At 37.9% G+C, this 72,089-nt stretch overlaps 2 protein-coding genes and 1 long non-coding RNA gene across 4 annotated transcripts in view; 2 read left to right on the top strand and 1 right to left on the bottom strand.

The window, feature by feature from the left end:
- The first annotated feature begins 27,467 nt into the window (after nt 1-27,467).
- On the top strand, nt 27,468-64,179 carry Kctd3 (potassium channel tetramerization domain containing 3). 2 transcript variants are annotated; one of them, XM_042681980.1, is made up of 18 exons: nt 27,468-27,585; nt 30,977-31,030; nt 31,782-31,827; nt 33,201-33,274; nt 36,619-36,677; nt 37,713-37,793; nt 39,176-39,316; nt 39,873-39,963; nt 42,859-43,049; nt 46,080-46,195; nt 52,386-52,473; nt 52,571-52,687; nt 53,676-53,846; nt 56,443-56,598; nt 57,596-57,692; nt 60,826-61,010; nt 61,090-61,228; nt 62,500-64,179. In XM_042681980.1, the coding sequence occupies exons 1-18, from the start codon at nt 27,503-27,505 to the stop codon at nt 63,059-63,061; spliced, it is 2,451 nt and encodes an 816-aa protein (XP_042537914.1). In that variant the 5' UTR covers nt 27,468-27,502; the 3' UTR covers nt 63,062-64,179. The 2 variants fall into 2 exon arrangements, with proteins under 2 accessions (XP_042537914.1, XP_042537916.1); XM_042681982.1 differs by lacking the exons at nt 42,859-43,049; nt 52,386-52,473.
- Nucleotides 64,180-65,443: 1,264 nt separating this feature from the next.
- On the top strand, nt 65,444-67,451 carry LOC122109529. The gene is made up of 3 exons (XR_006147709.1): nt 65,444-65,456; nt 66,608-66,609; nt 67,067-67,451. It is a non-coding gene; the product is annotated as an uncharacterized LOC122109529 (long non-coding RNA).
- Nucleotides 67,452-68,213: 762 nt separating this feature from the next.
- Nucleotides 68,214-72,089, bottom strand: part of Ush2a (usherin) — a 635,341-nt gene continuing 631,465 nt past the window's right edge. The window contains exons 70-71 of the mRNA XM_042681986.1: nt 70,587-70,808; nt 68,214-68,364 (exon numbers count right to left, since the gene is read on the bottom strand). Of these exons, the coding sequence (XP_042537920.1) occupies nt 68,275-68,364; nt 70,587-70,808 (312 nt within the window). The 3' untranslated portion in view covers nt 68,214-68,274. The remainder of the gene's footprint in view (nt 68,365-70,586; nt 70,809-72,089) is intronic.

Genomic DNA, 72,089 nt, shown 5'->3' with positions numbered 1-72,089 from the left:
AAGACATCACGATAGATGCATAACCCTTGTGAGTTCAGTGACCACCAGTGAAAACCAAACGTCCCTGGGTTCCCAGACAAGAGTATGCCATCTCCTAGCCATTGTGACTTCTATGAAGACATGATTCGCCAATGTGGTTCACTAGTTCTCCAATGCCAGGCTACTGTTGTACAATCACTGTTGATTTATTTTTTAATTTGTTTGAGAAAAGTCAAAGCATACAGAGTATGTGCATGGATCTTTTTGTCAGTTCCCTTAGACAATAGTGGCTATTTAATTTATTGCCCAAACTGGAACCCTTCTAAGAATAAAATGAAAGAAAGGAAACAATTAATAGTAACCCTAGGATGACCCAGACACCAGCAGGTGCTATTCCAAGAAGATCAGGAGGTATGGGGTCCTACTGCAAACCTAAACCTTGGTATCATAGCAGATAAGAATGGCTGCTGCTGGAGCCAGGATGAAACAGGAATCTATCACTGTTACCTAATAACAGTAAAGAAAAAAAGCTAAGTTACAAGTACACCCTTCGGTTTCCATATTCCCCTCTCTATTTTGACATGATTCACGATATTCTGGAATTTTAAGCTCAATAATGCATGCATTTGCTGCAATTAAGGCATTTGCATTTATTTGAAGAGCCTTCATTTGGCTAGGTGCAGTTACAATGTTTTCTATAATGAACGACCCCAAGTATAGGAGCATAAAGCAACAGTGATTGTTTCTTCTTTGTCTCAGCTCTGGGGATTAACTGAGCATAACTAAACAATTCTTAGTCTATGGACGTCCCTAAAGTTCAGTCAGATAGTACCTGTGATTTATGACAACTCAACATTATAATTCCTTTACAAGAGTGATAGTCAAATTTGACTACCAGTTAGGAGTTCCAATGGGCCTGTCATCCAGGGCCATGTATATAAGGCCTACAAATATGGCCTCCACTTCTTCAGTGCCTGAAATCTGGTGGCCAAAACATGTAAAAAAAAGGGGGGAGGGGCTGGGAAGGTGGCTCAGTGGTAAAGTGCTTGCCTTGCATGCATGGGGCCCTGGGTTCGATTCCTCAGCACCATATAAGCAGAAAAAGCCAGAAGTGGCACTGTGGCTCAAGTGGTAGAGTGCTAGCCTTGAGCTGAAGAGCTGAGGGATAGCTCCCAGGCCCCATGACAGACAAAAACAAACCAAACCAAAAAAACACATTAAAAAAATTCCCAAGAAAAAAAAAATCAGGTAGAAAAATGTTTTTCCGTTTCTGATCTTGTCTTTTAACTTTATCAGTCTTCGAAATAAGTAATATAATGTTATTGATTTTTATTAAATAATAAAGGTCTCCAAACACAATGTCACATTAGCTCTCTTTTTTAAAAAAAATGCAGTATTGGTTAACTCCATTCTCAATGTTCATCACTGAATTCCAGCTCTCCATTTGTCTCCTCTAAATGTCACCTGCCATTTTCTCTTGTTATCCTTACTTTCTGTCTTCTCTCTGCTGTTCATTCCTGACACCAGCTGAATTTGCTTATAGATCTCAAAACAGAAAGGTCAAGTCCTGAAGTGTTTTACTTCAAGTAGACAGTAAAGCAAAAAGTATTTTGTTTTCAGCATAGACAACATCATGACTAGAGAATGTTTGACTTTTCTTTCAGAGATGTTAAACCAAAACAGAAGTTTTGGTTTTTTTCAATGACCTGTAACAGCTTTATCTTTACATCTAAAGAATTACTAAATCATCGTGTTTAACAATGCATCCAAAAGCATATGTATCTAGGTATCGTGAGGATTATATCTACAAAAATTATATGAACTTTATTATTATAAGATTATATGAATGTCAATGTGATTTAAAGACAGAGGGAAATTTCCCCCCAAAATGGCCTAATTTACCTCACTGTGAAATGACTGCAGAAACAGCACTAATAATATATTGTAATTAGAACTTACTTTAATTTCCCTGAGGGAGAACTTTAATCCTCACAAATTCTTGTTGGTTGAATTTGTTACTTGACGTAATTCTTGAAGAGTCATCACCTAAAATTAGAATTCCTCAAATCATGTGGAAATCCCAAATTCAGAGCTCAGGGTGACAGGTAGCTGGGAGGATGATAAAAGCTCTGGAGAAATGACTTGGGATATCACATCGGAAGCTGGTGACTGATGCCTGGAATCATACTCAGCTCTAGAAGATGAGGAGTGCTGAGAGAAATCACATGTTTTCACGTGCCATGAGGCAGTGGGAAGAAAGGACACTGGCTTCCAGGGCCTTGTTTATAGATCCATGGGAATTCTTCCCCAGTTCTTGAGGCGATTTGAATGTAGTTTGAAAATTATTATCTTGATGCCAACCTTTCTACTTCCTAAGTGCTATAAAATTAGATCCAAATGTTTAATGAACATTATAAATGTTCCAATTATCTTGACTTCCCAGTATCAAATTGGAAAGACAATATTTGGAAATAAGGTTAGGGTGCATTTCTCCTCATTATGGCATAATAAGGGGAAGATGGTCATCCAATGTAAGCACCTGCTCCACTCAGCCAACTTTTGTTTTAGTGTCCATAAAACTTGTTTGTTCTTCACAATTCCGCATTTAGCATAACAGCAGTCATTACTTTCTTATTAAGCCATTAATATTTTAGTCACAGGCAGCATACAGCTGACAAAAATAAGCATGGTTTGGAATCTGGAATCTTCTACTCCTTAGATGTGTTACCTTGGAGAAGTTTTTTAACCTTCCTGATTTTCATGTTCTCTTTTGTAAAATTAGCAATCTGCAACATATAAAAGTGGTATCTAGGGGCTGGGAAGGTGGCTCAGTGGTAGAGCGCTTGCCTTGCATGCATGAGGCCCTGGGTTTGATTCCTCAGCACCACATAAGCAAAAAGAAAAAAGCCAGAAGTGGCGCTGTGGCTCAAGTGGTAGAGTGCTAACCTTGAGCTGAAGAGCTGAGGGACAGCGCCCAGGCCCAGAGTTCAGGCCCCACGACCGGACCCAAAAAAGTGGTATCTATTCATAATAGCTGTTAATGTGGCATTCCACCTTGAAGTACATAAAATCAAAAGCCATCATGTAAAATGCAGTTATATCCAATGTACATTATATACAACTTGAACTACATAACTTGAAGGTGTAGCTGGGAGGGGAGAAATGGGGAAGAATGATGAAATGGGTGACATTGATCCAGATGTATGATGGGGAATTATAGCTTCTTTGTAAAACTGCTTAATACTAACATAAATTTTTTAAATATTTGAAAAATAAAGGTACTAAGTCAGGCACTGGTGGCTCACGCCTGAAATCCTAGCTGCTCAGGAGGCTGAGATCTGTGGATCTGAGGATCAAAGCCAGCCTGGGCAAGAAAGTCTGTGAGACTCTTATCTCCAGTAAACCTCCAGAAAACCGGAAGTGGTGCTGTGGCTCAAGTAGTAGAGTGTTCAGTTTGAGCTGAAGAGTTCAGGGACAGTGCCCAGGCCCAGCGTTCAAGCCCCATAACCAGCAGATATAAATAAATAAATAAATGAATGAATAAATAAATGTACTAAAAACATTCCTAAAGGAAAAACTTCCAAAGAGGTTTGTTTTTGGAGTGACGTCATTCTAAGAGGAATATGAGTCTTTGGAGTCTTGAAGGCTTTCTTTGGTTTTGTTACTCTATACATCCCGAAGACTACAGCACTTGCTAACCTTGTAGCACCCAGGAACTCATCCACATCCAGAAGATGTCGATGACTGGTTCTAGATCTCTACTTGTTCAAAGAAAGAAGAAACAAGATTTAAATGGCAAGAGAAGAGGCTGAATAAAATACATAACAGTAGTGATTATGGGGCCTTCTATACAGGGAGAAAAAAAACTATCTATACTTTCTGTAACTTCTTATTATAGAGAGGCTTGCACATGAACTAGTTGACTGATTTTTATTTTCAAGTAAGGAACTTCTGGTATTCTCAGACTATTGAAGTTAACTACTTCTTGCTCTGCATATATAATGGCTCATGAGTCCTTTACATTCACCTAATAGCTGGGATTTATGAATCAATTCAGAGAAATTTGAGGGAAAATGCCCTCAATAAATACTGTATCGACCTCTCCAAGTATTTTAGGATTTGATTTCTGGGATGGATTTAGCCTGTGTCAAAAAATAGTCAAATCACAATTTTTTTGACTGAGAGCTATTCAAAGACTAAGGTAGAATCCCTAATGTTTTTTGCGCTCTCTCTCTCTCTCTCTCTCTCTCACTCTCTCTCTCCTTCCTTCTTTCCTTTCTTCCTTCCTTCCTTCCACCTTCCTTCTTTCTCTATTTGTTGCAGTTTAAGAAAGGAAATCAACACAATATTTTAAAAGATTTGAAAATGCAAATTTGTATTGGTCTAAACCTTCACTTGATTTTTTGTTACTTCTTCAAAATGTGGAATATTGCTTTTTCTACAATTTTCTCAGCGGGAAGCTTTTCATACTTTTTTTTTTTTTTAATTTTGAGAACATACTGTACAGAGGGGTTACAATTACATGGGCAGGAAAATGCATACATTTCTTACCAAGCATTGCAGCCTCCTCCTTTGTTTACCCTTCACCTCCCTTCCCAGCCTCCCCCCTCCCCCCCACCCAATCATACCCCCCCCCCAGCTTTTCATACTTTTAAATCCCCTAATCTACAGGATCCAAATACATGGTAAGCTCACTACTAGCTAACACGCCAGTACCATTCTCATTCCATTTTTCACCTTCCTCCAACACCCTCTTCCCTAGCTTTGTGCTGGTTTTGCTCTATCTGATCACAGGGCTATGAGGAACTGGCCTTTATTTCCTGGCTCCTACTGAAGTGGGGCTTCCAGGCTGTAGTATCTGTCCTCATGTAACAAATAGCTCCTTCTCTGAACCTCATACCTCCAACTGCTAGCTTCATTTCCAACTTCTCTAGTCCATTTGGCCACCTTGAGGATTTGTAGTTCCTGGTTTAGAGTTATCCTGGTTTGGCTTCTTCTATCACCTGACGAAACTTGACTGTGCCTCAAGGTCTCTAATAGAGATCTTCAACTCACTCAACTGTAATCATGATAATAATAAATAGCAAGCCAATTTCTACCGCTATTGCAGCTCTCTATCAATCTTTAAAAGAGCTGTGCAAATAGAGTCTATCTCCCATTTTCTGATTAAAAGATGAAGATTTTATGTCCATTCAATTGTTGTATGCAAAGGCACTCATTAAATGTGTCTGATTTGAAAAAGCTGAGTTTTTGACAGCTAAGCAAGGTCACCTTCTCAAGATCTTCAATTTGAATTTGTTTCCTCCTTTTCGGGTCATGGTTGCATGAACTTCATCACTATCTAATCTGATTCACTTCTTAAATAGTGAACTGTGAAATGTCCAGTTCCAACTAACCACTTTTTCCCCTCTGTCTGTCACTCTGAATAAATCTCCCTCGCAAGTTCACCGCATCTTTAATTCCTTAATAACTTCCCGTTTTACCAATTTGCTTTCCATTCTCTTCTTTCTCTGTTTGAATCTCACTAATAAAATAACATGATGATGACAACGCTTCGGGGGTTTGATTCTCTGGACTCACTACAACTCGCTCTCAGGTGTGTCCAACTCCACGCAACAGTCTTCTCCATTGTAATGTCAGGGCAGTAATGAAGGAGGGGGTAGGCAGTAGTGTGCCATTGTTATTTACATGCAGTGGAAGTGCTCACTGATTAATCTAATCCCAATAACTGACAAGAGTGGAGAGAGACACCAACCTGCTGTCTCAGGAAGGGACATCCTCGGCAGAGATAAGAGCATGTGCAAAGGAGGATACTAGAGAGGATTTTCTAGATTTTCCAGTTGTGAGGCTGGAGCAGAACTTACAAGGCAAACAGTACTACAAAGTGACATTTCAGAAGTAGCCCGGTCACAGGGAAGCCACTGGAGGAATATGCCATAGAAAGAATAGTTTCTGTGGAGGTGTCTCTCCCATCCAGTCTTACCTTATGACCTGAACATTGCTTACTTTGCTGCCTGGCTGCTCTGTAGTCAGAACAAGAGACTGAAGGACCGTGTGCTCATTGTTAAGTTGCTCGCCTCCTTCGTTCCACATCTGTGTCCCCCTCTCCTACTACCTAGACTCAGAACCAATTTCATTTACTCAGTGATCTTTCCGACCTTTACCAACTGCCAGGGTCACTGCAGTTAAAGGAGTCTGAATGCCTGGGATTATGGTTTTCAAAACAGGAGTCCTAAAGTCAGATGATCTCAGTTTGTGAGAGATGAGTCAACCTTATTTTTTCTAATTCATAAAATAGGGTTGATGATAACTACCCCCTTCAGGGGTTTGTAAGAATTAGGATTCTGGAGGGAGGGAAGGTGAACAAATGCAGTCACGGTCACTATGTGGAAAATGAACTATGCAACTTGTGGGCCGGACAGGAAGGGGAAACTGAGGAAGGAGTGATATGCTCCAAAAAGAATTGTACTCATGGGCTGGGAAGGTGGCTCAGTGGTAGAGCGCTTGCCTTGCATGCATGAGCCCCTGGGTTCGATTCCTCAGCACCACATAAGCAAAAAAAAAAAAAGAATTGTACTTATTACCTGACTTAAGAATGCTAACTCCTCTGTAAAATGCCTTAATAATAAAAATAAAATGATATATTTTAGAAAAAGAATTAAGATTCATTAACTAAATAATTTTAAAAAATAGTACATATCAAATGCTCTGTAAATAATGTTTTAATGGGTATTATCTCTACAAAGTAAAGAGTCTCATTTTATTTCTATACATGCATATAATTATGCATGTATACATATACTTAGGACATATTCAATGCCTCTATTATGCTTTTTTTTTTCTTCCCCTCTCCTACTGGAAATTAGGAACACAAGCATGTGATTTCCATATTGAGCATTTGACAGTCTTTGTTAGAATGGATGCTCACAGGGGTACCCAGAGCCTGAATACCTGGGTCTTACAAGTTTCTCAGAGCCAAATAAGTACAAGTAGGCCTCCACATGCTTTCCTCCCCCTGACAAGGCAGAATGGGACATACAGGGCTGCTCCAGCCTCTCCACCCCACCCAAGAATCTCCCATTCGTTTCTCCTGCAGATGCTCCATCCTCTAGCAAGCCTGTGTATTCTCATGTCCAGAATGGTTTAAACCTTCCCAGTGTCCTCGTCTATTTTTCTTGCTTGGAATTCATGACTTGTCTGTGATGGGAGAATTTTTTTTGTTTAAAAAACAAAAATGCTTGGTGTTGGGGATTTAGCTCAGAGGAAGAACACTTGCCTGTCAAGTAAGTGCAAGGCCCTGAGTTCGGTTCTCAGCTCTGGGGGAAAAAAAAATCCTTGAGCTACTTCTAAACAACATCTTACTGACAGAGGCTTGGGGTCACATTTGAATTTCATGGATCCCAGCAGTTGGGATATAATGAGCCCTCACTATAAACAGTGTTTGTTGTTCAATCCTTAAAGCTGTCATTTTATTCCTATGCCTGATAGATCCTGCATTTCACTTGTCCAATTGTGACAGGTTATTAAGACAGCACCTCTGGAGACCAAGACCACAGGTGGATATGCCAGGGTTGGTGAAGAGTGTTAAATAGCATTCTGGAAGCTTCTTGAGTTTGCAAGTGCAATCATACACTTACACCATTAAAGCAAGTGGCTATGGTGTTTACTGAATGCCAAGGTGACATTTTAGACTTCTCAATCATTTGGGGACTACTATGATCATATTTGTTTCTGTAGCAAATGACTAAAATAATTAGGACCATGCTTTATTTTGTTACATAAAAAAGCACAACCACACAATGAATTTTCCAGGTATAATAAGTCATTGTCCCTGACCAGTCACAATTTACAGAGAAAATTTGGAATGACAAATCTTAAGTGGGTAAAGGGTGCCCCACTGTGGTAGTAGGTGGTAATTACATAAGACCTTTTAATTTGTCCTCCTCCACCCTTGAAGATTGAAAAAGGGTTTATATAGAACAAATTAAAATAAAACTCTAAATCTTTTGTGTCTTTAGCTTGAAAAGTTCTCTGAAAATAAGCATGGTTGCTAGTTACTACTATGTTTAAACCAGATGGCATATTGAAATTTCAGTGATTATTATTATTATTATTTTGATAGGTCATGGGGCTTGAACTCTGGGCCTGGGTGCTGTCCCTCCGCTTCAGCTCAAGGCAAGTGCTCTACCACTTGAGCCTCAGAGCCACTTCTGGTTTTCTGGTGGCTCATTGGAGATAAGAGTCTCCTGGACTTTCCTGCCCAGGCTGGTTTTGAACCGCACTCCTCAGATCTCAGCCTCCTGAGTAGCTAGGATTACAGATGTGAGCCACCGGCACCCAGCTTTGCTGTCTCAATTTTTAAAATGACAAAATGAATACTTACAGAATATAAGAAATTTGCTAAAGTTCACACTACTGGTGCATGATTGAGCAGTTTTAATTAGGGTTCGGGAGATCTGGGTTACAAACCAAACCCTGCCACGCGATTGGTTATATGCTGTTAAACAAGTACCTTAAAGTCACCAGTTAATACTTGCTTTTTTAGTAGGTTCTTTTTTTCTTTTCTTCTGTCGGTCGTGGGGCTTGAACTCTGAGCCTTGGCACTGTCCCTCAGCTCTTCAGCTCAAGGCTAACTAATGCTCTACCACTTGAGCTACAGCGCCACTTCTGGTTTTCTGGTGGTTAATTGGAGATAAGAGTTTCAAGGACTTTCCTGCCCGGGCTGGCTTTGAACTGCAATCCTCAGATCTCAGCCTTCTGAGTAGCTAGGGTTACAGGCCTGAGACCGGCGGCCCGTCTTTTCCTTTTGTAGTAATAGAGAAAGAAATATTTGCCTTGCCTGGCTTTGGAGAGCATTGATCAACAGAATGAAATGCAGCACACCGAATAAATGTTTACGGACTGCAGAGCACTAACAATGTTCATTGTTTTTAATTAGTTTCTTGCTACCACCACAATAGGAGGATTTTTGATAATATAGTGGGAGCATGGCTACATTAACATGTATAACCAAAATTGACCAGCCTGTGTATCTACTTGGATAAACCTTTAAGTTAAACAATCAGCAGATTTGATTTTGTATTTTAGTTTGCACTATTCTAATAATAAAATAAAAATAATTACTCTTCCCAGTAAAGACTTAACTGTAACCTAACACAAAATTTGTAACATAGCTACTTGAAAGTATTCTTTCAAAATTAGGATTTTTGTGTCAGCATATAAGTCGCTTAATTCCTATTGTAGGAGCTCACTGGGGCTGCAACTGTATTCTTGGTCTAATGGAAGCTCTCCATGGGTACAATGTATTTATTACAAGTGGTAAAATAGAATCTGAAGCCTGGGCAGGGGATAGGGAGGGAGAGGCTGAATAACATTTTACAGTAGATCTGATACTAGGTGAACTTTTATTAAATCTCAAGTGTTGTATGCAGTGAAATGATGATGGTTTGCTTTTCAAAGCATCTGGCTGTATGAGACCTGAGATCCATTTGATTTTCAAAAATGGTTAGATTAAGGCTCAAGAGAGAACTCAAATACTGGAGAATGAAAGGCCCTAAGTTCAAAGTCCACTACTTCCAAAACAGAAAACAAAATAACAACAACAAAAGAAATTCATCTTTGAGAAACAGTTGAACATAATTTCATTAAAGTTTCTAGAAAGCGTTACCACTGGATTCCTTCCTTCCTTCCTTCCTTCCTTCCTTCCTTCCTTCCTTGCTTGCTTGCTTCCTTCCTTCTTTTCCTAACTCTCTCTCTCTCTCTCTCTCTCTCTCTCTCTCTTTCTCTCTCTCTCTCTCTCTCTGTGTGTCAGTCCTGGAACTTGAACTCAGGGTCTAGGTTTGGTCTCTAAGCTTTTTTGCTGAAAGCTAGTGCTCTGTTACTTCAGCCACAGCTCCACTTTCAGCTTTTTCTTTGTTAATTGGAGGTAAGAGTCTCATGGACTTTCCTGCTTGAGCTGGCTTTGAATGTGATCCAAAGATCTCAGCTTCCTGAATAGCAAGGATTACATATGTGAACCATGGGTGCCTGGCTCACCATTGGGTATATTTCATGCATTGCTAAGACTGTTCAGTTTCTATAACTCATTATATTAGCTATTCATTGTTAAGTCACTTCAAGAGATTTCTGAAGTTTTTTTATTTTTTATTTTTATTGTGAACATACTGTACAGAGGGGTTACAATTACATGGGCAAGATTTTTTGGAGGGTCCAGTTGTGGGGCCTGAACTCTAGGCCTGGGCGCTGTCCCTCAGCTCTTCTGCTCAAGGCTAGCGCTCTACCACTTGAACCACAGCACCACTTCCGGCCTTTTCTGTTTATGTGGTACTGAGGAATTGAGCCCAGAGCTTCATGAATGCTAGGCAAGTGCTCTACCACTGAGCCACATTGCAGCCCCTGAAGATTTTTTTAACCTCATCTTTTTATACTACATTATTATCACAGAGGCAACTAATTTTAAATATGTTTTCCACATTCAAAAATCATCAAATGAACCCAAAGCATTGAAACTCTATCTGTAAGGTTTTTTTGCTCCTTTGAGTACAGGATATCAAAGCTAGAACTTTATTCAAGCTAGGAAGTGTTCTACCACTGAGTTCATCACTCATCCCTATCAGAAGGGTGGTTTCAGTACCTTTATCTGTGAAGCTATGGGGTAACCCTAGAGATGGATAAAGAAAATAAACATGACAATTTTGTTTGATGAGTTTTTGGTCAAACAATATATTGATCCAAGGTATAGCATTATTTGTTTGGCAAATAAATATTATTTTCCAATACGTATTAGATACGACTGCCAGACTATAGGCCCAGTGCCTATATTCCAAAGATCCCAGAGAGGTTGGAAGACACAGAATTTACAAAAGCCATTGGACAGTAGGATAGAGCTTTGGTAGTACAGGAACTGCAGCCATGCAGAAATAGCCACAAAGGGATGGTCGCCTTCTTCCTGATGATCAAGAGAGATAAAAAGTGACCAAGACCAAGTCCACAGCACTAGACACAATCGTAAGGAAATTCCAGGCTCAGGCCAAGAAAAGGGTTAGAACTTGAGAAGTGATTATGTGCTCTGGGTTGAGTATATCACTCACTTTAGGTTTTTCTCAATACTCCATTTTATGTCAATACATTTTAAATTTTTCTTTTTTACCAATGAAAAATGAAATAAATTGGCTTTTCTCAAATCATCTTATATCATTTGGTAACAGACTGGTGAATTGTTTTTTGTTTTGTTTTGTTTTGGGTCCGGTCGTGGGCCTGAACTCTGAGCCTGGGCCATGCCCCTCAGCTCTTCAGCTCAAGGCTAGCGCTCTACCACTTGAGCCACAGCACCACTTCTGGCTTTTTTTTTTTGCTTATGGGTGCTGAGGAATCGAACCCAAGGCCTCAAGCATGCAAGGCAAGCGCTTTACCACTGAGCCACCTTCCCAGCCCCTGGTGAGTTGTTTTTTAAAAGCGTGTATTTTACAGTTGTCAGGCAAATATACAATATAACATGTTTGTTCCTACATGTTAGCTGTGTTGTGAATTTTATCCTGTTATAGAACTGTAACCATATTCGCAATATGGAAAGACCTGGAAAATATTATGTTGGTTAAATGAAGTAAGTCAAGCCCAGAAAGACAAAACATGCCTATTTTCATTGTATGTGGAAGCTAGATTTAGCTTATAAACTTTTAAGTAAGTATGTTGGGGTAGGCAAATGTATACAAATGAATTAAATGATATATGGTAGATTCAAAGGAGAACTCAAATAGTGTAATTCCTTTGAAAAGCAAAATCGAAGGCTCCCGCAGTGTGGGTACTAAACAATTTCTGGGAGAATGCTACCATCTAGTGGTCAAGTTGAAAGATTCACTTACCTGTATTCATTATATTAATGTATTAATCTGAGTTTTACGCACTGAAAAAATATTTTCCTATTCACTAAAAGTACATTTTCTCCTCAGATATTGAAATTTAGGACTTTAGTTTTACATCTCATTTATTGAGTCTCAAGAAGGTAATTTCTTAAAAAAATAAGATTCCCTAAATGGAGCTGTGTATTTATTAAACTTTACATATGTTTATCTCTCATGATACTAATACCCAATGCATGGTTCCTTCTATGTGTGTATGCATTTCTCTGTGTGTATATTCTTGTTCTTATGTCTTTATTGTAAAGGTTATGAATTGGGGGTTTACATAAGTAAGGCATTGAGTACATATTTTTAACAGTTAATCCCTTCTTCATTTTCTCCTGCTTACCCCTCCCTATTTTCCTCCACACCCCATTTGTATAGTCATTTCCAACACAGTGTCTAGTGAGTATCATTGCTGCATTAGTTCATCCTTTGTGTCTATAGTCTAACAGTGTAGCAAACACCTATGGATTTAAATTAAGTTCAATATATGCAAGCTCAAAATAAGTTATATGTAGTAGCACGGTCCCCATCTCATCCACCTTCTGCTCCCTCCAAAGGTAATCACTTTTCTATGCAACAGAAAGATGTGCATTCAAAGAGATTCAAAAAATGTCCTTAGCATACGCTTCCTATCACTTCTTCACTGGAGAAGGTCACACAGAATGCATCTGGTCTCTAAGCTCCAAACCAATACCCGCATTCCTATGAAGAGCTATATCCCAGGAAGCCCAGGAAAATCTCCTCTTGGTGAGAAATCCTTTGCTAATGCTTACAAGATTCAACCCCATTGGGGGCTGGGAAGGTGGCTCAGTGGTAGAGCGCTTGCCTTGCATGCCTGAGGCCCTGGGTTCGATTCCTCAGCACCACATAAGCAAAAAGAAAAAAACAGAAATGGTGCTGTGGCTCAAGTGGTAGAGCGCTAGCCTTGAGCTGAAGAGCTGAGGGACAGCGTTCAGGCCCCACGACTGGACCCCCCCCCCCCCAAAAAAAATCTAGCTTTAGTTTTCTACAGGTGATTAACCAATTTTGCCAGCACCATTTACTGAAGAGGCTGTCTTTCTTCCATTTCCGCTCCCTTATCGAAGATTAGGTGGCTGTAGGGTTCATTTCTGAGTTTTCAATTCTATTCCATTGGTCCTCAGGTCTTGTTCTTGTGCCAATACCAAGCTGTTTTGAATACTATGGCTTTTTAGTAGACTTTGAAATTTGGTATTGATATTCCTCCAGCACTAGTCTTTCTGTTAAGGATAGATTTTGCTATTCAGATTCTTTTATTGTTCCATATGAATTTTTGGATTGCCTCTTCTATTTCATTGAAGACTGAGGTTGGAATATTGATAGATATTGCATTGAATTTGTAGATAGCCTTGGGAAGTATTGCCATTTTCACGATGCTGATCTTTCCGATCCAGGAGCATGGGAGGATTTTCCATTTCCTAAGTTCTGCTTTGATTTCCTTTTTCAGGTTTTTAAAGTTTTCATTGTAGATGTTCTTTACTTCTTGCTAAGTTAATTCCTAGGTATCTTACTTTTTGTGGGGCTATTACAAAAGGAGTTGCTTTCCTGATTTCAGCTGTACTCTTCTCATTGTTGGCATACAGAAAAGCCATTGATTTTTGAGGGATAATTTTATACCCTGCTATCTTGCTAAAGTTTCGAATCAGCTCAAGTAATTTGGGAGTGGAGTCTGTAGGATTCTTTAAATACAAGATAATGTCATCTGCAAAGAGGGAGAGTTTTACTTCATCTTTCCCTATTTGGATCCTCTTTATGTTTGCATCTTGTCTTATTGCTGTAACTAGGCATTTTAATACTAAATTGAAGATAAGTGGAGAGAGTGGACATCCTTGTCTCGTTCCTGAGTTTAGAGGAAATGGCTTTAGTTTTTTGCCATTAAGTATAATGCTGGCTATAGGTTTGTCATATACAGCCTTTATTGTATTGAGGAATGTTCCATGGATTTTTCCAGAGCCTTCATCTTAAAGGTGTGGTGGATCTTGTCAAATGCTTTATCTGCATTTATTGAGATAACCATCCTTGCTCTTGTTGATGTGATGAATTATATTAATTGATTTGCATATATTGAACTAGCTTTGCATCCCTGAAATGAATCCTGTTTGATCGTGGTGTATGATTTGTTGGATGAACTGTTAAAGTCGATTGGCCAAAATTTTGTTGAGAAATTTTGCATCAATGTTCATCAAAGAAATGGGTCTATAGTTCTCTTTCTTTGATGAGTCCCTGCCTCGTTTTGGGATGATGGATATGATGGCTTCATAGAAAGTTTGGTAGTGGACTTTCTCTTTCAATTTCATTGAAGAGTTGGAGGAGTATTGGTGTGAGTTCTGCTTTGAAGGCCTTGTAGAATTCCGCTGTAAAACCATCTGGTCCTGTACTTTTCTTAGATGGGAGGTCTCTTATTGCTGTTTCTATTTTGATGCTTGATATGGGCCAGTTAAGTTGGTTTAACTCATCGTGGTTTAGTTTCAGCATGTTGATATTTGCTAGGAAATCGTCCATTTTTCTCAGATTCTCAAATTTATTAGCATAAAGGTTTCAGAAGTTTTCTCTTATAATGTTCTGAATCTTGGTTGTTTCTGTGGTGATGTTTCCATTCTCATTTCTGAGTTTATTTATTTGGGTGTGTTCTCTCCTTTTTCTGATAACATTTGCTAAGGGTCTGTTAATTTTGTTAATTTTTTTGAAGAACCAACTCTGTTTTAGTGATTCTTTCTATGATATTTTTTGGATTCTAATTCATTTAATTCTGATTTAATTTTAATTATTTCTTTCCATCTATGGATTGGGGTTTATCTTGATGCTCTTTTTCATAAGTTCAGATGTCTCATTAAATTGTTGGTTTCAGATCTCTCCGACTTATTGATGTAGTAACGCAGAGCTATAAACTTGCCTCTGAGTACTGCCTTTGCTGTGTCCCAGAGGAGCTGGTAATTTGTGTGTTCATTTTTGTTGAATATCATGAACATTTGAATTTCCTTTCTAATATCTTCCATGACCCACTGTGTTGTTCAGCCTCCATGTGTTACAGGACTTTCTTTGGTGGCTTTTGGTGTTGAATTCTAATTTTATTCCCTTGTGGTCTGAGAGAATTCAGGGCATAACTTCAATGTTTCTGAATTTGGACAAGTTTGCTTTGTGACTAAAATGTGGTCTATTTTGGACAATGTTCCATGTGCTGCTGAGAAGAACATGTATTCTGATGCTGCTAGGTGAAATATTTGGTAGATGTCTGTTAAATCTAGTTGATCTATGCAGTTGTTTAGATCTGTGGTATCTCTGTGGAGTTTTTGCTGGGTTGATCTATCTAGTAGGGATAGTGGTAGGTTAAAGTCTCCAACAATTAATTTCTTTGGATCTATGTGAGATTTGAGGGAAAGTAGTGTTTCCTGGATAAATTTGGGTGCTCCATTGTTTGGTGAATAGATATTTAAATTGTAATATCCTCCTGAAGGAGAGATCCCTTACTTAGTATGTAGTGACCTTCTTTATCTCTTCTCACTAGTTTTAATTTGAAGTCTATTTCATCTGTTATTAAAATTGCAACTCCCACATGTTTATGGTGGCCATTTGCTTGGTAGATTTTATTCCAGCCTTTCACTTTCAGAATATGTTTGTTTTTATGGGCAAGGTGTGACTCTTGAAGGCAGCAGATAGAAGGATCTTGCTTTTTAATCCAACTAGACAGTCTATGTAGCTTAATTGGAGAGTTAAGTCCATTAATATTTAGAGTTAAGACTGAGAGGTGTTTGGTAGTTCCTGCCATGTTATATACACCTTCTTGGGGGCAGTGACAACTGGGTTCTTCCTATGATTCTTGGATTCACAGTTTGGGTATGGTTTCTTGGCCTATATTGTGCTCTTGTGAGTTTTCTATGTGTAGGACATCTTTAAGTATCTTTTGTAGGGCTGGGAAGGTGGCTCAGTGGTAGAGCACTTACCTTGCATGCATGAGGCCCTGGGTTCGATTCCTCAGCACCACATAAGCAAAAAGAAAAAACCCAGAAGTGGCACTGTGGTTCAAGTGGTAGAGCACTAGCCTTGAGCTGAAAAGCTAAGGGACAGCGCCCAGGCCCAGCGTTCAGGCCCCATGACCAGACCAAAAAAAAAAGTATCTTTTGTAGGGCTGGTTTGGTGGAGATATATCGTTTCAGTTTTTCTTTGCTATGGAAGGTTTTTATTTGACCTTCAGTTATGAAGGAGAGTTTAGCTGGGTATAGTATTCTTGGTTGATAGTTGTTTGTCTTTAGGGTGTGATCATTCCAGGATCTTCTTGCTTTAATTGTCTTTACTGAGAAATCTAAGGATATTCTACTTGGTTTCCCTTTATAGGTGATTGATCTTTTCTCCTTGACAGCTTTAAGGATCCTTTCCTTGGTCTGAATTGATCCTGTGTGGATTATATTGTGATGGTGGGATGTCCTGTTCTGGTCTGGTCTATTTGAGGTTCTAAAAGCTTCTTGTATCTGAATAGGCCTATCTTTTTGCATGTTTGGGAAGTTCTTTGCTAGGAATCTGTTAAATAAATTTCCTAGACAATTAACTTCTAGCTCTAAGTGCTCCTCTACACCCACTATCCTCAGATTAGGCCTTCTGATGGTGTCTTCCAAATGTTGAATAGACCTATCATATTTCTTGGATTTGTTTTGGATAGTTGTATGTTCTTTCTTTATAATATCTAGGCTATCTTCAATCACAGAGATTCGATCTTCTGCATGGTCTAACCTACTGTCAAGACTTTCTACTTTGTTTATTTCCTTTCCTTCTAATTGGTCGGCTTTGATGGCTTCAAATTCTTTGTTGGAGCTTTGTTTTAGGTATTATATGCACTTCTTTACTTCCTTAATTTGGTGTTCGGTATTTATTTTCAAATCCCTTAGTTGATTGGCTATGGTTTCATTGGACTCCCTTTCCTTCTGATGGGCTCCATTCAGCATTATCTTTGTGGTCTTCCTGGATTCCTTCAACTGTCTGGATTCCATGAATGCCTCTATTGATCTTTATCTATACCCATCCCACTCACGCAATTCCTGTATTACTCCTTGACTATTCCCAGCCTGTTCACACAATTCTTGTATTGCTCTTTGACTGTTCTCAGCCTGCTAACGCAATTCCTTTATTAATCTTTGTGTAGCTTCCTCAAGCTCACAAGATTCCTGTATTAATTTTTGGCTAGCCTCATCATGCTCCTGAAGTTTCTGTATTAATCTTTGGTTAGCCACGTCTTGCTCCCTATCATGCTTACACTGACTCCTTTGCAGGTTTTCAATCTTTTCATTCACCATGTTTACCAGTAGTGTTTGTAGAGCTTTTTGGGAACTCTCCTCTGGATTTTTCATTAACTGTACTGTCACCTGATTATCATGAGTGGGAGTTGAGATACCTTGACTTGCATTTTTCTTGTTTCTCAGGCTTGTTCTGCCCATTTGGTATGAAAGTAACAACAATTTCACACTAGAACAGCATTTTAAGGCAAGCATCAACCACAGTCCTGTAGTTGCACAGTCAAAATGACTGCAGATACAATCTAGTTCAACAGATACTATCTATTCAACATCAAACAACTGTAGATTAATGGGCTAAGAACATCAAAGAGGGATTCAGCAGACCAGAAATTAATAGGTTTAAGGAGAAATGTGGGGAAAAATAGGATTAGAGGGATGTGAAGAGGTAAAAGGAAAGAGTGAATTTAACCAAGTCCTAATCTCAGAGAGGAAATAGCAGAATGAAAGGAGAAAGATATAGGAACAAGAAAATGAAAAACAAAAATTTAAATTAAAAAAATGAAACACTTAAAATTATGTAAGTATAAAGAAATAATACTGATAGAAGAAAAGGATAGAATGAGAGGAAGAGAGAGATAAAAAGGAAAAATTAAAAAAATTAAAAATTAAAAAATGGAATACTTAAAAATTATATAGGTATAAATATATAATACTACTATTAAAGAAGTTAAGCTTAAGAGGTTGTGAATTGAGTAATCAATTTCTGAATTGAGTATGTACACAATGAAGGATAAGGTCTAATAATTGATGACGGGTATATATCCGGGGATGAGCAGAACATCAATTAAGTCACACACACACACACACACACACACACATACACAAAGGATCAAAAGGTTAAAAGAAATTTAAACACACCACACACCTAAAATTAAAATTATGGAAGAAAAAAAATAGAAACCTCTTTTTTTAATTAGGTAGAAAAAAGAGTTCTTTGATTTTTTTTTTTTACAGGGGGTGTGGGGGGGGGGGGGAAATCTTGTATTCCCCTGTGTCTGTAACCAGTCTCTTGGTGGAGTCTCTAGTTTGCTTGTGGTGTTTGGTTTTTCTGTGGCTTGATTGGTTTCTTAAGTCAGTTTGTTTGATCAGGCAGAAAAAAGCTCTGCCTTACCCAGGACTTTGTGATCCTCCTCCCAGACTAGTTCAGTGGGAGGGAGATCTGCTTTCAGTATCATAAAAGAGAGAGATGGCTGTTTCTTCTAGCTTGGAGTTGCTGTGACGAGGCTGGATGTGCTGCCTGGGCTGCAGTGGGGAGGGGTAGCCTCTGGCTCTGTTTAACCAGTGGAGGTAGTCATTCTTCCAGGGGCAGAGCTTTCTCTGCCTGGGAAGGGCAACTTTCCCCTGGGTGGAGTTGAGCCTGGAAGGTCAGATCTGGTTCCTGTGACCTGTTGAATAGCTCCTATTGTTTTCTTCCAAGACCTGAGTTGGAGCTAGCTGCTCCAGCTGGGCCTTTGTCAGTATCAAAGATGGAGTTCTTCTCTTGTGGAGGGGGAGGGGCTACCTTCCCACCGCTGCTCCTTGAGAAGGAGTGAGGATGTCTTGGGTGTACTCACACCAGCCTCTTGGTTTCTGGGCTGTCCATGGTCTGCGATCAGCAGGATGAGGATTTTTGTTCCTTGTCAGTTCTTGCTAGTGGTGAGTAGAATCTGTTCGCACAGCATCTGGCGCCTTTGTCCCAGGCTCTCTCTGTTGATATGGTGGCCACTGGTGGACACAGCAGCAGCAGCTGCTGTGGACACCAGCAAGTGCTCAGATCTGTCTCCTTGACCAACCTACCTGGATTTTCCTCTCTGGCCAAACTCTGTACTGTGATGGCACACTTGGTGTGATTCTCTAGGCTAGGACTATTCATTGGAACACTAAAACTACTTTCTCTGAGAGAGCTTGTTTAACCACCAGCTTCTCCTCTGCCTTCTTCCTCCAGACATATGCAGATCTTCTTACATGAGGAACTTAGTCAAATTCACAGACTCAGGTGGTAAAAGGATGGTTTCTAAGGGCTGGAAGAATGGGATATTGTTGAATGGACACACAGTTCTAGTATCCTAAGATAAAAGAGATACTTACACCGCAAACACTGAGACTGTTCACTTAAAATTGCTAAGATAGTAAGTTTCATATTATGTGTAGTTTACTACAATTAATTCTTTGGGTTGCTCATTGGTAACCAATTTCATGGAGAAAAAAAGCACAGGGATAAGTTACAGTTGTGCAGAGAAAGGATTCAAATTCCTTCCTGTTGATATTTCTGAGGATCTTATTTCTTAAGTTATGGGTGGTAACGAGTTTTAGTTGGTCCTTATTTGGAGATGGATAGCTAGCAAGTGGAGAAATACTTACATTCTCTCCTCTTTGTAAATGGTTCTCTAAGGATTTACATTGTATTGCTGTAGACAAGTTGCAAATTCTTTGCAAAAGTTTACAGTTTTTCATTACCTAAGAGCTAGGAAACTTTTTAAAAAAATCATAGAAATGCAGAAATTTTGGCCAAAGTTTGATGACTGAGCACTTAAAAGATGTTATTCCTCAATCTTCAACTGGTTACGTGCAGCTACCAAGGGGTTGATTTCACGTGGGGACACCAGTCCAAAGGAATATTGTACAAATATACCTTGGCTGAGATAGAAAATGATGTGGCATCCATGCATTACAGAATCAAGAAACCATTTATGTGTTGAGCTGTGAGTGAGTGAGTGTGTGTGTGTGTGTGTGTGTGTGTGTGCAGTTGTGCCATGAGAAACTTTCTGTGTATGGCTTATTTTGATGGTTTTTCAAATTCAATTTCTATTTCTTTTCATAAACATATATAGATATACATCTTTTACAAAACTCTCTTGGGTTAAAAAGTAAAAAAATACTATCTATTCAAACCATGTATAACTCATTTTCATATGAAAAATATCAAGATTACTTATAAGTACCAAAATGTAATTATGCACCAGCACCATACTAAAGTTTAAAGGCAGTGTAAGAAAAAGCGTAGCACATAACAGAGATTGATAATATATTTGCATGCACAACATGCTCCTCCATCTCTGATCACACGATTGCATGACTGGGATGTTGGTTGCTGTTACTCTCTCTCCCTCATCGCCCTCCTGATTCCCAAAATAACCTTCACATGCCTCAGGTACAAAATGTATGTCAAGTATTTTTGGCTATGCTCAACCTCCTTCACCCTCTCCATTTGTCTTCCCCCCTTCTACTACTGACTCCATACCAGAAAGTACCTGTTTCTCATTTCTGTACATTTCTTTATTGCATGATAATTGTTCAAAGGGGTTTCACTTACCCCCCCTCACTTATCTCTCATTTCCCTCATCCCCACTACCCATATTATTCAACAGCTTCATTGAGTTTTATTTCTCTATTTTAATTCACAAATACTATGTTTATCAGTATTGCTTGCCCTTCCCATCATCTTCAGCATGGTCTCTATACATCTATACACGAACCTGTGTGTAATTACTTCTATGTGTATCTTTTAGGTGTAGCATTCACATAGGAGAGAAGACGTGAAATTGTGGCCTTAGTCCTTTGGAATCTCACATACTTTGCTTAAGATCATGTTCTCCACTTCCATCTATTTCTCTGGAAATGACATAATTTCAATCATTATGGCTGACTAATACTTCATTGTTGATTTGTCCTATATTTTCTTGAGCCATTCATTGGTTGCAGGGCATTTGGGTTCTTTATATAGTTGTACGATTGTTATTGTGATAAGGACAATGGTTGTGCAAGTGCCTCTGTTGTATCAGGTAGATATTCTTCTGTAAATATACTCAAGTGGTATCACTGGATAGTATGGTAGTTCTATTTTTAGTTTTTTGAGGAATTTCCATACAGACTTCCATAATGGCTTCCATTCTTATCAGCAATGTACATGAAAATTTTCCCCTAAGCATTCCTGACCAAGCATTTACTATTGGTTGTGTTCCTGTTGATGGCCATTCTGACTGAAGTGAGATGACATCTCAATGCCCTTTTGATTTTGCATTTTTCTTTAAGTCTAAGGATGTTGAGAATTTCTTCATGTATTTATTGGCTATCTATATATCTTTCAAGAATTGTCTGTTTATTTCATTGTACATTTACTAGTTGGGTTGTTGGATTTTTGTGTTACTGGTATGTTCTGGTTATTAACCTATTGTCAGATATATAACTGGCAAAAAAAATTCTTCTCAAATTCTATAGGTTTTTCTCCTCAGTCTAGTAACTCCTTCTTTTGCAGTACAAAAGCTTTTTGGTTGATGCAATTCTGCTTGCCAATATTTGCTTTTACTAGCTGAGCTATTCATGTTCTATTCAGGAAATTACTATCTATGCCAGAATATTCTAGTGCTTTCTATATTCCTGTAATAGTTTCAGAGTTCTAGGTCTTACATTAAGATCCTTGATCCTCTTTGAATTGACATCAGTATGGGATAAGAGATAGAGATCAAGATTCAGTTTTCTCTATGTAGACTTCAGATTTTCCAGAATTATTTTAACTAAATATGTTTGGGGATGGTTATTTTTCTGGTCTGGTATGTTGGGTGCACTAAGGACCTCCTATACCTAGATGGGCATTAAGTAATTAGGGAACTTTTCTCCTACTATTTTATTGAATATATTTTCTATTCCTGTAGCTTTTACTTCTTTTCCTCCTGTGCCACGGTTCTTGGTGTTCTTGTTGTCCTAATAGTATACCAGAGGTTTTGTATGTTTCATTCATATTTCTTAATTTAAAACAATTTCATTTAACTGTTCTATTACATATGTGTTATCCTTAAGCCTTGATATTCTGTCTTCAAATTTATCCATTCCATTAGTGAGACTTTTCACAGTGTTTTTAATTTGACTTCCTGAGCCTTTAATTTTCTAAACTCAAGTATGATTTTTCTTCAAGATGTCCATGTCTTTATTGAATTCCTCTTTCATATCCTACATAGTCTTCTTTTCTTTTTTGAAATGTAGTTTTGTGGGCCTCATGTCCTATGCTCAGAGGTCTCAGCCATGCTCCAAAGACACTGGATAGCTCCTAGTTGCTGAGTACTCTGGCAGCCACAAATTTGGTGCTGTTTTTATGGTGAACCTCAGACATGGGGTCATGCTCTAGCCAAGGATGGTGGGGTCAATGACTTACAGACCATTCACTGCCTGGTATCTTATTGATGGTTTGAATTCTCAACTTGCCAGTATCTAACCCTGTTCCACTTTGGCCACTTCTCTGGCCTCCAAGCTTGGGATGTGGCTTAGTCTTCAGGCCTGCCTGCCTTCCTGTAGGCTACTTACAAAAACTTCCTGTAGACTGATACCTTTGGAAGAGTCCAGGAGATAAGACTGAAGCAGGAAATAAGTAAAGTACCAAGTAAAGCACTAAGAACAAGCATATTTCCCACCAGATTCTCTTCTTTAAATGTGGTAAGTTACAATCTCTTTGAATAAGTAGGGAAACCCCAGTATAAAGCCATGGATGGCAGATGGAATTTCTCAACCAGAAATAAATGCTCTGTATAGGGCATACCCATACCATACATTAACTCCATTCTCTCTGTTAGGAAACTGAGTCAGGAGAGTATTCAAGTAAAGGAAGAGCAGTAAACCTCAATGGGCCAGATCAATTTTATTGGAAAATTGAAGGGGGATGCCATGGAGACTTGAGGACAATCAGGAGACAGGATGCCTGGCATAATGGAGGCAGGGGTGGAGGGGCTTAAGTAAAGCCCCAGGTGGGGGCAGGGTCGAAGATAGTTGGTGGGTTCAAAGAATTTCATAAGTTTATGGTACAGTTCTGGCTCTGAGAGCCTACTGCTTCAGCAAGTCTCCTGCCTGGTCTCTCAGGTCCCTATCACCTAGGGGTGAGGATGGGAAAGTGGAATTTCACATTTAGATTAAGATTCTGGGCTGGAGACTGGGCTGGAGAATTTTAGGAAGATCCTCTGGCTGAAGAGCAGTCAGTGGGCCAAGCCATGGGGACAATATTGGGTTATGGGAACAAAGCAGATTCCCATCACTCTCTCTGTTAAGAAAGGAGCAGAAAGATTAGGAGTTGTTAGGTGATGTAGCCATGTGTTCAAGGAAAGGGTCAAGCGGAACTCTCTTAGCTTAGCTCTGGAGGTACAAATAGATCCAGGAAAATATCCACCATTTTGGACCTTTCTGTTCACATCTCTCTTGTTGGGCAAAAGGTCTTACTTTTTCCCTTTCTGTTTCTTTCTTTCTTCTATCACATTGCGGGGTTGAACCAAAGATCTTGGGATTCCTAGACAGTATTCTACTGGTAGGGATGCTGAATCTAACCAGTATCATCCACATGACAGATGATAGGGTATTGGGTTTAACTGGTGCCATCTTGTCTTCATGGTAGATGCGAGGAAGTCCCACCTCCCAGGTGATGGGCATTCCTAGAGGCAGGGGCAGGGACTTGGATAATAGGTTACTGGGCCTGCCAGTCTTGAGTTTCGAACTCTCAAGCTCCCTGTGACCCTGCCCTCTGACTTGACCCTATTTAGGTCCTGACTGGCTCAGGCCATAGGTACACCATGCAAGCAACATGCCTCTGTTCCTATCTCTGTCTCCTAGTGCTCCTCCTGGTTAACATGGCGTGCCATTTCAACTTGCCATTTGAACTGATCTGGTTTGATAATATTGTTTTTCTGCTCTTTCTTTCCTCCCTGGATCTCATGGCTTAGTTTTCTGATAGTGTTAAATGTAATCAAGGGGCTGCAGGCGTTATGACAGGAGTCCGTCTGCATTTGCTGGCTTTCCAATTCAACCTCTCAAAATGTGGCTTCTTGTGATCGAGTTGCTTTACAACACTACCACTTGAGCCGTGCTACCAGTTCTTTTCTGTTTTCAGTTATTTTTAGGATAGGATTTCATACTTTTTTGCCTTGAGCTGGGCTTGGATTATGACACTCCTTTCTATGCCTCCCACATAACTGGAATTATAGGTGCATGTTTCCACACCTAGCCTTGTTCATCGAAAAGGGAGGTCTTGCTAAAATGTTGCTCTGGTTGGCCATAACTACAATCCTCCCAATCTCTACATCCCAAGCAATTGGCTCCTTTTTATTTCGCACTGCATTATCTTCTCCTAAAATTGCAAACTTGCTGGTGGAACTGGGTGCCAGTCTTGCTCAAATCAACAGAGCCAACCAGTCATCAAAGAAAGGAAGATGACAAGGAAGAATACCCAATAAGAAATAAAGTGGTGGTGGGGTGGGGGAAAGGGATAATGGAGATCCCTTGATTCAGCTTTCGGCTTCCATGAAAATCACAGGATCTAGAAATTTCTTTCCATCCAAGACAGAAAGAAATTTGAGGTGTTTCACAAAGGAAAACTTAGCAAGGCTTTATTAAGCACAGCAGGATAATATGGAAAAGTTTTCTATCTTGAACATAAAAAAAAAAACCAAGCACTTCAAACAAATGATTACATATTTGAATTGTTAACTGTTGATGATCAGCTTAACTCATTTAGATGTATTTCTGGTGATCAAGATTTGGGGTGTTGAGGAAAAACCTTGGGACTTATTTTCTCCAGGTAATGATGATCACATTCTTCATAATCTATAAGCTCTAACTGAAGATTCTACATGTATAACTTGGAGAAAAGAGGTGACACAGCACCAAATTATTCAATTTATAGGTAATCCATTATAACTCTCCATTCAGAGTGTAAACACTTTGTAAATTTATTTTTTCAGGTTTGGTGAATGAAATCTGGTGAGACTTCAAGTCCTTTCCCTTTTTCCAAAGTCTGCTTTTAGATGTTGACAGTTGTGTGGGAGTAACTTTCCTCATTATTCTTTGCAGTCTCAGCCTACAAGGTTAAAAGCTGGTGTGTGGAGTACAGTATTAGAGTCATACCCCAACCCAATGGTGTGTCTATACTTGGCATGGGTTAGAAGATGTTGCCAATAACAATGGTGACAGCAAACACTAGATAGATTGCCTATTCCCTCTGGTGGCTCCATTTGTTTATTTTTGCTTGATGAGTGGATAGTGTCTTCTTCAAAGGCAAGTTTCCAGTCATTGTCTCTGCCCCTCTCGATTTGTTACTTGCTGCCTACTCATTGGTTTTCATCAATATAATTTTTTAAAAATCGATTTTTAAATAAAGTTAGAGTAAGAGTAAAGTACTCTTGTTAGAGTAAAGCCAAGCAGAAATCCAGATACAAAGAACAAAGAAAAGGTTTATTGCCAGTAAAGTGACCGGCAAAAACCCTTCTCACAAGAGAGAAGAAGTGCTGGCTATTATGTCCAGTGACCTTGTATAACCTAAGGTTTAGGAGGTGGAGTCCCTAGTGTGGACATGTGGGTCTAGGGCTTCATCATGGAGGGCTAGGATTTATGGCAGCTGCCCAAGTAGTAGTAGATAAGGGGCCTTGCAGTTGCCCAGACCTGAAGGTCACTCTTAAGGGATCTTGCTGCCTTATATGGTGGTAGCTGCCCCAGAGGAGTGCCATCTCAAGGTAAAGGGGGGGGGGGGGAGGGTTGAAGGCTGGTTGTTTACTGCTTTTACTAAATGGGCCTAGTGTTGCCTAGGAAAGGAACATGTTTAGCTATGGGAAGGGGAAGGAGCATGCTAAGCTATGGGAAGGGACTCATTGGGCTAACACAACTTGTTCCTTAAAATCATTAAGGTAAATAGTGGCTAGCAAGGGTTCTTTGTAGTTCTCTCAAGTTATGGGCCTATCGGAAATTAAATGGTGGTTTTACCACCTAATTTTATCCTAGGAATTTGAAAACAAGATTCTACTTCCTGCTAAAGTCCATATAGTATGGGTGAAGGCAAAGACAACTAGGACTGCAAAACAGGAAAGATTCTTAGTTTGTTCCTCTGGCAGTTACCAATCTTGCCACTCTGAAGTGAGGATGAGAAGTGTCATGCAGAGCCTATGGGTGGGTAACAGAGGCCCTGAGTTCAACAAAATCCTGCTCTGCCACATCCCAGCCGTGTAATCCTCAGCAAGAGTTCTGATCATTTCAAGACAAAGTTTTCTGTTTTATAAATAGTCATAATATAGGTTGTGAAGATAAATGACAGAAAATATTGGGAAAAAAACCCTTGATAAACCCAAATTAACCATTTATTATTACTAGGCTTATCATCATGAACAGGGGTAAATAGTATGTCTCTTATATTTACATGTATTGCTCTCCTCTTTTAAGCCAAACCTGGGTAAAGCATTTTATCTCACTGGTATTTGTCATCAGAATTAAAATAATAATAATAATAATAAACCGTACCATCTTATAGATCTCATTTTGAAAAAAAAACTTGCCATCTTATAGGTTATTATTTTGAACTATAACAGTAAAACTGTAATAAAATACAATTTGTGCTGAGAATTCAGCACCACAAACTAGTGACCTCTGAAACATCATTGACTTTTATTAGCTGATACCAGTTATTGTGGTGAGACACGTAAAACATATAATGTAGTGGTCTCTAAGGTTTTGGGCTCTTATATACCCAATGTTAGAAGCAAGATACTGATATTGTGTCTATTACCTGTATCTCACATCAGTTAAATGTATATTGTATTCCAAGAACATGTGGTTGGACATTTAACTAACCCAAGAGTTTTGGGGCTTTGTCTGGTTCCTTTCTGACTAATTAAAAATCAAAAAGTAAAACCGGGTTGGGGAGGGGGGGTGGGGATGGGAATGGACGTTTAGGTAAAGCATCCCAAGGTGCTCAATTCCTCCAATTTTCACAGCATTTAGGCATCAACGTCTACCTTTTTCTATGCTTGTCCCTGGCCACGTTGCAGAAGGACGCTCAGGACAGTTTGCTCAGCCTGGCCTTCCCTCCAGATGAACAGGCCCAGGGTGGGAACGCGATCCCGAATCCTCCCTGCAGCCCCTCCCCGGGCGTCGGGAAGCTCCGCCCCCTCTCCCCCCCCCTCCCCCAGTCCTCCCTCCCCGCCCTTCCTCCCCCGCCTCCTCCCTCCCCGGAGCCGTCACGCGCGAAAGGCGAACGCTGCGTAATTTTGTCCCGCGCGGTGACCCCTCCGCGCAGGCAGCTGGCGGTGGCGGCGGCGGCCGCCCAGGCGGTGGCGGCGGCGACGCTGGCGGCCGCGCTCTGAGGGGAGGCCCGGGCGGCCCGGCGGCTGGCAGGCCGCGAGAGCCGGAGGGGCCCGAGGGGGACGCGAGCGAGTCCCACCGGACCCGGGGAAGGTGGAGGAGGCCCCGCGCGCCTCCCGCGCTCCCGCCGCCGCCCCGCTGGCCCCGCGGCCGCCGCCGCCGCCGCCGCCTCCCGCTCCGGGCCCCGCGGCCCCGGCGGTGGAAGCGGCGCGGCGATCGCGCCCCGAGCTGCCCGACATGGCGGGCGGGCCCTGCGGCGGCCTGGCCGCGGCGGCGGCGGGCAGCGGGGAGATCGTGCAGCTGAACGTGGGGGGGACCAGGTGAGTCCCGGGGGCCGGGTAAAGCCCGGGGACCCCAGGGGAGTGAGCCCCAGGCCCCGGGTCGGGCGCGGGGCGCCGGGCGCGTGCGGGGGCCCCACCGGGGCGGGACGGGGTGCGCGCGGGCCTGGAGTTGGTGAGGGACTGGTGGCTGGGCGGCCGCCCGGGACTCGAGCCTCGGGCCCGAGCGGATGCCGGTGTGGAAGGCCAGCCGGCCCGGGGAAGCCGGGCCCGGGGAAGCCAAGCCCGGGGGAGCCGGCCCGGGGGAGCCAAGCCCGGGGAAGCCAAGCCCGGGGAAGCCAAGCCCGGGGAAGCCAAGCCCGGGGAAGCCAAGCCCGGGGAAGCCAAGCCCGGGGGAGCCGGCCCGGGGAAGCCAAGCCCGGGGAAGCCAAGCCCGGGGAAGCCGGCCCGGGGAAGCCAGGCCCGGGGGAGACGGCCCGGGGGAGCCGGCCCGGGGAAGCCAGGCCCGGGGAAGCCAGGCCCGGGGGAGCCGGCCCGGGGAAGCCGGGCCGGGGGGAGCCAGGCCCGGGGAAGCCAGGCCCGGGGAAGCCGGCCCGGGGAAGCCAGGCCCGGGGGAGCCGGCCCGGGGAAGCCGGCCCGGGGAAGCCAAGCCCGGGGAAGCCAAGCCCGGGGAAGCCAAGCCCGGGGAAGCCGGCCCGGGGAAGCCGGCCCGGGGGAGCCAAGCCCGGGGAAGCCGGCCCGGGGAAGCCGGCCCGGGGGAGCCGGCCCGGGGAAGCCAAGCCCGGGGAAGCCGGCCCGGGGAAGCGCCGGCGGGCTGGGCCGGCTGGGCTCGCGCCCCCCGGGTGGGTTTCAGGCGCCGTCTCTGCCGAAGCCTGTCGTGTCCTGGGTTCGCTCCGGGCTCGCCCGGCCCCCGTGCACTCACGCACCGAGTTGCTTTCCAAGGTTCCCTGGGCGCACGAGTTTCGGTGCGAAGCCTGCCCAGGTGGGGCGTGGTTGCCTGTGGGAACTTCTTGGGGCCTGGAGTTGAGACTCAGTTTCTACTTGTAGTGTGACTCCCTGCCCACTCCCCCACCCCAAACAACAACAACAACCACCACCTGCGGTCGAGGAGTTAATTCTGGGGACCTTTGTGGATGCTGGTCCTGCAAACGGACTGAAAGGCCTTCTTCATCCTCGCTCAGGCCTTCCCTGCTTCCTCTGTGTGCTTTGGATGAAGCTCACTGGGAGGGAAAAGGCAGTTTTTTGTGTACTTGCCATGACTTATGAGTCACCTTTCTCAGAAAAGGGAGTTTGCCCAGCTGTCTGTGTTGGAAGGAAGGGTGCGTTGACCATCAGGCGCAGTGGGGGATAAACGTCCCGGACAGCCTCCCAGACAGACAGACAGCCTTTACACATCTCAACTCCTAACCGGTGTCTTTAAGAAATGAAAAAATGGCAACCATGTGGAGTGTTTTAATCCTTCAGCTTTCTGAATGGGCTAGGAAATTCAGTGTAAGAAACAGTAATACTTCATTCTTTGTTACCTCTTTTACCTGCAAAACAAAGTTACTGCATGCTGAACGTACCAATCATGAAGATTTATGCCTCCTAATATAGGACGTGAATCCCCCACCCTCCACCATTATATGAGAATATTGCAGGTAATGGATGCAACAATGGAATAGAGCTCACAAAAACAGGTCTTGTATTTGTGTTACTAAAGACAGTGTTCTCACTCACTTGATGTTCCTACTCTGATTTCTTTTCATGGTTATTTATGGCCAACTTATTTCTTTTGGGGCATTGATTGTTTTGGAATTATTTTGATGTTGCAAAACAGTGAATCTTTCTTATGGTGATCCTTGAGGTCTTTCAGTTTACCTGTCTGATTTCCCTTATTTAATTGGTCAGGTAAATTTTCTGTGACTATTTTGTCTTGCTTGCTTAGAGATTATATATGGGAAAGATGTTCATGTTTTATTGAATACAGCTTTAGTTCCTCTCATTTGTTCTTTTGTTTTCACTGTACAACTTAGGCTGTCCTTGAACTTGATGTATCCCAGTTGACTACCTTGGAATTATCCATTTTCCTGCCTCAGCCTCCCTTTTAAATCAGATTAGTGAGCCTAAGAAACTACTTAACACTTAAACTGACCTATGAAATTCATTGGTAATTTGTTTTTCCAGTCTGTTACCTGTACTTTGATAAACTCCTTCTCCCCAGAATTGATGATAATAAGACTTAATCAAGTGGTTGTTAGCCTCAAAATAACGAGTGGTTTGTTTTCTTTATGGTATTGTGGTTAGAAGTCAGGACTTCAGGCTTGCTAAGCAACATGTTCTTGCCTGGGTAGTGCCTGAATCATTATCCACCAATTTTAGCTTTGCTGTTATAGCTGGGATGACACGTGCATGCACCACGTTCAACTTCTTCCATTGAGATAGAGTCTTCCCTAAGACTCTTTGCTGCCCAGGATGGCCTCAAACCTCCATCCTCCTGATCTCAGTAAAGAATCTCAGGATGACAAGCATTTACAACCATGCCCAACTGTCAGTTGATAAGGGATTTCGAGAACTTTTTGCCCAGGCTATCCTTGGACTTTAGTCCTCCAACTTTGATCCTTCCAACCTCACCCTCTCAGGCAGCTAGAATTACAGGAATGACCCATCATTACCCAGCGTTGCTGAGAGATTTTTGAGTGAATGAAGCAACTTTTGCAGATAGCCCAACTATTAGGTAAATATAAAAATAATTTTGAATGCATAATTTGTAATGGAGTTAATATGAGCTCAGATGAGTAATATAAAATGAGCAGAATGGCCTATGCCTATTATCCTCGCTAATCTAGAAGCTGAGATCATGGGAATTGTGGTTCAATACCATCCTTGGGAAAAGGTTTGAGACCTTATCTCAAAATAACCACTGCAAAAAAGGGGCTGGCAGGGCTTGGTAGTAGAATGCCTTGAGAGGCCCTCAGTTCAAACCCCAGTACTGAAAAACAAAAAAGAAAACAAGTAATATGAATTAGAATACTTGGGAAAACATTACAGCTTTGGTAGGCCTTAATGGTATCAATAAAGGTGGATTGAGACCTGAAGAAACCGACCAGGCTAGGGTAAAGACATCAACAAGACAGTGAACAGCTGTTTAGCGATATTAGACTCCTGGCTATTACAGGAAAAAAAGAAAGTTTGGAGAGATGAGAGAATCTGAACCACAGTTGTGTTTATGAAATATTATAAGGTGGAGAAATAATTATTTGATTTTGCTGAGACCTCCTTGGAATAATCTTTGCTCTGAATTGAAAATAGTAAAGTTTAGATATGTTAAATGTAATAAAGTTTATATACCTATAGTTATGGCTGTAATCATTAGCCAGCATATTAAAACAAGTTAATACTGAAATTTCAAATTTTGTTCTCATTTATAATACTAAGTAATTTTCATTTGCAGATTTAGTACCTCAAGGCAGACTCTTATGTGGATTCCAGATTCTTTTTTTTCAAGGTAATTTATATAATTCTTTATTATATTACACATTTGATTTTTCTTGTCAAAAAAGGGTGTTTTTTTTTGAATGAAAAATGCCTGTAATCCTGGCTCCTCTGGAGGCTGTGATCTGAGGATTGCAGTTTTAAGCCAGCCTGTGCACAAAAGTCCAATAAACTACCAAAAAGCTGGACACAGAGCTGTGCTCACCTGATAGAGCACTAGCCTTGAGCCAAAGCTCAAGGACTGTGCCCAGGCCCTGAGTTCTAGCCCCAGGATGGACACACGTACATGTATGCATACACACACAAACACACACACACACACATACACATACGTATACATACACCCAATGAGGAAAATGTGTGTGTGTGTTTTTTTTTTTTTTTTGAGATAATGTTACTATAGTCGCCCCTACTATCATTGAACTCTTGATTCTCTGGCTTCCTCTGTGTCCTGAGTGTTAGAATTTGAGATGTAAACCACTATACCTGGCTTCTAAGTTTTAATGCTTAAAATAGACCCGTTTTGATTTTGGTTTTGATGGAGAGACAAAAGTCTTGCTCTTTGGCATAGTCTGGCTTGGAACCCTATGTTCATTTCTCCTATGTATTAGGATGATAGGTTTGCACCAGGAGGCCTGGCTAAAGTAGAAATATTTTAAGTTAGTGACAGAAAACTCGTTTGTATCGGTTTTAGACATATGATAAAAAAAGAATCTATTCATGCTTAGATTTCAAAAACTAACTCTTATTTTAATGGCTTCTAGTTTGCTGAGTGGAAGAATTTCAACACTTCGAGATGAAACTGGTGCTGTGAGTATATAATGTTGATATTTATTTCTAATGTAATTGATGTTTAATCCCTACTATGCAATGAGTAAGAATACAGGAAAACTAGCATTTTAATCATCACTAAATGAAAGTTATATAATATAATATACATAAATACATGTACATACATATGTGTGTATACATATATATTTCTTGCCATGTTTAATGTATCTAAGCAAAAGAGACTCCTAAATAGGAGCTGTTGTATGCAGCAATTTTAGGTATTCATGATTAAAGAAATGGTAGGATATAATGTTATATTGGCAATAGTAGAAATGGACAGAATAAGAAACATCAGATTAATAAGGTACTACCTTTTAAAATTTTTTTTGGGAAATAGCCTTATGAACTTACTAGTAATGGCATAGAGAGGAAAGTATAGGCCTCTAAAATTTCAATCAAAAAATAGTTCATGCAACAACATGAGGGTGGCAGCTCAGATACTCACAAAGTCTTTGTTTGGAGACAGCAAGACAATCATGTTTATTTGCTGTGGTAACACTTTCAGATGAAATAAGGTAATAAAGCCAACATATCCACATGGGTTTATTAAACATCCTCATCAGTAGTAAGGTCTCCACACATCTATGACATTTCTTCAATTTCTGATGAACTCAAATACAAACAGAAGAATTTTACTAATTGTAAATACATATTTGATCAGTATAAAAAGTTTTATTATTGCTAGTCTTCCCCTATCTAATTAATTGGCTAAGGTGGCATTAAATGGTTTTCAAGTTATGGTTAGACCTCTTGCAATCAACTCAAAATAGTGTTTGTACACATTGCCTTAAATTGCTATCAGGTATGTATTTCCCACTTAAAGATTTTACTTTCCTGTGTATATGCTGTGGTGTTATATTTGTTAGTTTAAATAATACATATTTTTTTGTCATCACCCTTTCCCAACTGTTGAGTAAACTGATGTAGTAAACTGTAAATGTAAAAGTGTTGTGAGAGTAATTAATTCTCTTACAATTTGGATAGTAGCATGAAATCCTTACTTTTTGGATTTTTTAGTTTATCTGTAGTTTATCTCAGTCACTGTCACCAACAGATTCTACAATGTAAGGTATTTGTAATGTTTTCAAAGGACTTCTTGAATTCTAAATTTTCAGATAAAATTATTTGCTTAGGTGTCTTTTTCCCCTTAAATACCAATGAGTAGAAATAAGAAAATGGACACTGTCAAATTAAATGCAGAATTACAACTACATTCTGATTTAGAAACATTTTAAGAATGGAATCATTGAAGTAGGATATTTAAACAATTCAGTCTTAGTTCTTTCTTAGTATTTCAGATAATGAAGGTAAACATTGATTTTTTAAAATTTAAAATGCATTTTCATTTGTAGATATTTATTGATAGAGATCCAGCTGCATTTGCACCCATTTTAAATTTTCTTCGGACAAAAGAACTAGATTTAAGGTAAGAAATTAATCCTTTTTAGAGTGCATTCTGTGTATTTTGAGTATATTTTATGAATAAAGAATGTGTTCTGAGCCTTTTTTTAAATTGACATAATATATGTACTTATTTATGATGTTCACTTTTATAGTTACATTCATGTATCCAGTATATGTATAATAATCAGATCAGGGCAGTTAGCATTTCTGTTTCTTCAGATACCATTTTTCTTTATCTTCTGTGTATATATGTGTGTGTGTGTATGTATGTGTGTGTGTGTGCATGTATGTATGTGTGTATGTGTGTATGTATGTGTATGTATGTATGTGTGTGTGTATATATGTATGTGTGTGTGTATTTATGTATGTATGTGTGTGTATACTAGAGCTTGAAGTTGGTGCTTCACTTGGGCTCTTTTGTTCCTGGCTGATACTCTTACCAGCCACTGCTCCAAAATTATTTTAAATGTTTAAACTATTTTAACTATCAGAATTATTTTATTACTCCCTTTTCCCACACCTTTGTCAAATATTATCATTTCTATGGGCTTGGAACCTTCACACCCTTCTGAAGTGTGTAGTTAATTGTAGATTATAGTTGCCCTATTGTGCTATGTAACATTAATGGTTTCCCCCAATTATCTATCATCACTTGTTCACTATACTCCTCTCTCTCCCTTTACCTTCTTTGTCTCTAATAACTATTCTACTCCGCACTTTTATGTGATCAGCTTCTGTTTTTATTTCACAAATAACAACATATGATATTTGCCAAACTTATTTTGATTGTGTCCTCAATTAAACTTCCAGTGAGTAGAGGCCACCATCACCTCTTTTGTGAGAGTACCCCAACAGCTTCTCGAGCAGTTTCCATGCCTTGTATTCCTTCATTTCATTTCATTTTCTTTTCTTTTCTTTTTCTTTTTTTTTTTTTTTGGTTGGTAGTGGGGATTGAACTCTGGGCTTGGGCGCTGTCCCTCAGCTTTTCAGTTCAAGGCGAATGCTCTACTGCTTGAGCCACAGCCCCACTTCCGGTTTTCTAGTCGTTTATTGGAGATAAGAGTCTCATGGATTTTCCTGCCCAGGCTGACTTTAAACCGAGATCCTCGGATCTCAGCCTCCTGAGTAGCTAGGATTACAGGCGTCAGCCACGGTGCCTGGCCCTTCATTTCATTTTCTATATTGAACTATTACTATCCTCTGAAAATATGTATGAGATCAGATTGCTACTCTATTTAAAACCCTTAGTTGTGATGTCATAGGGGACTTAAGATTTAGATTTTTGTTTATAATCTGGTCCTTGCTTAATTTCTATTACAACATTTAGCATCTTCCTGGTCTTTAGCATGATTATTGGCATGTTCTTTGCCCTGTCCCATCATTACCACAGCACTTGCTCTAGGCACTTCCTTTTTCACAGGTATGTCTTCACAAGACTAAGTTCAATTAAGGGCCACTGGCACATATTGCCAAAACTCAGAACCATGTTTGATGTACAGTAGGGGTTTACTGCATGATTTTTGTATGTGCCTGTTTATGTTTCTCTTGGTGTGTGTGCATGTGTAGCTAATTGAATGATTGTTTCAACAATTTGTTCTTATTGGGAAGCAGTAATTTGTATTTTATTGTTCTTAAGGCATGCTACTATTTTTTTGAGATACAATTTGTAGAGATCTAGGTGATAATTTTAGTTGCTTCTTTGTATGATTTGATTATTTTGGCTTATGTTCGCTAAAAACCAAGCTCACTATAGCAGAGACAGTTTGGTTTGATTTATTCCCTGCTATTTTCCTTGAGTGCATATAGTACATGCAAAATAGATGTTTATTAAATGTGTAAAAGAAGGTGGAGCTTTTTCTTTTTTCATTTTTGAGAATTTTTTTGTATTGTGGACTTATTTGGAGGTAGGAAATATATTAAATATATTACTAATTCTTGAATAAGATTATTTTTGTCCATATCACTTTATTATGGAAGTCATGTGACTAATACAGTATTTTATCAACCATGAAAGGGATTAGTTTAATGTCTGTATTTATTGACTGCTTTTCTTACACATTACTGGACTTTTTCTTTTTTTAAACTTGAAAAGCCTACCAAATTTAGCCAGGCACTGGTGGCTCATGCCTGTAATACTAACAACTCAGTAGACTGAGACTGAAGATCCTGGTTCAAAGCCAGTCCTGGGCAAGAAAGTCAATGAGACTTTTATCTCCAATTATCTAGCTAAAAGTTGGAAGTAGAGCTGTGGCTCAAGTAATAAAGTGCTATCCTTGAGTAAAACAACAACAACAAAATCAAAGAAGCCTTTGGGACAGTGCCCAGGCCCTGAGTTCACACATATACACATAAAAAAAAAGCCTAGCAAATTTAAATTTTTTGAATAGTCTCTTCTACAAAGATGGGAAGAGATAAATTTTAAAAAGCAAACCAAAAACAAATAACTATGTTCTAGATCTTTGCATAAAGTTTTTGGTATTGCCCATACTTGTTTGTCCTCCCTAGGAGAGGGACTTATTCTTCAAGAATGTAATCTGTGTTCTGAGCTACCTTGCTGATAGTGCTGTGTTCTGTTAACACAAACAATTTTGAAATGGAATCAGGATATTTTAAGCATTCTTACATTAAACTAGTCACAGTCAGTTCACAAATGAGAACAGGTTAATAACACAGTTACACTTATTTATTAAGGCCAGGGAATGTGTAAAATCTTAAGGGCAGATTATAACTGAAAACTAAAATTAATCATTAGTATTTTAAACTTTTTTACTTTTTATTTTCCTATTGCTTAATGGTCTGAGTATGTAGTTATATCATCTTCATCTGATTGAAGATAGTCCTTGCTAAACTAATTTTAAAAATATTTTTATTTTTCTTTTATTCATTCATCACATATTTCATATTACATGGCTGTACATGTACTTCGCTAAGCATTGTGGAAGGAATAAAGCTCATAAGTCAGAAGTAAACCAAACCTTTAGAAAGCTTATACACAAGGCTCAGATTAAATACATGTAGAAATGATTGTACTAATAAACTAAAAGCAATTCCATAAAAGAATGGTTTGCATTCTGGTCTTTATCTTGTGAGATTCTTCTTGGTTGTTTACCTGTATTAGCTAAGTCATCTGTATATGAATGGTTTTCAGGTTAAGTATAAAAATGGTTTTATGACAAAATGGTGAATTCACATGCGTATTTTAGACTTTATGATTTAAGGATATTAGATAATAGATATTAACAGAAAAGTAAGCTTTAAGGTTTTATAGCATTGTCCACATAACTTATTATTTTCTTCCTTTTGCTTCAGATGATAATCTTAAGTTGCCACTGTTAAAAGAACGTACATTCATTTGTTTCTTTGTAGGGGAGTGAGTATTAATGTACTCAGACACGAAGCAGAATTTTATGGAATCACCCCTTTAGGTATGTGTTCTTTTTTTTTTAATTGTGAAAGTACTGTATAGAGGGGTTACAATTGCATGGGCAAGGTAATGAGTACATTTCTTATCAAGCATTGTTGCTTCCTCCTTTGTTTCCCCTTCCCATCCCTTCCCATCCCCCCTCCCCACCTCCCTCACCTGATTCCCCCCCTTCACCAAAGTTGTAAAGTTCGTTTTTCCACATAACGACTTGTTGCAATGGGTCCACCTGTATTCCTATTTAAATGATTTGTTTTTTTCCCTTCCCCTCCACAAATTATACCAACATCAAATACAGTGAAAGTAGGGGTTATACTGTGGGGGGAGGGACATACAAAGCAACAAAGAAATAATCTTATAAATATGTTAGAAACAATCGCATGAAAGAAAAAAACATTTGAATATTTATCTTGGGGTTCCTTTTCATAACATTAATTTATCTGACCTTTTCTGCTTGACTCAGACATATACTAGTTGTTGCAAATAAGGGAAACCATGGGACCTATGTTTCTTTGGGCCTGGCTTACTTCACTTAATAGAATTTTTTCCAAGACTTTCCATTTCCTAACAAATGGGACAATGTCATTCTTTCTGATGGAGGCATAGAATTCCATTGTGACCCAGCAATCCCACTTTTGGGCATTTACCCAAATGATCACAAACAAGACCACACTAAAGCTACCAGCACAACTATATTTATTGCAGCATTATTTACCATAGCTAAGATATGGAACCAACCCAGATGTCCCTTAGTAGATGAATAGGTACGTGTTCTTATCTCAGTAGTTTACGTTTATAATTTGACTGTGCAGTAACATTGCTCAAATTAAATGTGTTTTCTATAAGGTCCTAATTGTTGTTGGAGGAGTTCAGAACTTAGTTTGTATGGATGCTCATGGTAAAAAGATACTGTCAACTTTGAGTTAATGTGACCATTTCTTTTTTTTTTCTTATCCTTTTTAACTAGAGAAAATAAAAATGGAGCAGTATTTTTCTGTTTGCATGTACTCTTGACAAGTTTGCTTTGACATGTTTCTAGTAAGAAGGCTGCTTCTGTGTGAAGAGCTGGAGCGGTCCTCCTGTGGCAGTGTCCTTTTTCATGGCTACTTGCCCCCACCAGGTATTTTGGCTTTACTTTATTCAGTCTTTTAAGAAATTCTTGCAAATATATAAAAAGGAAGACTCTTCCTTGATTTTGGCTTCTTTTTATAAATCGACAGCTAGGATTTTTTTTTCTTCAGAAGTGAAGTCTTATACGTTCCTGTTTTAGGATAGGTTTTCACTAACTTTTCCTGTAATGGACCAGATACACTTTATGAAGTAAAAGATCTCATGACACTGACTTGTGTGTAAGGGGCTGGCTGTCAGACTTCATTTTGTAGAACTTGGGGGCCCTTTAGGGATGTCAGTATTTCCTCAGCCCTGCTTTGTTCAGGAGACTTAAGCCTTTGCCTATAATAGTGGGTTTCTGGGGCTGGGAAGGTGGCTCAGTGGTAGAGCACTTGCCTTGCATGCATGATGCTCTGGATTTGATTCCTCAGCACCACATAAACAAACAAATGAAAAAATAGTGGGTTTCTAAGCATGGTTTAACTTAAAAAGACTCTCCATGAAGCCAGGCATGGTGGCTCAAGTCTGTAATTCTAGCGCATTGAGAGGCAAGTTATGCAAGGACTACAGTTCAGGGCTAGCCTGGGCATAAAAGTTTGTGAGAGACTGCATCTTAGCCAAAGACTGGGCATACCTGTCAAGCCGTATATAGTAGAGCAAAATGGCTGGGTGCAGTGTATGTTCCTGTTACCCCAGGAACAAAGGGAAGCACAAATAGGGTTACATTCTAAGCTTACATGGGGATAAAGTCAGGCCTTCCTAGCTAGAAAATAACTGATAGAAAAAGGGACTAGCAGGGGCTGGGAAGGTGGCTCAGTGGTAGAGCGCTTGCCTTGCATGCATGAGGCCCTGGGTTCAATTCCTCAGCACCACATAAGCAAAAAGAAAAAAGCCAGAAGTGGCGCTGTGGCTCAAGTGGTAGAGCGCTAGCCTTGAGCTGAAGAGCTGAGGGACAGCACCCAGGCCCAGAGTTCAGGCCCCATGACTGGACCTCCCCCCCCCCCCCAAAAAAAAGGGACTAGCAGAATAGCTCAAGTGGTAGAGTGCCTGCTTAGCATGAGTCTCTGAGTTCAGACCCTTGAAAGTATAGTTAACCTGCCACATGGTAACTACGTAAATGTAAACACTGGTTCACAGACTGTTTGAATTGATGATCTATTGACTTAGTAACCCAAAGCTAGGTAAAAGTGGAACATACATGGTAAATCTTATTTATTATAATGTGGCAAATATCACAAATTCATTGAAACATATCTTCTTTTTTTTATTATAATTAATTTTTTTCCACTATTATCTGAAGATTTCACATTTTTTTGTTTCTCTGTTATAATGTAATAGTTTTCATTTTTGGAAGGTTAAGTTAGAAATAAATTTGTCTTCTCTCCTTTTTAGGTATTCCTAGTCGTAAAATAAACAATGCAGCCAGATCCTCTGCTGATTCTAGGAATGGACTAAATTCTGCAGAAGGAGAAGCCCGTGGAAATGGTACACAGCCTGTTCTCTCTGGAACTGGAGAAGAAACTGTTAGGCTGGGTAAGCAAAAATTCCATACATACAGCAAGAAGAAAACATGGTTTATTTCTCATTGACACTCTGCATTTTTTTTGTTTGAATTTGTAAGTTTTGCCTTATTCATTTTTTTTTTTTTTTTTGAGTAGTGCTGTGGGTTGAACCCAGGACCTCTCACATGCTAGACATACATGCACTCACCCTTTGCTACTGATGAGCTATGATCCCAACCCCTTAATGTCTGTTTTGAACCTGCATTTATATCTTAGAAAGCGGAATTAGCATATCATTTTTATTTAATGTTATGTGATCTTCTGCTTATGCAGAACAAAGATTACATACTTTCTGTTAAGAGGCAGAGATTGAATTTAAATTTTAATGTTTACAGGCCATACAGTCTCAGTTGGAACTACCCACATTTGTTGTGGTAGTGTGCTAGCATGCACAGTAGTTAAACAAATGAGCATGACTGTGTTCTAACGAACTTAACTGAAACAAAAAGAAGACTGGAATTGGCTGGTGGGCCACAATTTGTCAACCTGTTTTACAAAGTAAAATATTCTTTCTCTAAACTTAACAGGATTTCCTGTGGATCCACGAAAGGTGCTGATAGTGGCTGGCCACCACAACTGGATTGTAGCGGCATATGCGCACTTTGCTGTGTGCTACAGGTGATGTGTAATAAGTGATATTTTATTGTATTATTATTCTGAGAGTTATTTGGCTTCATGTTAAATGACATTAGAGAGGATTATTAATACATGAAAGTTTCCTTTCTATAGTGAGTCAGTTGTTTATACTCTTTAGTAGGGAAGAGTAAGACTGCTGGTTATAACTACTGTGTGTTGGGAGTAAGGTAGGGAGACCGTACAGTTGTGTGCACAAGTAGGGTGTCGGATTTGTAATATGTGAATTTTATACAATAGTATGCTTTTACTTGTTCTTATGTTCTCTGAGATTAAAAAAGAATGAAGGATAATATAGCTAGTGATGGTCTTTTGTTAGTGAAAGGTTAGATTTCTCAGACCACTATATGTGGTAAGAAATAATGTTGATGGTAGAGACTAGTATAGAAGCACAGAAGTGGTTCTAGTGGTAGAATTTATACCTGTGCTGGAGATGGACACTTGAACTTAACACAGTGAGTGACAAAAATAGATGGTGCTGTTACTTGTTCATTCTTTGAATTTGTTGGTGTCAGAGTTGAGGCTTGAACTTAGGGTCTGGGCACTGTCCTGAGATTCTTTTGCTCAAGGCTAGCTAGTACTCTATCACTTGAGCCAATTCCATTTCCAGCTTTTTGGTAATTAATTGGAGATAAGAGTATCATATACTTTCCTGCCTGGGCTGGATTTGAGCTTCTATCCTAAGATCTCAGCTTTCTGAATAGTTAGGGTCATTAATTATAGATATGAGCCACCAGTACCAGACTTGAGATTAGTTTTGACCACTGTGTTGTATAGCTACTATATGATGCTTTGGTATTATGCCCATGTGATGTGAAAAGGAAAAGAGGTGAGGAATTATTTAGATATGCTATCCTGATTAAAACATCTTTTTATCTTGTAATACTCTGATTAACTAGAAATACATGCTTGGCCAAAGATTAAGTTACATATAGTTTTATTATTATATTCCTGAATTGGTGATCACAAGATCATGTCATTTACCTCATGAAATCAATCCTGCATCTCTTAACTGAATTAAGTTAGGAACTCAGCACTTGTTCACATCAAAAGAAGCATGTTGATAGTGTTTCTTGAAGTGCTGTCAGTCTTGTGTGCTCAGATGGACGGTCTCTAAAAACATCTACATTTCTTTCCTAATGTTTGTTAAGTTTTAGTAAAAATATCTACATTTCTTTCCTAATGTTTGTCAAGTTTTAGTTTGGAATTATTTTCATGTTTATCTTAATATATGATTCCCTCTAGTGGCTGAAAGGGGGTAATTACCAACCTTAAAATGCTTAGGAAGAATAAACTTTCCTTATGCTCTGAAGCTTTAGGTAAAACATCATTAATCCTCCAAATCAAGGAGGTGGAATGATTTTTTTTTCTATGAATCATAGTTGTACTTTAGCATACATACTTAAATGAAATTGAGTGGAAGTATTGTTATTTAGGTCCTTTATGAATACCTAAGGCTTTTGGTGAAGTTTTGTTTTATTGAGCTAAATATAGAATCCTCATCATTATGCATGCTAATAAGTACATGGTCTACTACTGAACTACAACCTTAAGCTCCCAAAATTTGATTTTTTTCAAAATATGGAAAGTAGTATGTAAGGAAACAATTTTGTTCCTCCATCTTTTACTTAATTCTCTTTAGGAAGAACACAGAGAAGATTACATTTATATTTACATCATTAGTGCAACTTTGAAAGTATTTAATAGTCAATTCATCATTATGATTTCATAAGTAGGCTGTAAATGTATGAAAACATGCTCGATATGGAATGCAGGTTACAAAGATGTAAAGTCAGAGCACAGTGGTCACTAGGAGTGGAGAGGTATATTTATTGGAGAAATTAAATATTAAAGAATATATTAATGGGAATGAGCGGGAAAGAGGAAACAGCTGACACCATGCAAAAAGAAAGAAATGTCCATATCACCCGATGTGGAAGAAATAACTGTATTGTCAAAGCTCATAGAACTCATAAACTTTATAGGCTATGATAAAGACAATTTGCCCCATGAAGGTTAGAATGTGTTTGTGACTTTAAGTATCACTATCTCAGGATACTGTAGAAATTTATGAAATTTATGTAATTACAATCACAATAAAAATTGCTATGAAAAAGGAAATAGAGCAGTGCAGTGTTTTTTAGTAGGGAAAATGGGATAAGGGAGAGTGATGGAGGATATGCACACTATTATGTCTGTGTGGAAATGTTATAACAGAATATCTCCTTATACAGTTAATCATCAAAGAAAACTAATTCTGTTTGGTTAAAAAAAAAAGAGAGAATACATTAGCTTTTGTATTTAGGGAACCAGTAGTCCATTCAGTTTTACATTTTGGAATTTGCAAACCAATTTTCAGAGCCCCACTCTTTATTTAATTGCTCCATAGAATTAAAGAATGTGGAGGACTTTCTAATTTTGGTTTGCCTAGCTAGGCAATGATAAGACTGAAGTATAGAAAACAGATCAAGGCATGCCTTTCAGTTAGCAATAGTAACTTTAATACCAGAAAGTGATTATAAAATTTCTTTTAAAATTCTGATTCTTGTTCACTCATACCCATAGAAGATGACAGTAAGACTTTGTGGACAAATATGAAAGATATAGCCATCTTTGTCTTGAGTTTTCAAAATGTTTTAGGTAACTTACCCTATTCTTTTGAGAAAAAAAAGAACTCTAATCTCTTTATAAATGGTCATTTGTCCTGGGTATAAACATCAGGCATTTCAGAGATAAAATTTACATATCAAAATTTTATATTTACTAAATATGAAGATGGTTATACAACTCGATTAATTCCTAATTATTTTTGGTACACTGATTTGCATTCTTTTTGCTGAACTACTGAGTCTAATTTAGGTGTCTATTATTTCTTAACAGAATCAAAGAATCTTCAGGATGGCAACAAGTATTCACAAGCCCATATTTGGATTGGACTATTGAACGAGTGGCTTTGAATGCAAAAGTGGTTGGAGGTCCTCATGGAGACAAAGACAAGATGGTTGCCGTTGCCTCAGAGAGTAGCATTATCCTGTGGAGTGTGCAAGATGGTGGAAGTGGAAGTGAAATTGGTAGGAAGAATTTAGTTCATGTTGCATGTTGGTGTTGTATAGGATAGGTGGACGTTTGGGAGTAATTGACTCTAAACACGGACACTCCCGGGACTGTTAGCTAGAGTTGCCACAGCTTCTCTCTAGGGTCCAGTCAGTGAGAAGAATGAATTTCCTTGCACCTCACCCATAAGATTCTAGTGTCAGTTTTCTGCCTCCTGAATTCAGGGAAACCCATCACTGATTGCTTAGGTTTCACCTCTCTATGCGGTGATAGAAAGTTCTCTTAGCCAGGACACCACAGTGAAGAGGTGCTTTTCACATGTTTCTGTCCTCTGTCAAGTCCTCTGCTGCATACTGTTCAGTCAGTGCCTGAAAACAGGCGCCTACATTTTGTGTAGTTTTTTTTAAGTGGGGAATAACTGGATATTATTTTTTTCTATAAGGAGCTGGACAAGTCCTCTCTAACAATTTTAGACAAAAGGTGGCTACTTAATTTTTTTCTCTTCTATTTGTGGGTGTGGGGCTTGAACTCAGGGCATACGCGCCGTCCCTGAGCATGTTTGTACTCAAAGCTAGTGCTCTGCCACTTGAGCCACAGCACCACTTCCAACATTTGAGTGGTTAATTGAAGATAAGAGTCTCACAGGGACTTTTCTGCCCGGGCTGGCTTTGAACTGCAATCCTCAGATCTCAGCCTCCTGAGTAGCTAGGATTATAGGTGTGAGCCTTTGCCGCCCAACTAAAAGTTTTTAATAATAGTACAATGCTAATTATACAGAAAGGAAATTGGTAGAGATTTACTTTTTATCTTTTTTAAGTTGCCTTTTTATAAATCAAAATTTTTGTTTTCAAAGGCTAATATTTTGAGATGGTACAATAGAAATTTGTTCATGATCTGTAAAAGAAATCATTTTTTGTTAACTATGTTCTTCAGAACTTGCCATCATCATCCAAAGAAAATTGTTGGGGTTTGTATGTCTGTAATAGAGCTCTCTTAGTGATTAAAGTGTCTTCAGTATAACTTACATAAGACAGTTGTACTGGATTTGCTATAAGCAGTATTTTACTGATAAGGTCCTTAAGAAAGGAACTTGTTATTATTTGTACTATTGTCTTTCCTGTGGGTAGAGGTCAAGATTCTGGAGCCTAAGCAGGAATAATACTTTAATGAGAAGATTCACAATGTCTTTCTTGATTGCCCAGAAACCCATCCTTCTCCAGAGTAGTATCAATGTTAGTTTTCCTGGTTTTGTTTCTGCCTTTCATACAGGCCTCAGCCCTGAATTTAGTTTAGAGATTTCGAAAAATTATTTGGCCTCATAATTCAAATAATATTACGTAAGAATTCTAAAATTGCATATAATTTGAAATAATTTCTTCTTTCTGCTTGGAAGTGGAAGTTTTATTTCTTATCCAAGTGTGGTCAGATGAATTAGCTTTTTTGGTATGTTGTATTTAATTTGTTTTGTCTTTTTGGTTGACAGGCTGAGTGAGGTGTTATATTCATATGTATATAGGGAAGATAGAAGATATTCCCAGCAGTACTCCCCCCCCCCTCCCCCTCCCCCCATAGACCTTGAACTTGGGCCCTGGGTGCTGTCCTGAGTCCTTTTGCTCAAGGCTGGTGCTCCACTACTTTGTGTACAATACCACTTCCTGTTTTCTGTTGGGTAATTGGAGATGAGTCTGGTGTACTCCTCTGCCCAGGCTGGCTTAGAATCATGGTCCTCAGATCTCAGCCTCCTTAGTAGCCACCAGTGCTCAGCTCCAGCAGTGCTTTTTGTTTCTGTTTTTCTTTTTTTTTTCTGACCAGCATATATCCTCTTGTCTTTCTTACTGTTAAATGCCTATTTCAATGCTAGTTGAGAATTTAAAATGTTCTGATTATTGCCACTGGTTTTGTATATAGAATAGTCCTCAGAGGATGAATTCATAATATATATCGGTGTAAGATTCAAGAGGACCTGGCAATCCCTGTCTTATGTTAATGCACCTCACTTATCCTTAATTCTTTCCTTTGAATTGTTCAAGGCCTTATGGGTCTTTCCTCAACTAAATGCTAACAAAATTATATATGTTGGTACGCACATAGTTTTTCTTTTTTGAAATAAGCAAGCTAATAATTGAGTAGAAATCTATATAAAACAATTTGTTTTTCTTTTTAAAGAGAGAATCTCACTGTGAGCCCAAGGCTTGTCTGGGACTCACTAGATAGCCAAGGCTGTCCTCAGACTCACAGTCCTCCTCACTTACCCTCCTAAGTGCTACAATTAAATAGATGTTCACCAGCACATCAGCCATGAAACAGTATTTAATATGTGTGGCTTATTCTCCCTCACTATTAGATTGAGCTAGAACTGTATTTTGTAGGTGAGATTATTAAGAATCAGAAAGTGAAAAATAATACTTTTAGAGCTAGTATTTCAATCCATAGTCTATTGACTCCTTGCACACTGCTCTGCTAAAGACAGACAACTATATAAGGCGATTAGATGCCATTCCAAGGTGAGCCTGGAATTCTTTGTCTAGCCATACTTGGCTCTTTTATTTATCTATTTTTTGGTTCTTTTATATTAATATGTAAGGTTTGCTCTTTACAATCTCCTTTACTTGTGTCATCTTCTCTTTCTTCCCATGGCTTATTCACTTTTAATTCCCAGGTGGTAAGTGGAGGTGAGGCTCAAGTGGTAAAGCACCAGGCTTGAACAAAAAAGCCAAATAAGCCCCAGACTGGCACATTTTCGTACTAAATAAATAAGCAAATAAATCTTCCAGATGGTTTTAATGATCAATTAGGATTGACAACCACAGCTTTAGATATCAAGTCATGCTTTTTTATCAGTGTGATTACAACAGATTCTCTGCTCTGGAGTTCTGTAAACTGCTAAAAGATGACCAAGTTCTCATTTGTTGTCCCCAGATCTAGCACAGTATTTGTAGAAATGAAAATAGGTTCAAGTAAGCCCCCTGGGAGATATTTTTAATTTACATTTGACTAATCCTAAAAATGGTGATAGTTTAGCTTCTTTCTCTGTTTTGTCGTTTAAGGAGTGTTCAGCCTTGGTGTTCCCGTGGATGCCCTCTTCTTTATTGGCAACCAGTTGGTGGCCACGAGTCACACTGGGAAAGTGGGGGTGTGGAATGCTGTCACTCAGCACTGGCAGGTTAGTTTTAATTAACGCATACTGCAGCAGTGAAAATACTGTGAAACTTAGGCTATTTATATATCTATTTTTTCCTTTTAGAGTCCACACTGTTTCTCAGAACATTGAAATTGGTGGTAAATTTGTTTCTAGATAGATATTTGATTATTATTCAAGGAATCTATGTTGCTTTGGAAAATGGGTGCTTTTCAACAGTGACTTGGCACCTCTTCATTTCCTTGAGTGTCCTACCTTGCATGCTGTGAACATGGTATTTAGGCAGACTTCATTTCTTTTTTTTTTGGGGGGGGGGACCGGTCATGGGCCTGAACTCTGGGCCTGGCCGCTGTCCCTCAGCTCTTCAGCTCAAGGCTAGCACTCTACCACTTGAGCCACAGCGCCACTTCCGGCTTTTTTCTTTTTGCTTATGTGGTGCTGAGGAATTGAACCCAGGGCCTCATGCATGCAAGGCAAGCGCTCTACCACTGAGCCACCTTCCCAGCTCCCAAACTTCATTTCTTGAGTGGAGGCAGAGATCTGCTTGAAATATATAGCTTGTTGTAAAAAGATACTAAGCTAAATGCTCTGAAGTACTTGAGTAAGGAGATAAAGACTAGCAAATTATGAATACTTGATTTTGAAGAAAAGAGGAACAGCTAAGACACCAGGGATCCCGTTTTAGAATGCTACCATTCTAAAGTGAATAGCAGGCTTGAGATGAAGGAATCTAGTGGAAGAAGCAGAGAGAACTAACTAGTGACAATGGTAGCAGAGATGGCAAAGGTCAGCCTATCTGAAAAAAATTTCTGGAAATGACAGGATTGGTGTCAGATTGATTTAGAAAGAGAGAAGAAAAAAAACTATCAACTTGATTCAGAATTATAGTTTTAATACAAATGGATATAACACAGAAAGCGTTGAGAAATTATGATATCTGGTTTATTGAAATTTTGATATCTGAAATTGGTAGTAGTAAGGAAGTGTCAAGTAGGCAGAAAAAGATATAAGAATCTCAGGGATTAGAAAGAAGTTAAGAAGACTGGTCTTGAAACGAATGACAATTACTAGGAAGAATATTATCAGAAGTTTAATGTAGGCTTTTTAGAGCTGGAAAATAGTTCTCAGTGGTAGAGCCTTTTCATATCACCTATTGAACTGACTTGACGATAAAAGAGTAAACCCTCCAATGTAAAGGGAATGTCCCTGCACATTGAGATTTAGTCAACTGTGATGCAAATAATTTTTTTTTAAATCCCACCTGTATCAAACATGTACATACTCTTTCTTGTCATTTTATCCTAAAAATGATACAGTTAAACAATATAGTTTGTTTTGTTAGCTAGTATAGTTAATCTGAAGGTGAATTAGAGGTAGATGAGAAGATATCTATAGGTCCTATGCAAATACTACATCATTTTATGTTTTAGCACCCAAGCATTTTGATATCCTCAGAAGTCTTGGGACAAATCTCCTATAGGTAATGATGAATGATGTAATTGTAGTAGGGGTCAGCGAAGTATAATAGGACTCAGTGTGGATATTTAAGTTCTAGAATATCCACTTGTAGAAAATGGTATAAAAGTAAGCTAATCCAAGTGCTAAGATTCTCACAAAGGTGATGGGTCAGTCTGAAAGTGACAGTCTAGGCAGGAATGTGTCATCATGATTGATGAGAGACTAGAAAAATGTTCTTGAGATCTCGTAACAGAAATGTGGGGTCAGGTAGTGAGAGAATAAATGGTTTTCAATTAAAAGAATTGGTTCTTTTTTTTTTTAAATAAGTTTCTTATTGTGAAAATACTATACAAAGGGGTTACAATCACATGAGCAAGGTAATGAGTACATTTCTTATCAAGCATTGTTGCCTCTTCCTTTGTTTTTTCCCTACCATCCCTGCCCTCCCATCTCCATGACTACCCCTCCCCCTCCCCCAAAGTTGTAAAGTTTGTTTTTGGTTATAGCATCTTGTGCATCTCATTGTTGCAATGGGTCCACCTATATCCCTATTTAAATAATTTGTTTTTTCCCTTCCCCTCCCCAAATTATACGAACATCAAATACAGTGAAAACACGGGGTATACTGTAGGGGAGGGACATACAAAACAACAAAACCATCACCTTATAAATACGTTAGAAACAATAGCAAGAAAGAAAAAAAAAACTTGTGTCCTTATCTTGGGGTTCATTTCGCCTATCATCATCTTATCTGACCTTTTCTGCTTGTCTCAGACATATACTAGTTATTGCAAATAAGGGAAACTATGGGACCTATGTTTCTTTGGGCCTGGCTTAATATAATTTTTCCAAGTCTTTCCATTTCCTAACAAATGGGGCGATGTCATTCTTTCTGATGGAGGCATCGAATTCCATTGTATATATACTACATTTTTTTGATCCATTCATCTACTGAGGGGCATCTGGGTTGGTTCCATATCTTAGCTATGGTAAATAATGCTACAATAAACATAGTTGTGCTGGTAGCTTTAGTATGGTCTTGTTTGTGATCGTTAGGGTAAATGCCCAAAAGTGGGATTGCTGGGTCCTAGGGGAGCTCTATGTGGAGTCTTTTGAGGAACCTCCATACTACTTTCCAAAGTGGTTGAACAAGTTTACACCCCCACCAACAATACAGGAAAAAAAAAAAAGAATTGTTTCATAGGAAAGATAGGCTTTGTTTTCAGTAAAGATAAATCAGGTTTGTGTGTGTTTGGGGAAAAGATACTAACTAGAGTGGACTTCCTCCACAGAGTGTAACTGGATGCATTATATGCTTAGCATAAAAATATGGCCCAGTGAGTCTAGGAGGGACTGATGTGGTTCTTGTAAGGTTTAGGTCAAAAGAACTTGTTCATTAAGATTTTGCTGATGGTATTTCTTTAAAGAGAAGTGGGAATTCTATTTGTTTATGGAAGTTCTTCTGTCAGGTGGGCCATTTTGCTAATTGTGTCTTCTGAGTTTTCAGTGGCTGTAGTTTCTTCTAAAATGCTAAAGTTTACTTGAAAGAACATGTCTTCAGCACTTTTTTTTTAAACTAACAGTTTTAAAATAATAACGTTTTATATCTTTTTTTATTGTGAAAATACTGTACAGAGGGGTTACAATTACATGGGCAAGATAATGAGTACATTTCTTATCAAGCATTGTAGCCTCCTCCTTTGTTTCCCCTTCCCATCCCTTCCCATCCTCCCCCACGCCCCCCCCCCCCCCAATCCTCCAAGTTTTAATCTTTCAGATAGTCTTAAACTTTTAGTCCAGGCTTCTTGCTTGGTGTATGCATGAAGTGAAAAACCATATCTGACAAAGTAGATTTGTTACACGTGTCAGAAAGACCTTAGGAAGGTTGACCATTATAAGCCTTGTAACCCGGAAGCTGGATTTCTCTGTAGTGCATTGCAGAGATGGTATGCAGTGAAATCACAGCTTTGATCTGAATCTGCAGATCACAGCAGACCAGAGGCTGATTCTCATGACTGCTGTGACACTAGCCAAAAATGTTCTCATTTGTCCCTTGGCAATAATTCCGCCCACAGATAACACAGAAAAAACATTCAGGGCAGCCCTTGCGTTTATACTCATTTAGATATTTACATATGTAGATAATTTAAGGGTTTTAATAACCCTTTATGCTCATTGTATGATCAATTTTGATTCCAAGTGTTTGAGTCAGATAATGAGAGTGGAGAAAGAATTTACATTTAAAAGACATTAAAAGAGACAGGGCACCGGTGGTGGCTCACTCCTATGATTCTAGCTATTTAGGAGATCTGAGGATCATGGTTCAAAGCCAGCCCAGGCAGGGAAGTTTGTGAGACTCTAATCTCCAGAAAACCAGAAGTGGCACTGTGGCTCAAGTGGCAGAGCACTAGCTTTGAGCTGAAGAGCTAAAAGTGCAGAAGGGAGCGGCTAAGCCCAGAGTTCAAGCCCCACGACAACCAAAAAAAAAAAAAAATACATTGTAAATTTTTCTTTTTTAATTCTTTTTGTTATTGGTGGTGGTGGTGGTACAGGAATTTGAACCTACGGTCTTGCATTTTTTAGGCAGTGCTCTACTATTTGAGTAATACTCTGAGGCTTTCTCTCTTCAGATACTTTTTGGATAGGGTATTGCTTTTTTGTCTGGAGATAGCCATGGACCATGATCTTCCTATTTATGCTTCCTTACTAGTTGGGATTACAAGTATGTCTCCTATACCCAGCTTTTTTGCTGAGATAGGATCTTGCTTTTTTGGGGGGATGGCAGGGGAAGCCTGGGCTGAACCTCAGTGTTCCTAAATCTCTACTTCCCAAGGGTCTGGGATTTTAGGCCTATACCATTATGTCCCACCAAAAAATTTGTTTTTAATATCAGTTTCTCACTTAGACATTTTTAATAAAATATTGAAACTTGGTAAATTAGTAAAGAAAAATGAAGGAATTGCTCAACTTCAGCTTCTTGTTCCTTTTTACATTTGATCCCCCTCTTTACACATAAAATTTACACTGAATCGGTATTCCGAAATACTTCTGCAATCTAAGAAAGAAGTTTTAGGCATCTATTATGTACCGACCACAGTCCTAAGCATAATCACTTAGAATGCGCAGTAAGGGAGTTCATTTGGCTGATTCAAGCTTCTTCCTCTTTCTGCGTCTAAAAAGACTAGATATGAATATTAAAACCATTTATATGTGTATATATAATATGTATATTAAATGCTTCATTTATTTGTGGACACACAATACATGGCATCTGTCAAGATTCTAGGGTCTGAGCAAGAATAGTCATGGCTTTGTGGGAAGGTAAAAATGGAGCTTCTGTCAAAAAACATGCTCATCTAATAACCTTATAGTAAAAAAAAATGGACATTTGTTTAATGTCTTGGAAAAGAGAAAAAAACTCATGATGAAAAACTGAAAGCAAAATATTCAAATTAACAGTACAAATAATGTGAATTGTATTTCAATTTGAGAAAATCATCTAGGACCATTTTTGTTTCTAGATGTAGACATGAAACCAGATGGGGGACACTTTTATAAGTGAGCGCACATGGACATTTTTAGAAGAAATCATTTTTTTTATAAATAAGCTCAAAATTCATAACCCTCCAAATTCCTACAGATACAGAAGTGAAGAAAATGTTGGACATCTCTTTTTGACCTTTGTATGTAAAACTTGGAGACTACTATTTCATTTAAATGTCATCTGTGTAGTTACATATGCCCCATGGCCTGAACTATGAGGAAGGAAGATTCAGTTAATTTTACTTAACATTATCCCTTTCCTCCCTCCCTCCCTTCCTTTCTTCCTTTGCTAGTTACTTTTTGATTGATGTAGTAAACTCCTTCTTTTTGTCTTCTCACTATATGAATTTGTTTGAAAGAACGGATTTTGCTTTTTAGGCTCAGTACCTGAAAAAATTTCCCACACACTTAGGAGATCTTTTTGTTTTTGCCTGTGATTTTCTAGAAAACAGGTAAAAAATTCATATGAAGAAAAAAAAAGGAAATTCTGCCTTTTGAAAAAAATTAAAATACATTATCAAAGGATCAAGTACTGTTTCATTGTTACTTGCTCTGTTTATTAGTTCTAATTCTGCCTCTTACCATGTGACTTGATTGGGTTTTAAAATTTTTATAGAGGAAGTATGAGAGAAATGGTCTTGCCAGACTTGGCCTTCCAGTCATAGTGGGTTATGATCTAGTGATCTCAAGCAGGCAGAGGGTAATACAGCTGACTTCAAAAGTGAACTGTGATGTGGGAATACAATGTTAACAAATTCTTTAAAAGAAACTACGATGATGTTCTTTCTGAGTTCCCTGGGGCATGGGTGTTTATGTATATGTACTTTAAAAAGTTAGCTGGCACTGGTGGTTTACCCCTATAATCCTAGCTACCCAGGAGGCTGAGATCTGAGAATCAAAATTTGAAGCTAGCCAGACAAAGTCCATGAGCCTCTTATGTCCAATTAAGTACTGAAAAAAGCCAGAAGTAGAGCTGTGGCTCAAGTGGTAGAGAGTTAGCCTTGAGCAAAGCCTTGCGCCCTAGCCGCTTCTCAGTGACAATGCCCAGGCCCTGAGTTCAAGACCAAGGACCAACATTAAAAAAAGAGAAAAAAGTCAAATTGTTGAGCCCTATAAAATTGAGTATTGTTTTTATCAAAACAAGGTTTTGAGGAAATTGAACAGAAAATAAACTGATTTCTTTCTAACATCTGATAAAAATCTCATTACATAGGTTCAGGATGTTGTTCCTATAACTAGTTATGACACTGCTGGGTCATTCCTTCTGTTGGGATGTAACAATGGATCAATATATTACATAGGTAAGACACTGACAATGTTCCTATTTCAATACTTGTTAAATTATATTGTTTTAAATGAAAATATTATTTTATAATGCTATTTAAACTTTTTGGTTAGATATGCAGAAGTTCCCTTTGCGAATGAAGGATAATGATCTTCTTGTTACTGAACTTTACCACGATCCTTCCAATGATGCGATTACTGCTCTGAGTGTTTACCTCACACCCAAAACAAGTGAGTCGATGGTAGTCACGATAAGTTCCCAAAGCTCCTGTGGAAATGGGTTTTTATTCATTAGTTTGTTATGTGACTGGGTAAAATTAATTTGATCCTTTTGAGAACTTCAGTGCTAAGGATTTCAGCTCTGTTAATCTAAAATAAGTATTTTATTTTATACTAAAGTGAAAATGACCAGTAAACCAACATATTTTGGGATGAGAAATTAAAAATATTCCCTTCTGAATTGTATTTAGTAGACTGTTATTATGGAAAAAAATTCTGTACATTGATCTTCCTTGAAAAATAACTCATTCTACTTTTTTTAAATGTTAGTTGCTGAGATCCCTCTTACTTTTAATTTTGTTTTTTGGTCTGGGCACAGCCATTTGTAATCCTGACTTCCTGAGAGCAAGATAGATAAGTATGATGTAAGCAATTTGTGTTTATTCCATAGGCTATGGTTTTGATTTTGGTTTTTGTGAGACAGTCTCACTACATAGCACAGGCTAGCTCTAAATCAAGATTCTCTTGCTTCAATCTCCGCCTGAGTACTGGGATTATAAATGTGTACTACTGTACCCTTCCTTACTCCAGAGCTTAGAAAGCTGCTTTAGGAATACTGCCTTGTTTCAATGGCAGTCTTGGCATGGCAGATTTACTAATTCTGTAACTGTATTGAGTACCAACTGTATCTCAGACACCGGGAAAGGTGATCAAGGAGGAGACGATTATAACTTAGTTTCGGTTGATAGACATGGAAATTCGTACAAGTTCAGTGTGTTGTTCCCATATACTATGTAATGGTGAAGTTTTATTTTGAAGTGAAGGTTAGGAAGATACTAATAAGGAAATAATGATGTAAAGTAGCTAGAGAAGCCTTCAGATTTCTTTACTGAGTAGTTTTGGTGATAATCTTGAGTCTCACTTATCATAGGGAAGTTTTTCAAGGACAGCTTTCATTTTATTATTACTTAATAACTGCCTTTCACCTTTGCCTCTCTAGGTGTCAGTGGTAACTGGATCGAGATTGCCTATGGTACAAGCTCTGGAGCAGTACGTGTGATTGTACAGCACCCAGAGACAGTTGGGTCAGGTCCTCAGCTTTTTCAGACTTTCACAGTTCACCGAAGCCCTGTCACGAAGATCATGCTGTCAGAGAAGCATCTTGTGTCCGGTAAAGTAATGAATGATTCGAATTGAGAACAAATTCTCTCTCTGTGAAAGTTGGCTCTGTTATTTTCTATATGCCTACAAATTAAATTTGAAGAGTATTTTTTTTGGAGAAAATGATACTTAAATAGGAAAAGCAATTGTAGAAAAAGCCAGGCGCTGGTGGCTCATGCCTGTAATCCTTGCTACTCAGGAGGCTGAGATCTGAGGATCGAAGTTCAAAGCCAGCCCGGGCAGGAAAAGTCCATGAGACTCATCTCCAGTAAACCACCAGAAAACCGGAAGTGGTGCTGTGGCTCAAGTGTTAAGAGCACTAGCCTTGAGCTGAAGAACTGATGGACAGTGCTCAGTCCGAGAGTTCAAGCCCCATGTCAAACAGCAACAACAAAAAAGAAATTGTAGGAAGATCTAGTAACTGAAGAAGTCCTAGGATTGTTTTCAAAGATTTCTTTGATATTGCCTGGTTATAGTATAATAAACTTCAGAAGTATAACGTGTCTTTTGTTCTCCAATTTTTCACTCAAGGCTGTTCTGGCATTTAGTGGTTAATTGGAGATAATAGTCTCATGGATTTGTTTGTATGGGCTGTCTTGGTACCACCATAGTCTCTACCATGACTTGCCTTTTTGCTTATCTGTATTCTAGATCCTATTTATGCCATACTTTTTTCCTAACTTCCTATCCACTTTCTTTTGTTCCTGCCTCTGTAACTTAGAACTTTTGTTTCTGATTTTTTTAGATTTTAAATATTTCCCTTCTAGGTAACTTGTCTGGCTGCCTTCTTGTCATTGTCATTTCACATATCCTCCATGAGGTCTTCTTGGCTACCACTCCCATTTAGCCAAACCTCTGTCCAGTAATAGCTTTCTTAATAGGAGCTCATTTGTTTTCTTTAAAAAAATTTTTTTATTATAAAGATACTGTACAGAGGGGTTACAGTTACATGAGTAGCATAATGAGTACATTTCCTATCAAGCACTGTTACCCACTTCTTTGTTTTTCCCCTACCATCCCTCCCACCTCCCCAGCTCTTCTCTCCACTCCCCCCAACTGTGTAAAATTCGTTTTCAACATAGTGTCTTATATGGCTCATTGTTGTGGGTCAACCTATATCATTTGTTTTCTTCTTAGAGGTTTTCCGTTTTCTTCACTTGGTATTTATTTGCTCAACATCTATCCTTATTCTAAAATAGAAGTTCTACAGCTCCAGGAACTTGTGTTTTCCACTGTAGCATAGCTCTTGGCTTGTAAAAGATACTGAATAAATGTGTAAAATGAGGCATTTCAAACCTATGACAGGATATGTTTTTTTATAGGGTCTTTATGATGTATAAGTGACAGTGCTTAATAACAGTTATTATTTTAGTGGTTACAATGTATTGTAGTATGTAATACCAAAGAATGACTACTAAATAAACTTTGTTTATAATATAAAAATTTTCTTGTAGATTTGAAATTTCAGCAATTAAGTTTGTCAAGAGAAATGACGAACTTATCCAAAACCTGGAGTATTTTATATAATCCCACTTATGCCACCTGGTGGACATAAGCAACAATGTAATCATGTTCTTTTCCTGAACTGTGTTCTAATGCCTAAAATTAAGATTTCATATAATAATTAACAAACTTGCCTTGGTTACCTAATATTAATTTACTAATTTATTAAAATATTATTTAAATTGTTTTTCTGAATCCCAGTAAACTTAATAGTAACAATAAAATCAGGAAATTAATTTCATAAAATTGATTAAACAGTTTAAAAATAAGTATTGCCTCCCTTTTTTAAACCAGAGAAATTGACATTTTAAAAATTAAGAATTTTGCTACATAAGAACAAAACTGTGTAGGTGTTACTTGTTGCTATTTGTGAAAATTAAATTTCTTTCTAAAGTTTGGTTTACAATATGTAACTCATTTGTTCAATAGGAAGTAGTATGTATATGAGTCTTAAATCCTATCCTAGAATTTACAAATGAATAAAAGCTCATTAATGAGTAACAACAGATTTTCTATAGTTATTATAAGTGATAAATCAGTATATTTATTTATATTAGTGATAACATTTTTGGTATAGGTTTTTCTTTTTAGTAACAGTACTTATTCAGATAGGGAAAATAGAAAGGAAAATGGATATAAATTGGAAGAAATTTCATTTTATATATTTCATTAAAAAAACAGAGCTAATAACATTTTAAAAAACAATATACTTACTTATACAAAAGTAATGCTCAGTTCTAGTATAGAATATTTAATGTTATTATGAGTGAGAGTAAATAGTTGCTTGCTACATATTTGGTAAATGCTAATAGTAATTTTTCAGTAACTCCTGATGTGGACCTATTTAACATTTGTGGCAATTATACACTGTGTAGTTTGTCCATAAAAAGGATATATTTTCAGCAAGGTAAAATGTATTCAGTTTTGTCACTTCTTAGCTAGGTACAACAAATTTAAGGTAAATATGTCATTTGGTTCTTAAAAGATACCATAGGCTGTTAATGGAGATTATAATGAAAAAGTTAAAATGAATTTAGAAGAGTATTTTGGTGGACCCTTGTGATGTGTAGCTAGTAATCATTTGTAATCACCTTCTCTCCTAGTCTGTGCAGATAATAATCATGTACGAACATGGACAGTGACACGATTCAGAGGCATGATCTCTACTCAGCCAGGTTCCACTCCTTTAGCCTCATTCAAGATACTGTCTTTGGAGGAGACCGAAAGCCATGGCAGCTATTCCTCTGGAAATGACATAGGTGAGAATTTTCAGATATTTCCAGGCATTTCAAATGGAATATATTATCCACATTACAAATCTAAAATGGAATCTAAAATGTGACATTTTCATTGAAATCAGAAATTTAGCATGGGTTTTGTTCATTTTAGGTTCTATGAATTCTCAAAATACTATTATTAAAGCTTTTTCATTGTCTATAAAATTGGGAGCAAAATATTTATCTTACCACTTCCATATTTACATAATGCCATCTTCAAATGTTAAACTACTTCTTTTTGTAAATAATGTTGATGGTGTACACATTTGATACTTAATGGTTTTTCTTCTTAATTACTGAAATAAAATTTGAAGCTAGAAAGAGCTAATGTTTTATAATCAGTCATTTTAATGGCTTTATAATATCTATTAAGAAAAAATGTAGCATATTTTTCTAGTAATATGTTATAATTCCAGCAAAAGAATCTAAGCAAAAACAAGAGAGGGAAAAAGAAAATCTGAGTAACAAGTCTTACTGTCCTGTTAATATATAGCTTTAAGGAAATTATCACATCCAGCTTTTAAAGCCTAGTGCTAAAATAAAAATTTGAAATACTAGCTGGGTGCTCATGCCTGTAATCCTAGCTACTGAGGAGCACCGTTCAAAGCCAGCCCAGGCAGGAAAGTCCGTGAAATTCTTATCTCCAATAAAACACTAGAAAACTGGAAGTGGTGCTGTGCCTCAAGCGGTAGAGCACTCGCCTTGAGCTGAAGATCTCAGGTACAGCGCCCAAGCCCAGAGTTCAAGCCCCACAACTGACAAAAAAAAAAAAAAAGAAATACTATGTATATCTTAAGACTTTTTAATGCATATTGAAGTGCTTTTATCATTCTGTTTTGCATGTGGTTTGACTTGGAATTAAATGCTAGCTTTATAGCATAAGAAATTCTTTTTGAGACTTGGGTATTAGTATTGATATTCCTTTGGTAAAGTGATACAAGTTAAAATTTATTTTTTTATTTGCTGTTTTCTGATCAAGGGCCATTTGGAGAACGAGATGACCAACAGGTGTTTATCCAGAAGGTTGTTCCCATCACGAACAAACTATTTGTAAGACTCTCATCTACTGGGAAAAGGTAACACTTTATTATAATTATACTTACACTAAGAAATTGCTTTATTTCTTTCAAAACATTTGTAGTTTGTTACATTCATTAATTATTAAGCTAATATTAAAAATATACTTAGTTTTTATTCTCTAAGATTTAAAATCTTTACTTAGTGATATAATAGAACAGTAACACATTGACCTTCTATCATGGACAAATACAATTACTGATTAATTTTTTTTTAAACCTTTGATTTCTTTCAAGAGGGACTAGAATTTAAATATTTTCTGTCCAATTCCATTCAATTCTGTGTGCATTGTTTGCATCTCTCAGATAAAAAAAATTACAGATTATCTGAGCATGTCCCTGTATAGAATACAAAGATAATATTAAACCTTGATGAAGAATAATGACAAGTTAAAGACTTATGGGACGCACAATTTAATATACCCATGTTTCATTTTGTATTTTATACCATTTCTCCTTCCCTCTTCTCTAATGTAGAAAAAATGTCTGTATTCTCAAAAAGGGAATCCTATCTACTGTTCTCAGTATTTGCACAGTGTGCCTGCTTCCCTTATGTGCCACTGCACTATTTTATCCTTTAGAAATGACTTCTAATCAATCTTAAAGCGAAGAATATGGCAAAGTGAATGTCAGACAGATAAACTAGTTCTGCACTTCCTTTTATGATCTGTGTAAAGTCATGTCGCTAAGTCATGTCCCTTAACCTTTGTTTTTGTTTTTTTTTTTAAACGAAACAAAGTTCAACTATCTGACAATATATTGTAGGATAAAATGACTTAAAAATATAAAATATCTTATGACCCTGACTGTCACAGAATACAGGGTGCTTTCATTTTTCTTTTGCACTGGTTCAAATTTTACTTCCTCTAAAATTGTTTGCCGCCTCAGATTGAGCTTGAGCTTTAACAATTCTTTTTCAAAACAAGTTTGTTTTTTGTTTTTTTTTTTGGCATGTTAAACAACTAAGTAAAATTCCTATCCACCATTCATTAAATAAGCTGCTTTTCTTTTGAATGTTGCTGAAGTTGTTGGTGGTTTTAAAGTCTTAACTTTAAGATGATAAATTTTCTTTCCATCAGGGTTCATTGTATGTTGTAGTTATTAGCAACCAAAAAACGAATTAATTCCAGAAATTGATTTTTATGTACTTAAGTTATCTTTTTGACAGCCTTCTGTTTTTTAATTTAAGAAAATGTATTAGAAGCTTGAATGTAGATGAGACCAAATTATTATCTCAAAAATGTTATAAATCACTGTGGTTTAGTGTTCAGCGTATATTTGGTTAAAAACAAACCTGCCAAATGCTTATTAAAACTGGTATAACACTTACAATGGTCAATTTTAATCCCCTCTTTTCTGTTATTTTAGACAGTGGAAGTGTATTGTAATCAACTATTTGTGTATGCTAAAATTATATCTTTCCATTTTTAAATTTATGATTCCATTGGGAAAACTATAGTTATACAAGTAACCATCTGAAGTGACTGTTGTGAACCAAAGCTTGCTGTTTAACGTTCAGACTCTTAATAGAAGCAAAATTGAAAGGGTTCTATTCGAAAGTAAGGAAGAACACTTCTTGTGGAAATTTTTGACAGAAAAGTTCTAAGGAATCTATCCCTTAGAGGAGCAAAAGCAAATTCATACTTACTTTTATGCGTGTGTAAAGTTGATTTGTTTTATTTTAAAATAAAGAATCTAGTTTTATAAATCAGTTTACAAATGTTCAAAAGTAAATGTTATTCATCCCATTAACAATAGTAAGAACAATTATCAATGAACAAAAAACTATGAATTAAAAAACTTTTTTTTAAAAAAGAGATCTACTGGGGCTGGGAAGGTGGCCCAGTGGTAGAGTGCTTGCATAGCATGCATGAGGCCCTGGGTTTGATTACTCAGCACCACATAAGCAAAAAAAAGCCGGAAGTGGTGCTGTGGCTCAAGTGGTAGAGCACTATCCTTGAGCTGAAAAGCTGAGAGATAGTGCCCAGGCCCAGAGTTCAGGCCCCATGACCAAAAGAGATCTATCTACCTTGCCTGATAACTACAATAAGAATTGTTGCAAATGTTATACTCAGTGGTACAATACTAATAACTTTTCCCCTTAAGATAGGCGTGAGACTAGCATAGCCTGCATAGCCTATTACTATATGTAATCCTTCTTTTCCTCCCTCCTTTCTTTGTTCCTTCCTTTTTCATACTAGGGTAAATTCAGAGACTTGTTTTACTTGCCAGGTATTCTACCAATACCTCAGCGTATGTGGATTACCTAATAGTAATTTTTGTTTTCAAATAATCTTTTTCACTTTTGAAGAAGTGAAGTTCACTGCAGTACAATTCAGCTAGCTCTCATATGACTGACTATATGACTTTGGGGAAAATAATTTGCTTACATTTTCCCTTGGTTTCCTCATTTATCAGGATGGATATAAGTGTTCATAGCTGGGCCCTCCCGCCTGTAATCCTAGCTGCTCAGGAGGCCGAGGATCACGGTTCAAAGCCAGCCCGGGCATCAAAGTCCATGAGACTCTGATCTCCAATTAACCACTAGAAAACCGGAAGTGGTGCTGTGGCTCAAGTGGTAGAGTTAGCTAGCCTTGAGCTAAAGAGCTGAGGGACAGCACCTAGGACCAGAGTTCAAACCCCATGACCAACCAAAAAATAAATAAATAATTGTTCAGGTTATTTTTATCATATTTGAAAACCAGTGAGTTACCTATTATTTTAAATATGCTTTGATAAAAGATCCTAAAAGAACATATACGGGCCATCTGTGTTTTTTTTTTTTTTCCTAGTTTCATATCTTAAACTTTTCACCTAAGTCCTAGTGACTTTTCAAGATTTGGCATGACTGCTTGCTTTCAGCTTTGTTTTTCATGGTTCATTTTTAAACCTCATTAAGACTTTTTAGGTTTTGTGATTTAATTATTTGCCTTATTTCAGTTAGCTAAATAAAGCATTGGTGTATAAGAACCTTTTCCCAAAGAAGCAAGACTTGCACTACCTATTGACTTTGTCTGACCCTTTAAGTCTGCTTTAGATACTCATTCAACTCTAACATTGCCGTTAATGAAAAATCTTGATTGTAAAATGTTATTGCTTCCCATAGTTTACAATCATCTACTATTTTTTGCAGAATATGTGAGATTCAAGCTGTTGACTGTACTACAATATCCTCATTTACAGTGAGAGAATGTGAGGGATCGAGTAGGATGGGCTCAAGGCCAAGGCGCTACTTGTTTACAGGCCATACAAATGGCAGCATTCAAATGTGGGACCTGACCACTGCTATGGATATGGTGAACAAAAGTGAAGATAGGGGTAGGTTCCCCTGAGAAAGATGCTTGACCTAAGTACAAGTTTGACATAAGTGATTCTAAGGAGTGTTTGTTTTCCTCAGATGTAGGAGGTCCAACTGAAGAAGAGCTACTTAAATTACTAGACCAGTGTGACCTGAGCACATCTCGTTGTGCTACTCCTAACATTAGTCCAGCAACTTCTGTGGTTCAGCATAGCCGTCTACGAGAATCAAATTCTAGGTAGGTTAAAGAATTGATTGCTTTGGGGGAGATTGATGCATTCTAATTACAGATGCTACAAAAGCTATATTTGTTGTAGTATGTATTTAGTTAAAACTTTACTTTGGTACTTAATATTTAACATTTTAATGCATTTCTCATCTATATGCATATTTTATCCTTTACATAGTAAAGATTTTTTTTTCCCCTTCTCTGTGAGAGTGAGTGCTAGGGAATGAACCCAGGACTTTACAAATACTAAGCAATGATTCTGTTGAATTAGGCCCCCTCCTCATTTTTGCCTCATTTTAACTGAGTTGAGAATTACTTCCAGTTAGAATGCCTATTGTGATCAAGAATTCACTCAAGGGGTTGGAGATTTAGATCAGTGGAAGAGCACTTGCCTGGCAAGTGCCAAGGCCCTCAGCTTGGTCCTCAGCTCTGGGAGGGGAAAAAAAAAGAATTCACTCAAAATTAGGAAAATTGCATGTCTCCTTGGGAAGCAGTAAGAACCTTATTCCTTCTTTATGTATTTATTTTCATGAAGCTTTGATCAAACCCAGTCAAAAATAAATTTTACAAAAAGACACCTTAAAACAAAAATTTGGAATTATTCTATCTGTATTATGCAACTCAGTTCTTGTATCCCACTTCTGGTTGATGGTGTTTAAGTTGTTGTGAGACCTACTGTTCCCTGGCCCTTAATTTTGTGAAAATATGCCTTTAAAAGGCAAGATCGAAGTTAATGTGGTGAACTTAAGTGATGAAATGAAGTTTTTAGATTCTGAAAAGCACTATGATCATAGCGGAAGTTGGGCCATGTTACAGGAAGCAATGAATCAAACCTCTGCAGTTCAGTGTTGAGCTCTCTGAATCCTGAGCATTTGTGGTTTCTCTGTGGAACTGCATCCTTGTGGACAGTAAGGGTCTCCTGTGCCTGGCGTTACTGTGCCTATTGCCTAAGGGACAGCGTTACATACTTGATATAGTGATATAGTATGCCTTTTATTTTAGCATATCAACAAAATGAAAACTGAGGAACAAGTATAAATGGTAGATGGATTGCTTATTTCTTTTTTCCATCTTTTTGACAGCTGTTTAAAGTGTGGCTTGAATGAATATATGTCTGTGGTATTATTTACACTGGTAAATGTATATGTAGGCTATCTGATAGGTATTTTTATAGAAAGAAATATAGATATAAACACCTTATATTTACCTAGTTAATGAGAAATATTCCAGAGAAAGTCAAGTGAGATTTGAACTCTTAATTCTTAAAACCTGTATTTCAGCCTCCAGCTCCAGCACCATGAAACAATTCACGAAGCAGCTACTTATGGCTCTGTGAGGCCTTATAGAGAGAGTCCTTTGTTAGCCAGGGCAAGAAGGACTGAGAGCTTTCACAGTTACAGGGACTTCCAGACAATTAATTTGAACAGAAATGTGGAAAGAGCTGTCCCTGAAAATGGTAACTTGGCTCCAGTACAAGCTGAAATGAAAGGGGCAACAGGAGAATGTAATGTATCTGAGAGAAAGTCTCCTGGAACAGAAATAAAAAGTCTGAAAGAATTAGAAAGTGGACCTGAAGCGCATAAAACAATAGAAGGTTTTTCAGAATCCAAGAAAAGAGCATCAGAGGATGAAAATGAAAACAAAGTGGAATTCAGGAAGAGAGGCGGATTTGAAGGGGGAGGATTCCTCGGAAGAAAGAAAGTTCCTCATCTGGCGTCCTCACCCAGCACTTCGGATGGTGGAACTGACTCTCCTGGTACCGCATCCCCATCCCCTACAAAGACCACTCCATCTCCTCGGCATAAAAAAAGTGATTCTCCCGGCCAAGAGTACAGCTTGTGAAAACTTACCAAAATGAATGATAATTTTATTACATCCAGAAGAAAATTGAAACCTTTCTGGATTTTTTTTTTACACTAAAATTTTACAAACTAAAATTGGACTTCATTTAGTATCTTTTTAGCAGAATTACCTGAAATAAAGAGATACAACCATCATAACCTCTTTACATTTTGTAATTTTAAGTTTCACAAGCATGTCTAAGAGAACATTTGTAAAGCAGGAGTCCACTTTAATGTTTAGCTCCTCTCTGTTGATTTGTTGTCTTTACTCCTAATCTTATGCCTGAGAACTGACTGTATTCTTTCATCTTCATATGCCTGAGCCATGTCTTGGAATGCTTTCTTAAGTGAATCATGTGATTCTTCTTGGAGCTTAGGCTTCCAACCTTTATTGTGATTGCAAAGTATTTACCAGGAATTTGATGAGGTGCTATGTTTGTGAAAAAATATATCATGTAGTTCAAAAACACTAATGATATGGAATAACACATTCCAATGTGTGTAGGATCATTTCATTTTAATTGTGGGTCATTTTCTAAATCTCATTGTTGGGAGTTCTTAAATCTTAGCATGTATAACCAATATTCTAGGCTAAAAGTCTATGTAAACATTCTTCTAAGTTGGAGCAATTGTGTTTGAAAAGGTGAAGTAAAAATAATAATCAAGGCAAAACTTTGAGTCCCCAGAAGGGAAAATTCTCAGTTACTAATTTCCCTTGCATTAGGAGCCACCATCTGTTTTTTTTCAATATTAATGATCAAAATACATAACTGTAGCAATTTTGTTATACTTAGGCACTATAGTTCTAAATTTTTTATTAAAAGTTTTAACTTGTAAAAAAGATTATTTTAAATTCTCAGAGGAAAAGAAATAATTTTCTTATATCCTTCATTTAATTAGATTGTTTTTCAAGTTCTGAAAATAAAGTGAATGTAAGTTTAAACCACATTAAGCATTTGTTGATGAATAGCATTTGTTGATGAATAATGTATATATTCCATTCTAAGAAGTATAAGTGAGTAAAACTGAAATTCTTTAAAGTTTACTATATTGTCAGTGTCTTAAAATTCTCTTGTATTTATTTATCAATTAAACCAAATAAAAATAATTAAGCAATGAGGTTTTAGTTATTTAATGAACAATCTGTTTGAAGTAACCTTTCTCTTACGTGTTTGTGTTTTTTCTTCTTTCTATAATAATAAGAGAGGTAGAATTTAAAGGGCTATAAATGAAGGTTTAGCCAAATTGTAATCATAGAATCACTGAGGACTAGTTCTTTCACCCATTTTCCTTACTCCTATATTTATATCTCGCCACTTTTTTTACTCATGTTTTTATGAAAGGTGAGCAGGTAAGAAAATTAAAGAAACAGTATTTACTAGGAATAAAAGACTATTTAAAAAAAGACAGTATATACTACCATATAGTAAAAATATAAAAAGTCAAACTAATCTGTGGATTATACTACATGTTAACTCTTGTTTGTTACTTTCATGTACAGGATTTTAAACCTTGGTGTTAAAGCAGAGATATGAGTTCTCGCTGGTACCTTGTAAGTTTGAGCATATTATCACTTGCTTGAATTTTTTTCTTTACATTTGCATCATGAAGGGTGTTGTGACTAGGAGAAAAAAGTTGAACTGCATCTCTACTAGTTTTTGTTTACATTTTGGTAGAAAAATGAAAACAATAATTCTTATGTCAAAGGGTTTTCCGTCATTCTGTGCTGATTCTAGATCCTATATTATCATAACACTCTGCTAAGAATTGTTCTTATTTTGCAGATGCTAGCACTGAGATCCTCAGGATAAAAGAACCCAGGGTCCTGCTAAATTTTTTTTTTTTTTTGGGTCCAGTCATGGGGCCTGAACTCTGGGCCTGGGCGCTGTCCCTCAGCTTTTCAGCTCAAGGCTAGCGCTCTACCATTTGAGCCACAGCGCCACTTCTGGCTTTTTTCTTTTTGCTTATGTGGTGCTGAGGAATCGAACCCAGGGCCTCTGGCATGCAAGGCATGCGCTCTACCACTGAGCCACCTTCCCGGCCCCCAGTCCTGCTGAATTTGAATCTTACATAGGACTCTTTTGAGTCCACACTTAATTTTAAACAGTGCTTGAGAACATTACCACTTGAGAACATTACCACAATGTCTGATTTTCTTAAAGTGCTTACACTAGAGTATTTTTCATAAATGCACTAAATGAAACTTGATTCACATTAATGTATTTATTAAACCATTTTTAGGCTAATATACATGGTATTAGTGTATTGGGAACAAATTATTCATTTGTAACATAATTAAGTTCCTTATAACTGAATTATTTCACTGGCCTATGTTTTGTTTACAGGTTGTTCAGTGGAATCATTTTTATATGGAGGCCAACACAAACTTTACATCAGTATAAGGTACTGCAGCAGAGTTTTATTTAAAAGTCTTCACTTACTGGAAGTTATATCTGTAAACAATTCTTACTACAGTTTCTAAAAACATAACTATGTATTCTTTACAAATAGCTAGTGCTAGGAATGACAAAGCATGCTAGTTCTTAAGCTGAGAGTGTAGCCTGTGCAGTTGATAGGCCAGTAGTCAGAGGAGATGTAGAACAGATTTTAAGAGTTTGCAGACCAATTGTTTTTTGCTGTGTTAGGGGGGAATGAGAAGTCAAGGGACCTCATCCCTGTGCAGAGCATATTGCTTCTGTACAGGATTTCTTCCAGGTTGCTTAGTTTTACTGGTTCTTAGTGACACCTTGGAGGTGTTAAATCCAGATACACTACTTAGCCCTACCCTAGATCTCTTGAACCAAAAATCACTGTGGTGGAGCTACTGTGTGTAGAGCTACATGGTCTATGTAGTTTGGCATGTAATACCACTTAAACTAGTAAAACAGAATCTTAGGAGTCAAATAAGATTTGGAGTATTGGACAGGGTGGGGTTCTAGGTGAAGCCATACCAGCATCTCTCCACTCTGATTTGTAGGGTTAAAAATGCAAATGAGATCACTGACTGAATTAGTTTAATTACTAGATGAGTGGAGTAAATGGATAGCAAGAGAAATCCCCTGTTTTCTATTTTTATAGTTTTATAACTGCTTTATGAAGTACACAGTAATAAAGTACTAAAAATTTCAAAAACAACCATGAGCCCTGTCTTGTGAATTCACCAGAAGTGTGGATACAAGAGCAAATCAATGATCAGAAAATGCCACTTCTTCCCTCTATCCTTCAGGTAGCTCACTTGCAGACAGAGCTCACTTAGCTCATTTGCCCTAACTCTAGACAGCTAATTGATCCAGGATCAGCAAATAAAAGTGAAGACCAGTGAACTAGTCAATGCTGTGTTTCCATTTCAGAAAGTATAAAATTTTTGGCAAGAAAAAATTTTGTGCAGCCACTACCTAATCTACATGATTTGTTGAAGTTTCAGATTTGTTCATAGCAGTTGCGACAAAGCTGAACAGTTTAATACTGGTCTGTGTTTTTGACAGATGGTTGGCAAGTTTTGTCCAGGAGTGAGTCTGAGGAACAACTCTACCACAGATTTGGATAGCTGTGGTACCCCCCAGAAACTCTCTTTGAGTGTGGGACCATGTAGTTCATGATTTTCATGCAGAGGAAGTGAGCTTATTCCTTACTTTGTAAATTGCTTAAAATACTATCAGACTAGATTATAGTATGTGAGAAAGCTTCAAGGTATTTCATAGAATCACTAAAACTCTTAAGAATAAATGAAGGGGAAACCTACATTGTTTTCTAGGAAGAAGTTAAATATGTTGATGACTTGAAAAAATTTTTTTTGCCATATTACTTCCATTAATAACTTTGTAATCCAAAGGGGGAACTTATGAATCATAGATACTGGTTCTGATAGTCTGGGGATATTGTTCAAGAGGTAAAATACCTTCTAGCAAGTATAGGTCCTTCATTCAAACACCCATACTGCCAAATAACATTTGATCAGTTTACGTTATAGGTATGTATGGAAATAATCACAATGAAACTCATACAGTTGATACTCTCTTTTAAAAAAAGGATAGACATGGTATTAAGATGTAGCCAACTCTTACTCTAGGACAAGTAGTAAGATCTGAAAATGAAGAGGTTATAGTTCATATTACAATGACACATAAATGTATATATCCACACACACATACATGTGTATAGTTTTATGCTTATGTGAATTTCAAAACTGCAAGGTACACAAATAGGAATTTACTTCTTTTAATTCCATGTATACTGTTGTGAGTAGAACAGTAGTGCTGAGTTGAAAATGTCAGAAGTCCTTGGCATTCAATGAAATGACAGAATTTTGTGAAAGCACCAATTGGAATTTCAAAGCTTTGTAAAAATATGTGAAACAAAAGCATTAGTTGATAGTGGAGGTGTTTGCATCGAGACAAGTTAGGTGTTTACTCTTTAAATTTTCTAAGTGTAGATGAATGAAAGAACACTAAAATGCATGAGGCAGAGTCAATATCGAACCCTAGTTAAGTGCAATCTTTAGCTAAATGTGTATTTGCAGTGCTGTTTGTTTCTGACTTGACATGACCTGAGGTTAGGTTTCACTTGCAGCTCTCATGATTCATATAGCTATTCCTCATGGGCTTCTTCCCGCCCTGAAATTGCAAACAGAAAGAAGCAGCAGTGATACCTGCTTCATTGTCAAACCAGAAACATTTCATCAGTGATTTTTCCCTCCCTAGAGGAGCTTGTATTATAGTAGGAAATCAAAGTCTTATGTTTATAACTTTGCTTGCTTGGCTGGCACTCTGTACCACTTGAGTCATACCTGCAGCCTGACTTTTTCCTGGTTATTTTGAAATTAGTTTTATGGATTTTTTCTACCTGTACTGGCTTCCAAACTCCATCCTCCAAATCTCACCTTCCTCAGATGCTAAAATATAGTTGCAAACCACTGGCTTAACAACTGGGAAGCATCCTATATTGCCACTGGTAAGTCATTAACTGATGGCATGACCACCGAAATCAAGTGAAAGTTACACGCTTCATCATACACACAATAGCACAAAACAATGTTTTCGGTAATTATTTTTCCTAATTTCAGACCGCTTCTTCAATCTTTGTCAGAAAATGGCGCTCCTTTCTTTACATAGTTGTGGAGTTGAGAAACTTTTTCAGCACTCATGTTGTGATAACCCAGGAGTAATGGGTTGCCAATGCTGTATCCATCCATTAGACCTTGAAAGTTTCCATCCTTTACAGGTGGGTGTCAGTGAATGTGGTGCGTTCTTTGGTCACGGAGCTGAAGCCCTTGATGGCGTTCATCAGGTCCTCTTCATCCACATACTGAAAAGTAAGCCAGTCACCGCCATTGATTATGGTAGTTGCTATCAATACTTAAGGCTATGAGATTGGTGTAAAAATTACTATTTATTCACAGCCTATACCCTATGTTTAACCCTAAGGTGTGGTTGGTTAAAAACAATCCTTTAAATTACTATATTGCATGTGAGCAAATCCATCGTGTGATTTGAGTGTTACATTGTGTTGATATCATAACCTTTTCAAGCCTCAGTTTTCTCATCTGTAAAGTTGGAAGGAGATAATTTTTTCTAAAGATCTTTAATTCCAGGAATAAATGGAAGAGCTGAAGCAAACTATTATTGTCTTATTGCTTCACCTTCCATTACTATATTTCATGTATATCTAGTAGGTTGTAATTTTGTTAAAATTTATAAGTGACTCGCCAAGTATTGGACCTTCAAAAATTTTGAATTCAAATCTTTTGATTCAAAAGATACTGTCAGTACTATACAAAAGAAAAAAGACAATATAGTGAAACAATTACAAATAGGAGCTTTGGAATCAAATGGTATTTGGAGATTCCCAACCCCACAAAAAGATTACTTCTGTTGTACTGCTGGATGTTTCTTCACGTTGAAGAACTTTGTAAATATATATGTAAATATATATTTATATTTTAAAAATATATGTATATTATACTAACATATTTGTATATAATATATAACATACACTATTATATAGTAATATTTAAATATGAAATATTTATAATATATTAGTATATATTATATAAAATATATTTTAGTATATATTATACAACATAATATAAATAAAATATATAAATACAATATGTGAATTATATATAATGTAATATCAAATATAATTTAATATATATTTATATGATATTTTATTAATGTATACTTGTTTTAATATATAAATATATGCACTTATATATTACATAATGTAGAATATATATAGTATATATAATTTTTTAAACACAGTAGTATATATAATTTATAACATGTTTTATATAACATATGCTAGTATACATTAATATATAATAAAACTAATATATTATGTAATATATACTAATATATTAATATATACTATAACGTTAATTACTTTATACTAATTGTTATAAGTACAGAAATATAAAAATATATGTATTAAATATATGCTATTAAATAATATGTAATGTATATTAGTATATGTGACTATATTATATGAATATATGTGATAGGGAACCTGGAGCCAAAAGATTTTCTTTGTCATTTGCCATTGTCAAGGAAAGATTCACAAGAGTCACTAACTTATCAGTGAAGAAAAAGTGAGGAAAACAGAAACAGATGGTTGAAACAAATGGAGGTGAATAATTCTGCCTTAAAGCAGTAATAGTATCTAAGGTCTAACTTAGCTGTTGCTAAATTTAGCCCAGTGGAATCATACTTAAACGGACATCTATATTGATAGCATAATGTTGAAACTTGGTGGTTGGTAAAACAATTTAGGATTTTAGTTCTCTTCCATAAGGAGGCTCATAGCAAATAATAGGTAATAAAGAGCTTATCTTTTAAAGAATCAATTATTTATAACACTCAAAATTATGAAGGATGAAGCTCATAATAGTAACAATATTATTCACCCAGATTTCCTGAGGATTCCTTTTTTTTTTTTTTTTTAAGAAAAAAGGCACTAGTGGCTCATGCCTGTAATCCCAGCTTCTCAGGAGGCTGAGATCTGAGGATCACAGTTCAAAGCCAGAGGGGGCAGAAAAGTCCATGAGACTCTTATCTCCAATAAACTACTCAGAAAAAGTTGGAATTGTGCTGTGGCTCAAGTAGTAGAGCGCTAGCCTTGAGCACAAAGGACTGTTAAAAAAACAAAACACTTTAATCTGTTGAGAGAAAAAGACTATTCCCTGTACAATAAAGTAGTAAGAACAATATATTATTCCTCCCTCTCCTCACCCTTTTGTAAGAGAACCAGGTACTTGCATTTTATGGCTTACGTTAGGTCAGTGCCAATGTTTCTGACTCTTCAAATGAATAAAGTATAGCCTGTACTACTTACTGTGCTGTTTTATGTGTAAGAAAAGAATGCCAAATAATTCAGTAACGTGGGCTGCTAAGTTAGTTACAAGATAATTGGTTTGACAGGCGCTTGGATGCAGAAGCAGAGTGCTGTAGGACAGCATTCAATGAAGTACAGAAGTTCCATGTCATCGTTCCACCAAGAGGATTCTGGACTAGGTGGGGTAATCAACTCACCAGTCCCCTGCTGTGGCCCATGATGGTTTCCCACAGTGATTCATCAGTCAAGACTTTCTTGTCTTGAATATCCATGAGCTGGCTGACACTGCGGTGGAGAGAACTCTGTGAATAGGACTGGCTTAGCTGGCTTTGACTTGGAATACGCAGTACAGACATGCTCTGGCTGCTCCGAATACTCCCAGGGGTCCCAGTCCTGGGAATTTTGGCATCAGCTAATCCCTGGAAAGGAAATTACCTTCCGTGATTAACATATAAAGAAAATGGAAACTGGACCTGAGATACAGCGTGGAACTTCAACTACCACATTGCCAATGAGGGGAATGATGACTTCAGAAGCAGCAACTGTGATCCCCTAGAATATCAGTGTTCGATTTCTTGATAAGAATTAAATAATGATCTCATATTGGCATTAGATGGCTACTGCTCTTGCCGCTCATGTTGTTGTTCCCTGTGGAATAACTGCTTGTCAGTTATTGCCAGTGGGATGAAGAGGTTGGAGGATGATTAACAGGTGATCTCTTCATATATCATTCATGTTGGTATAGTCTGTCTCCAAAAACACCCCTCACGAAATAGGATTTTATCCTTCACAGTCCTGAATTTCTGTAAGAAAACTGACATCCTCCCCTTCTTTTCTTGTTTTCTGATGTTCCCCTCATTATAGAAGTCAAGCCTCCAAATGAAATCAGGTAACAGCATGACAAAGTTACTCCTTGATTAGGACCTAGAACACACTATAAGATAGTCTAGCTATTCTAAATATCCAAGATTCCTGGCTTAACTGGTCTAAGCAATGAACTATTCTTGCTTTGCATCGGACAGTCTGCACACATGCAACACACATTGGTACCTCAAAGTGCATGGTGTAACTTTTCAGAGTGACATTGCTGGACACATCAGATATATCAGCCACGGAGTCAAACTGAGAAAAATAAAATGGAAACCATTAAAATGGTTTTAGGAATTTACAGCCAAGATGGCTCAATAGAATTCCCTTTCTCATGACTGCTTCAGAGGGGTCAGGATAGTGAAGGAAAAACTACTTCCAGGTGAGGGAGAAAAGGGAAGTGGAAACAAAATTAGCAAGGTGATAGCAACCTTGAGCAGTAAAGAGAATCAGGCAACCTAGAGACTAGAAAAAAATTAAGAACAAAACAAAACAGTCAACTTCAGCATGGTCTTGATCAACTCAGGAATTTAACACTGCTGGCGTAAGTAAGCAAGTACCAGCAACTTTGATCATAGAATACTAGTAGTCCTAACTGCCAAAGAAACCCAAGCACTTGAGTCATTTTGGGAAGCTGGTTGTTCTACAGACATTCTCTAGCACCAAAGAGAGTCTATAATCTTATCAGATGAGCAGAAAACTCAAAAGCTATGAACATATAACCATATAAGATGATGCTAAGTGAAATGTACCCCAAGATATGGACATGATGTTTTTCTTTGTCCTTGTTTTTAATGTACTATGTGATTTTTCGTTTCTTTTGTCTGTTCTTT

The sequence above is a fragment of the Dipodomys spectabilis genome, unplaced genomic scaffold (genome assembly GCF_019054845.1).
Source record: "Dipodomys spectabilis isolate Male_0828 unplaced genomic scaffold, ASM1905484v1 ptg000069l, whole genome shotgun sequence".
Lineage (NCBI taxonomy): Eukaryota > Metazoa > Chordata > Mammalia > Rodentia > Heteromyidae > Dipodomys > Dipodomys spectabilis.
The sequence above is the reverse complement of the archived record's forward strand: the minus strand, read 5'-3'. Positions and strand labels throughout refer to the sequence as shown.

What these genes read in the sequence shown, in the direction of transcription:
- Kctd3 (XM_042681980.1), top strand. Translation starts at nt 27,503, where the DNA reads ATGGCGGGCGGGCCCTGCGGCGGCCTGGCCGCGGCGGCGGCGGGCAGC. An exon ending in TTATGGAATCACCCCTTTAG is followed by an intron (nt 36,678 to 37,712) that starts GTATGTGTTCTT and finishes ACATGTTTCTAG; the next exon opens with TAAGAAGGCTGCTTCTGTGT. An exon ending in TTCCTCTGGAAATGACATAG is followed by an intron (nt 56,599 to 57,595) that starts GTGAGAATTTTC and finishes TTTCTGATCAAG; the next exon opens with GGCCATTTGGAGAACGAGAT.